The 72,089-nt window shown below is 45.3% G+C and overlaps 1 protein-coding gene across 2 annotated transcripts; it reads left to right on the forward strand.

Moving 5' to 3' along the window:
* Positions 1–18,233: 18,233 nt before the first annotated feature.
* On the forward strand, positions 18,234–55,635 carry LOC137311128 (apolipoprotein L3-like). 2 transcript variants are annotated; one of them, XM_067978498.1, is made up of 5 exons: positions 18,234–18,348; positions 28,811–28,877; positions 48,189–48,216; positions 54,252–55,000; positions 55,037–55,635. In XM_067978498.1, exons 2-5 carry the CDS (start codon positions 28,856–28,858, stop codon positions 55,225–55,227), a joined length of 990 nt encoding a protein of 329 aa, XP_067834599.1. In that variant the 5' UTR covers positions 18,234–18,348; positions 28,811–28,855; the 3' UTR covers positions 55,228–55,635. The 2 variants fall into 2 exon arrangements, with proteins under 2 accessions (XP_067834599.1, XP_067834598.1); XM_067978497.1 differs by having other exon boundaries at positions 54,252–55,635.
* The last annotated feature ends 16,454 nt before the right edge of the window (positions 55,636–72,089 follow it).

A 72,089-nucleotide genomic window follows, 5' to 3' on the forward strand; every position in this document is an offset into this window, starting at 1 on the left:
TCCTAGTGCAAGAAAATCAAAAGGTTAGTATGCAGGTGCAGCAGGTGATCAAGAAGGCCAACGGAATGTTGGCTTTTATTGCTAGGGGGATAGAATATAAAAACAGGGAGGTATTGCTGCAGTTATATAAGGTATAGGTGAGACCGCACCTGGAATACTGCATACAGTTTTGGTCTCCATACTTAAGAAAAGACATACTTGCTCTCGAGGCAGTACAAAGAAGGTTCACTCGGTTAATCCCGGGGATGAGGGGGCGGACATATGAGGAGAGGTTGAGTAGATTGGGACTCTACTCATTGGAGTTCAGAAGATTGAGAGGCGATCTTATTGAAACATATAAGATTGTGAAGGGGCTTGATCGGGTGGATGCGGTAAGGATGTTCCCAAGGATGGGTGAAACTAGAACGAGGGGGCATAATCTTAGAATAAGGGGCTGCTCTTTCAAAACTGAGATGAGGAGAAACTTCTTCACTCAGAGGGTGGTAGGTCTGTGGAATTTGCTGCCCCAGGAAGCTACATCATTAAATAAATTTAAAACAGAAATGGACAGTTTCCTAGAAGTAAAGGGAATTAGGGGTTATGGGGAGCGGGCAGGAAATTGGACATGATTTTAGATTTGAGGTTAGGACCAGATCAGCCATGATCTTATTGAATGGCGGAGCAGGCTCGAGGGGCCGATTGGCCTACTCCTGCTCCTATTTCTTATGTTCTTAAGATTGGGTTGCGTGGTAGTGTTCAAATGGGGACAGGGGCGGTGAGTAAGTGCAGGCAAGGTGAGGATGATAGTTGAGTGGATGTGAGGAGTGATGCGAGAGGGTTGTGGTGGCAGTGCAGAAAGAGTTGTGTGGTGGTGGAGGTGATGTGGAGGACGGAGTGTGGGAGAGTGCGTAAGTATACTCACTTTGGCTGACCTGGTTAGGTCATTAAATCTCTTCCTGCACTGGACCCAGGTTCGGCCGACATTGCTGCTGCTGCTGACCTCCTCGGCCACCTTGAGCCAGGCCTTCTTGGTGACAGAGACAGGCCACTTCCTCCCATCTGATGGGAAAAACATTTCCCTCCTCCTCCTCACCCCATTGAGCAGCACCTGGAGTGAGGAGTCAGAAAACCTTGGAGCAGCCTTGCCTCTGGCCTGCTCCATTCTATAATTTTGGTTCTTTGCTGCAGGAGGAGCACCGGAGGACTGCCCCTTTAAATAGGGCTCCTCCTGCTGACAGCCTGTGATGCGGTTGCGCAGTGCGCCCGCTGCGCAGGTCTGCAACGGGAAACCTGGAAGCACGCGTAAGTACCCTCAATTAGGCTGCGATCGCGTGCGGAGAACCCCGATTTCACTGGACGCGTTACCCACGTGCCCAGTCGACCCCCCGCTGCCAACCCGCCTCCCTCCTAATATCGGGCCCTAAGAGTCTAAATGGGGTAGAGGAGCAAAGGGATCTTGGGGTACAGATACACAAATCACCAGAAGTAGTGACTCAGGTTAATAAAGCCATAAAAAAGGCAAACCAAGCACTTGGGTTCATTTCTAGATGGGTAGAAATGAAAAGCAGAGAAGTTATGTTAAACTTGTATAGAACCTTGGTTAGACCACACTTGGAACACTGTGAACAGATATGGTCTCTGTATTATAAAAAGGACATAGAAGCATTGGAGAAGGTGCAAAAAAGATTCACAAGGATGATTCCAGAACTGAGAGGATATACTTATCAGGAAAAACTAAACAGGCTGGTTCTTTTCTCTACAAATGCGAAGGCTGAGGGGTGACCTGTTAGAGGTCTTTGAGATAATGAAAGGATAGGGTAGACGAGAGAAAATGTTTCCACTTGTGGGGGAGTCCAAATCCAGAGGTCATCAATATAAGATAGTCACTAATAAATCCAATAGGGAATTCGGGAGAATCCTCTTTATCCAAAGGGTGGTAAGAAGGTGAACCACGCTACCACAAGGAGTAGTTGAGGCAAATTGCATCGATGCATTTAAGGGGAAGCTGGATAAGCACATGAGGGAGAAAGGAATAGAAGGATATGCTGATAAGGGTAGATGAAGTAGGGAAGGAGGAGGCTCATGTGGAGCACAATTGCTGTCACAGACCAGTTGGGCCGAATGGCCTGTTTTTGTGGTAGACTCAGTGTAACTCAATGTATTAGTTTTGTATCGTATTTTTTTGAATACTTCCCACTGTTTGTATGTTTACCCATTAACAGTCCAGCCAAGTTTACTGTGGTCAATTCACTTCTCATATCTTCAATGTTTGCCTTACATAAATGTAAAATCTTGGTTTGAGACTTGCCCTTCTCTCTCTCAAACCTAATATCAAATTAATAGGAACATAGGAATTGCTAGATGAGAAAAGGCCAAGGTCCATCTAGTTCGCCTTCTACCATCCTGGTAGTCGCATGGTACAATGATAATGGAGTTATTGACTAATCATGGCAATCAATCTCAATCAATTAGTCTACAATAGACCCAGAAATGACACGAGAAAAACCCAAGTGTGGGGAGCTTTGGGAAATTCAATCATATCAATGACATAGGTATGAAAAGTGTTGAGGTCCTACAGACAGAGTTTTAGGAGCTAGGGAGGAAGTTAAAGAGCAAGACCTCAAAGGTGGCAATCTCTGGATTACTCCCAGTGCCACGTGCTGGTGATTATAGAAACAGTAAGATAAAGCAGGTTAATACGTGGCTGGAGAAATAGGAACATAAGAACATAAGAAATAGGAGCAGGAGTAGGCCATAGGCCCCTCAAGCCTGCTCCACCATTCAATAAGATCATGGCTGATCTTCTACCTTAACTCCACTTTCCCACCCTTTCCCATATCCCGTGATTCCCTTGGTGTCCAAATATCCGTTGATCTCAGTCTTGAATATACTCAACGACTGAGCATTCACAGCCCTCTGGTGTAGGGAATTCCAAAGATTCACAACCTTCTGAGTGAAGAAATTTTTCCTCATCTCGGTCGTAAATGGCCAACCCCTTATCTTAAATGGTGCAGGAGGGAGGGCTTCAAATTCCTGGAGCATTGGGACCAGTTCTGGAGCAGGAGGGACCTGTACAAGGTGGACAGGTTGCACCTCAAAAGGGCTGGGGCCAATGTCCTCGTGGGGAGGTTAACTAGTGCTGTGGGGGAGGGTTTAAACTACTTTAGTAGGGGGAGGGGAACCAGGATGAAACATCAGAGAGGAGAAACAAGGTGCACAGAGACACAAACAGCATTAGAATAAAGAGTAGTTCAGAAAGAGGAGTGATCAGACAGGGGTGACTAAGGTAGGATTGGCGTGCATGTGCATCAGTGCAAGGAGCACGGAAAATAAGGGTGATGAGCTGCAGGCACAAGTTGCCACATGGGGTTATGATATAGTGGCAATAATGGAGACCTGGCTCAAACAAGGGGAGAAATGGGCACAAAATATTCCTGGCTACAATATAATCAGGAAAAATAGGGATGGAAAAAAATGAGGGGGGTGGCAATATTGATCAAATATAATGTTACAGCTCTGGAAAGGGATGATGTGCTTGAGGGTTAAAAGACAGAATCTATTTGGGTAGAGCTAAGGAACAGAAGAGGAGCTGTTATGCTGCTGGGTGTATACTATAGGCCACCAAATAGTGGGCTGGGGATAGAGGAGTAAATTTCACAAATTCTGCTGCTGCTGATGGCCCACAGCGCCTCATGGATGCCCAGTTTTGAGCTGCTGGATCTGTTCTGAATTTATCCCATTTAGCACGGTGGTAGTGCCACACAACATGCTGGATGGTGTCCTCAGTGTGAAGACGGGACTTCATCTCCAAAAGGATTGTGGGTACTGTAGCACAGTGGTCATGTCACTGGACTAGTAATTCGGAATCATGAGTTCAAATCCCCCTATGGTAGCTAGAGAATTTAAATTCAATTAAATTAAACCTGGAATTTAAAAAAAATTAGTATCAGTAATGGTGACCATGAAACTACCGGATTGTCGTAAAAACCCATCTGGTTCACTAATGCCCTTCAGGGGAGGAAACCTGCCGTCCTTACCCGGTCTGGCCTATATGTGATTCCAGACCCACAGCAATGTGGTTGATTCTTAAGCCACTCAGTTGTAAAACCTCGCTAAAAAAAAGTCATAATAAGAATAAAACCGGACGGACCACCTGGCATCGGACCACTAGGCACCGGACACGACAAAGACAAACCAAGCCCAGTCGACCCTGCAAAGTCCTTCTCACTAACATCTGGGGACTTGTGTCAACATTGGGAGAGCTGTCCCACAGACCAGTCAAGCAACAGCCTGACATAGCCATACTCACAGAATCACACCTTTCAGCCAACTTCCCAGACTCTTCCATCACCATCCCTGGGTATGTCCTGTCCCACCGGCAGGACAGACCCACCAGAGGTGGCGGTACAGTGATATACAGTCAGGAGGGAGTGGCCCTGGGAATCCTCAACATTGACTCCGAATCTCATGGCATCAGGCCAAACATGGGCAAGGAAACCTCCTGCTGATTACCAACTACCGTCCTCCCTCAGCTGATGACATCAGTCCTCCTCCATGTTGAGCACCACTTGGAGGAAGCACTGAGGGTAGCAAGGGCACAGAATGTACTCTGGGAGGGGGACTTCAATGTCCATCACCAAGAGTGGCTCGGTAGCACCACTACTGACCGAGCTGGCCGAAACCTGAAGGACATAGCTGCCAGGCTGGGCCTGCCTCAGGTGGTGAGCGAACCAACACGAGGGAAAAACTTACTTGACCTCATTCTCACCAATCTACCTGTCACAGATGCATCTGTTCATGACAGTATTGGTAGGAGTGATCACCGCACAGTCCTTGTGGAGACCATCCAACGTGTTGTGTGGCACTATCACCGTGCTAAATGGGATAGATTCAGAACAGATCGAGCAGCTCAAAACTGGGCATCCATGAGGTGCTGTGGGCCAACAGCAGCAGCAGAATTGTATTCCAGCACAATCTGTAACCTCATGGCCCGGCATATTCCTCACTGTACCATTACCAACAAGCCAGGGGATCAACCCTGGTTCAATGAGTGTAGAAGAGCATGCCAGGAGCAGCACCTGGCATACCTAAAAATGAGGTGTGAAGCTACAACACAGGACTACAAGCATGCTAAACAGCGGAAGCAACATGCTATAGACAGAGCGAAGCGATTCCACAACCAACGGATCAGATCAAAGCTCTGCCATCCTGCCACATCCAGTCATGAATGGTGGTGGACAATTAAACAACTAACGGGAGGAGGAGGCTCTGTGAACATCCCCATCCTCAATGATGGCAGAGTTCAGCAGATGAGTGCAAAAGACAAGGCTGAATCGTTTTCAGCCAGAAGTGCCGAGTGGATGATCCATCTCGGCCTCCTCCCGATATCCTCACCATCACAGAAGCCAGTCTTCAGCCAATTCGACTCATTCCACATGATATCAAGAAACAGCTGAGTGCACTGGATACAGCAAAGGCTATGGGCCCCGACAACATCCCAGCTGTAGAGCTGAAGACTTGTGCTCCAGAACCAGCTGCGCCTCTAGCCAAGCTGTTCCAGTACAGCTACAACACTGGCATCTACCCGACAATGTGAAAAATTGCCCAGGTATGTCCTGTCCATAAAAAGCAGGACAAATCCAATCCGGCCAATTACTGCCCCATCAGTCTACTCTCAATCATCAGCAAAGTGACGGAAGGTCTATGGAGAAGGATAGGTCTGGCCCAAAAGTTAAAATTCTAAATTGGGGAAAGGCCAATTTTGATGGTATTAGACAGGAACTTTCAGAAGTTGATTGGGAGAGTCTGTTGGCAGGCAAAGGGACGTCTGGTAAGTGGGAGGCTTTCAAAAGTGTGTTAACCAGGGTTCAGTGTAAGCACATTCCTTATAAAGTGAAGGGCAAGGCTGGTAGAAGTAGGGAACCTTGGATGACTCGGGAGATTGAGGCACTAGTCAAAAATAAGAAGGAGGCATATGACAAGCATAGGCAGCTGGGATCAAGTGGATCCCTTGAAGAGTATAGAGATTGCCGGAGTAGAGTTAAGAGAGAAATCAGGAGGGCAAAAAGGGGATATGAGATTGCTTTGGCAGATCAGGCAAAGGTGAATCCAAAGAGCTTCTACAAATACATAAAGGGCAAAAGGGAGAGAGTAGGGCCTCTTAAGGATCAACAAGGTCATCTATGTGCGGAACCACAAGAGATGGGTGAGATCCTGAATGAATATTTCACATCGGTATTTACGGTTGAGAAAGGCATGGATGTTAGGGAACTTGGGGAAATAAATAGTGATGTCTTGAGGAGTGTACATATTACAGAGAGGGAGGTGCTGGAAGTCTTAACGCGCATCAAGGTAGATAAATCTCCGGGACCTGATGAAATGTATCCCAGGACGTTATGGGAGGTTAGGGAGGAAATTGCGGGTCCCCTAGCAGAGATATTTGAATCATCCACCGCTACAGGTGAGGTGCCTGAAGATTGGAGGGTAGCAAATGTTGTGCCTTTGTTTAAGAAGGGCGGCAGGGAAAAGCCTGGGAACTACAGACCAGTGAGCCTGGCATCTGTAGTGGGTAAGTTGTTAGAGGGTATTCTGAGGGACAGAATCTACAGGCATTTGGAGAGGCAGGGACTAATTAGGAACAGTCAGCATGGTTTTGTGAGAGGAAAATCATGTCTCACGAATTTGATTGAGTTTTTTGAAGGGGTAACCAAGAAGATAGATGAGGGCTGTGCAGTAGACGTGGTCTACATGGACTTCAGCAAAGCATTTGACAAGGTACCGCATGGTAGGTTGTTACATAAGGTTAAATCTCATGGGATCCAAGGTGAGGTAGCCAATTGGATACAAAATTGGCTTGACGACAGAAGACAGAGGGTGGTTGTCGAGGGTTGTTTTTCAAACTGGATGCCTGTTTCCAGCGGTGTGCCTCAGGGATCGGTGCTGGGTCCGCTGTTATTTGTTATTTATATTAATGATTTGGATGAGAATTTAGGAGGCATGGTTAGTAAGTTTGCGGATGACACCAAGATTGGTGGCATTGTGGACAGTGAGGAGGGTTATCTGGGATTGCAGCGGGATCTTGATAAATTGGGCCAGTGGGCCGATGAATGGCAGATGGAGTTTAATTTAGATAAATGTGAGGTGATGCATTTTGGTAGATCGAATCGGGCCAGGACCTACTCCGTTAATGGTAGGGCGTTGGGGAGAGTTATAGAACAAAGAGATCTAGGAGTACAGATTCATAGCTCCTTGAAAGTGGAGTCACAGGTGGATAGGGTGGTGAAGAAGGCATTCAGCATGCTTGGTTTCATTGGTCAGAACATTGAATGCAGGAGTTGGGATGTCTTGTTGAAGTTGTACAGGGCATTGGTGAGGCCACACTTGGAGTACTGTGTACAGTTCTGGTCACCCTATTATAGAAAGGATATTATTAAACTAGAAAGAGTGCAGAAAAGATTTACTAGGATGCTACCGGGACTTGATGGTTTGACTTACAGGGAGAGGTTAGACAGACTGGGACTTTATTCCCTGGAGAGTAGGAGGTTAAGGGGTGATCTTATAGAAGTCTATAAAATAATGAGGGGCATAGATAAGGTCGATAGTCAAAATCTTTTCCCAAAGGTAGGGGAGTCTATAACGAGGGGGCACAGATTTAAGGTGAGAGGGGAGAGATACAAAAGGATCCAGAGGGGCAATTTTTTCACTCAAAGGGTGGTGAGTGTCTGGAACGAGCTGCCAGAGGCAGTAGTAGAGGCGGGTACAATTTTGTCTTTTAAAAAGCATTTGGACAGTTACATGGGGAAGATGGGTATCGAGGGATATGGGCCAAGTGCAGGCAATTGGGACTAGCTTAGTGGTATAAACTGGGCGACATGGACATGTTGGGCCGAAGGGCCTGTTTCCATGTTGTAACTTCTATGATTCTATGATTCTATGAAGGTGTCGTCGACAGTGCTATCAGGCGGCACTGACAATAACCTGCTCACCAATGCTCAGTTTGGGTTCTGCCAGGACCACTCGGCTCCAGACCTCATTACAGCCTTGGTCCAAACATGGACAAAAGAGCTGAATTCCAGAGGTGAGGTGAGAGTGACTGCCTTTGACATCAAGACAGCATTTGACCGAGTGTGGCACAAATGATCCCTAGAAAAATTGAAGTCAATGGGAATCAGGGGGAAAACTCTCCAGTGGCTGGAGTCATACCTAGCACAAAGTAAGATGAGGTTGTTGGAGGCCAATCATCTCAGCCCCAGGGCATTGCTGCAGGAGTTCCTCAGGGCGGTGTCCTAGGCCCAAACATCTTCAGCTGCTTCATCAATGACCTACCCTCCATCATTAGGTCAGAAATGTTTGCTGATGATTACACAGTGTTCAGTTCCATTCGCAACCCCTCAGATAAAGAAGGAGTCCGTGTCTGCATGCAGCAAGACCTGGACAAAATACAAGCTTGGGCTGATAAGTGGCAAGTAACATTCGCGCCAGACAAGTGCCAGGCAATGACCATCTCCAACAAGAGAGTCTAACCACCTCCTCTTGACATTCAGTGGCATTACCATCACCGAATCCCCCACCATCAACATCCTGGGAGTTACCATTGACCAGAAACTTAACTGGACCAGCCATATAAATACTGTGGCTACAAGAGCAGGTCAGAGGCTGGGTATTCTGCGGCGAGTGACTCACCTCCTGACTCCCCAAAGCCTTTCCACCATCTACAAGGCACAAGTCAGGAGTGTGATGGAATACTCTCCACGTGCCTGGATGAGTGCAGCTCCAACAACACTCAAGAAGATCGACACCATCCAGGACAAAGCAGCCCGCTTGATTGGCACCCCATCCACCACCCTAAACATTTACTCCCTTCACCACCGGTACACCGTAGCTACCATCCACAGAATGCACTGCAGCAACTCGCCAAGGCTTCTTTGACAGCACCTCCCAAACCTGCGACCTCTACCACCTAGAAGGACAAGGGCAGCAGGAACATGGGAACAACACCACCTGCACGTTCCCCTCCAAGTCACACACCATCCCGACTTGGAAATATATCGCCGTTCCTTCATCGTCGCTGGGTCAAAATCCTGGAACTCCCTCCCTAACAGCACTGTGGGAGAACCTTCACCACACGGACTGCAGCGGTTCAAGAAGGCGGCTCACCACCACCTTCTCAAGGGCAATTAGGGATGGGCAATAAATGCCGGCCTCGCCAGCGACACCCACATCCCATGAACGAATAAAAAAAAATTCAGAAAGATAGAAGAACAATGGAGTAGTGATAATGGGGGACTACAATTATCCTGATATAAACTGGGAAAATAACAGTGTAAAGGGCAAAGAAAGGGTGGAATTTCTGAAATATGTTCAAGAGAACTTTCTTAATCAGTATGTATCCAGCCCAACAAGGAAGGAAACACTAATCACAATATCATTAGGTTTAGAGAACTTATGAAAAAGGACAAGTGTAAAAATACTCAACTGGAGGAGGTCTAATTTCAGAGAGTTGAAAAGGGATATGGCCCTGGTGCACTGGAATCAAAGATTGGCAGGTAAAATAGTAAATGGGCAATTGGAGGGCTTCAAAGAGGAGATAGTTCGGATATAGACTAGACACATTCCTACAAGCGGGAAAGGTAGGGCATCCAAAGCTAGAGCTCCCTGAGAGATTAAAATAAAACAGAAAAAGGGGGCTTATGATAAATGTCAGGTTCAAAATGCAGTCGGGCCTATTAGAGACCAAAAGGGTAACCTGTCGGTTGAGGTGGAAGACATGGGTGTGATTCTTAATGAATACTTTGCGTCTGTCCTCACAAAAGAGGGGGACGATGCAGTCATTGTAGTTAAGGAAGAGGAGTGTGAAATATTGGATGGGATAAACATAGTGAGGGAGGAAGTATTAAAGGGTTTAGCATCTTTGAAAGTAGATAAATCGCCAGGACCGGATGAAATGTATCTCAGGTTGTTAAGAGAAGCAAGGGAAGAAATAACAGAGGCTCTGACCAGCATTTTCCAACCCTCACTGGATACAGGTGTGGTGCCGAAGGATTGGAGGACTGCTAACATTGTACCGTTGTTTAAAAAGATAGAAAGGGATAGACCGAGTAATTCCAGGCCAGTCAGCCTAACCTCGGTGGTGGGCAAATTATTGGAAACAATTCTGAGGGACAGTATTAATCGTCATTTAGAAAGGCACGGACTAATCAAGGACAGTCAGCATGGATTTGTTACGAGAAGGTCATGTCTGATTAACTTGATTGAATTTTTTGAGGAGGTAACAAGGAGGGTCGATGAGGGTAGCGCGTTTGATGTAGTCAATATGGATTTTAGCAAGGCTTTTGACGAGGTCCCATGTGGCAGACTGGTCAGAAAAGTACAAGCCCATGGGATCCAAGAGAAAGTGACAAGTTGGATCCAAAATTGGCTCATTTGACTGGAAGGCTATTTCCAGTGGGGTTCCGCAGGGCTCAGTACTGGGTCCCTTGCTTTTTGTGGTATATATTAATGATTTAGACTTAAATGTAGGGGGCATGATTAAGAAGTTTACATGATACAAAAATTGGCAATGTGGTTGATAGTGAGGAGGAAAGCTGTAGACCGCAGGGAGATATCAACAGGCTGGTCAGGTGAGCAGAAAAGTGGCAAATGGAATTCAATCTGGAGAAGTGTGAGGTAATACATTTGGGGAGGGCAAACAAGGCAAGGGAATACACAATAAATGGGAGGATACTGAGAGGTGTTGAAGAAAAGAAAATTGTAAACAATTTTACAACACCAAGTTATAGTCCAGCAATTTTATTTTAAATTCACAAGCTTTCGGAGATTTTCTCCTTCCTCAGGCAAATGTTTCAAGAGCTCTTGAAACATTTGCCTGAGGAAGGAGAAAATCTCCGAAAGCTTGTGAATTTAAAATAAAATTGCTGGACTATAACTTGGTGTTGTAAAATTGTTTACAATTGTCAACCCCAGTCCATCACCGGCATCTCCACATGAAGAAAAGAAAGACCTTGGAGTGCATGTCAGGTAGCAGGACAGGTAGATAAGGTGGTTAAGAAGGCATACGGGATACTTTCCTTTATTAGCCAAAGCATAGAATATAAGAGCAGGAAGGTTATGCTAGAACTGTATAAAACACTAGTTAGGCCACAACTAGAGTACTGCGCACAGTTCTGGTCACCACATTACAGGAAAGATGTGACTGTACTAGAGAGGTACAGAGGAGATTTACGAGGGTGTCGCTGGCAAGGCCAGTATTTATTGCACATTCCAAATTGTACACAGTACATTTCCTGAATAACATGTTAAATGCGAGGAAGACTTTATACATCAACCAGCCAATTGAGGTGTTAAAGCAAATAGCCGCTGCTTCCATCAAGGATGGAGAGGCAGTCTGGTTTGGTTGCGACGTAGGGAAACAATTTTGCAGCAAGCTGCGGATCAATGATCCCGAAATACTTAACAAAGAACTGCTATTTGAAGTTTCTCTGAGCAACTTAGGCAAGGCAGAAAGGCTGATGTATGGCGAATCACTGATGACGCATGCAATGGTTCTGACTGGCTTCTCTGAAAAGGATGAATATGAAGGTGACTTTGAAAAGTGGAGAGTGGAAAATTCATGGTGTTATCGGATGATTGCCCTTGAGAAGGTGGTGGTGAGCCGCCTTCTTGAACCGCTGCAGTCCGTGTGGTGACGGTTCTCCCACAGTGCTGTTAGGAAGGGAGTTCCAGGATTTTGACCCAGCGACAATGAAGGAACGGCGATATATTTCCAAGTCGGGATGGTGTGTGACTTGGAGGGGAACGTGCAGGTGGTGTTGTTCCCATTTACCTGCTGCCCTTGTCCTTCTAGGTGGTAGAGGTCGCGGGTTTGGGAGGTGCTGTTGAAGAAGCCTTGGCGAGTTGCTGCAGTGCATCCTGTGGATGGTGCACACTGCAGCCACAGTGCGCCGGTGGTGAAGGGAGTGAATGTTTAGGGTGGTGGATGGGGTGCCAATCAAGCGGGCTGCTTTATCTTGGATGGTGTCGAGCTTCTTGAGTGTTGTTGGAGCTGCACTCATCCAGGCAAGTGGAGAGTATTCCATCACACTCCTGACTTGTGCCTTGTAGATGGTGGAAAGGCTTTGGGGAGTCAGGAGGTGAGTCACTCGCCGCACAATACCCAGCCTCTGACCTGCTCTCGTAGCCACAGTATTTATATGGCTGGTCCAGTTAAGTTTCTGGTCAATGGTGACCCCCAGGATGTTGATGGTGGGGGATTTGGCGATGGTAATGCCGTTGAATGTCAAGGGGAGGTGGTTAGACTCTCTCTTGTTGGAGATGGTCATTGCCTGGCACTTATCTGGCGCGAATGTTACTTGCCACTTATGAGCCCAAGCCTGGATGTTGTCCAGGTCTTGCTGCATGCAGGCTCGGACTGCTTCATTATCTGAGGGGTTGCGAATGGAACTGAACACTGTGCAGTCATCAGCGAACATCCCCATTTCTGACCTTATGATGGAGGGAAGGTCATTGATGAAGCAGCTGAAGATGGTTGGGCCTAGGACACTGCCCTGAGGAACTCCTGCAGCAATGCCCTGGGGCTGAGATGATTGGCCTCCAACAACCACTAACATCTTCCTTTGTGCTAGGTATGACTCCAGCCACTGGAGAGTTTTCCCCCTGATTCCCATTGACTTCAATTTTACTAGGGCTCCTTGGTGCCACACTCGGTCAAATGCTGCCTTGATGTCAAGGGCAGTCACTCTCACCTCACCTCTGGAATTCAGCTCTTTTGTCCATGTTTGGACCAAGGCTGTAATGAGGTCTGGAGCCGAGTGGTACTGGCGGAACCCAAACTGAGCATCGGTGAGCAGGTTATTGGTGAGTAAGTGCCGCTTGATAGCACTGTCGACGACACCTTCCATCACTTTGCTGATGATTGAGAGTACACTGATGGGGCGGTAATTGGCCGGATTGGATTTGTCCTGCTTTTTGTGGACAGGACATACCTGGGCAATTTTCCACATTGTCGGGTGGATGCCAGTGTTGTAGCTGTACTGGAACAGCTTGGCTAGAGGCGCAGCTAGTTCTGGAGCACAAGTCTTCAGCACTACAGCTGGGATGTTGTCAGGGCCCATAGCCTTTGCTGTATCCAGTGCACTCAGCCGTTTCTTGATATCACGTGGAGTGAATCGAATTGGCCGAAGACTGGCTTCCATGATGGTGGGGATATCGGGAGGAGGCTGAGATGGATCATCCACTCGGCACTTCTGGCTGAAGATGGTTGCAAACGCTTCAGCCTTGTCTTTTGCACTCATGTGCTGGACTCCGCCATCATTGAGAATGGGGATGTTTGCAGAGCCTCCTCCTCCCGTTAGTTGTTTAATTGTCCACCACCATTCACGACTGGATGTGGCAGGACTGCAGAGCTTTGATCTGATCCGTTGGTTGTGGAATCGCTTAGCTTTGTCTATAGCATGTTGCTTCCGCTGTTTAGCATGCATGTAGTCCTGAGTTGTAGCTTTACCAGGTTGGCACCTCATTTTTAGGTACGCCTGGTGCTGCTGCTGGCATGCTCTTCTACACTCCTCATTGAACCAGGGTTGATCCCCTGGCTTGTTGGTAATGGTGGAGTGAGGAATATGCCGGGCCATGAGGTTACAGATTGTGCTGGAATACAATTCTGCTGCTGCTGATGGGCCACAGCGCCTCATGGATGCCCAGTTTTGAGCTGCTAGATCCATTCTGAATCTATCCCATTTAGCACGGTGGTAGTGCCACACAACACGTTGGATGGTGTCCTCAGTGCGAAGACGGGATTTCATCTCCACGAGGACTGTGCGGTGGTCACTCCTACCAATACTGTCATGGACAGATGCATTTGCGACAGGTAGATTGGTGAGGACGAGGTCAAGTAAGTTTTTCCCTCGTGTTGGTTCGCTCACCACCTGCCGCAGGCCCAGTCTAGCAGCTATGTCCTTCAGGACTCGGCCAGCTCGGTCAGTAGTGGTGCTACCGAGCCACTTTTGGTGATGGACATTGAAGTCCCCCACCCAGAGTACATTTTGTGCCCTTGCTACCCTCAGTGCTTCCTCCAAGTGGTGTTCAACATGGAGGAGGACTGATTCATCAGCTGAGGGAGGACGGTAGGTGGTAATCAGCAGGAGGTTTCCTTGCCCATGTTTGACTGTGCGCCGGTGGTGAAGGGAGTGAATGTTTAGGGTGGTGGATGGGGTGCCAATCAAACAGGCTGCTTTGTCCTGGATGGTGTTGAGCTTCTTGAGTGTTGTTGGAGCCACACTCATCCAGGCAAGTGGAGAGTATTCCATCACACTCCTGACTTGTGCCTTGTAGATGGTGGAAAGGCTTTGGGGAGTCAGGAGGTGAATCACTCACCGCAGAATACCCAGCCTCTGACCTGCTCTTGCAGCCACAGTATTTATGTGGCTGGTCCAGTTAAGCTTCTGGTCAATGATGACCCCCAGGATGTTGATGGTGGGGGATTCGGCGATGGTAATGCCATTGAATATCAAGGGGAGGTGGTTAGACTCTCTCTTGTTGGAGATGGTCATTGCCTGGCACTTATCTGGCGTGAATGTTACTTGCCACTTATCAGCCCAAGCCTGTATGTTGTCCAGGTCTTGCTGCACCTGGCACGGACTGCTTCATTATCTGAGGGGTTGCAAATGGAACTGAACACTGTGCAATCGTCAGCGAACATCCCCATTTCTGACCTTATGATGGAGGGAAAGTCATTGATGAAGCATCTGAAAATGGTTGGGCGTGGGACACTGCCCTGAGGACTCCTGCAGCAATGTCCTGGGGCTGAGATGATTGGCCTCCAACAACCACAACCATCTTCCTTTGTGCTAGGTATGACTCTAGCCACTTGAGAGTTTTCCTCCTGATTCCCATTGATTTCAATTTTACTCGGGTTCCTTGGTGCCACACTCGGTCAAATGCTGCCTTGATGTCAAGGGCAGTCACTCTCACCTCACCTCTGGAATTCAGCTCTTTTGTCCATGTTTGGACAAAGGCTTTAATGAGGTCTGGAGCCGAGTGGTCCTGGCGGAATCCAAACTGAGCATTGGTGAGCAGGTTATTGGTGAGTAAGTGCTGCTCGATAGCACTGTTAGCGACACCTTCCATCACTTTGCTGATGATTGAGTGTAGACTGATGGGGCAGTAATTGGCCAGATTGGATTTGTCGTGCTTTTTGTGGACAAGACGTACCTGGGCAATTTTCCACATTGTCGGGTAGATGCCAGTGTTTAGCTGTACTGGAGCAGCTTGGCTAGAGGCGCGGCTAGTTCTGGAGCACATAGCCTATGCTGTTTCCTCATATTTAGCTATGAGCAAAGATTGGACAGGCTGGCAGTGTTTTCTTTGGAACAGAGGAGGCTGAAGGGAGATTTAATTGAGTTGTATAAAATTATGAGGGGGCGTTGATAGAGTGGATAGGAGGGATCTATTTCCCTTAGCAGACAGGACAATAACCAGGGGGCATAAATTTAAAGTAACTGGTAGAAGGATTAGAGGGGAGTTGAGGAGAATTTTTTTCATCAAGGCAGCATTTGGCCGAGTGTGGCACCAAGGAGGGTGGTGGGGGTCTGGAACTCACTGGCTGAAAGGGTGGTAGAGGCAGAAACCCTCATCACATTTAAAAAGTACTTGGATACGCACCTGAAGTGCCGTAAGCTACAAGATTACGGACCAAGAGCTGGAAAGTGGGATTAGGCTGGATCGCTCTCTTTCAGCCGGCACAGACACAATGGGTAGAATGGCCTCCTTCTGGGCCCTAAATTTCTACGATTTTATGAGAACCAAGCTGAATACAGAAGGTGCAGAGGAGAACTGAAAAAGGAAATAAGAGGGGAAAAGAGAGTGTATGAGAATACATTAGCGGGTAACATAAAAGGGAACACTGAAGACCTTTATAAACATATAAATAGTAAAGGCATATTCAAAGGACGGAAGGGGCCGATTGGGGACCAAAAAGGCGATCTTCTAGTGGAGGCAGAGGGCATGGCTGAGGTACTAAATGAGTATTCTGCATCTGTCTTCACAAACAAGTGCCTGGCAATGACTATCTCCAACAAGAGAAAGTCTAACCACCTCCCATAGAACCATAGAAAAGATACAGCACAGAAGGGGGCCATTCGGCCCATCGTGTCCACGTTGGCTCGAAGAACAACCAGGTACATAGGAACATTGGAACAGGAGTAGGCCATTCAGCTCCTCGATCCGCTCCGCCATTTGATAAGATTATGGCTGATCTGTAATCGAACTCCATATAAGGCTGTTAAAAAAGCATACGGGATCCTGGGCTTTATAAATAGAGGCATAGAGTACAAAAACAAACAAGTTATGCTAAACCTTTATAAATCACTATACGGGCCTCAGTGGTCGTGTTATGTCCAATTCTGAGCACCACACTTTAGCAAGGATGTCAAGGCCTTGCAGAAGGTGCAGAGGAGATTTACTAGAATGATACAAAGGATGAGGGACTTCATTTACATGGAGAGACTAGAGAAGTTGGGGTTGTTCTCCATAGAGCAGAGAAGGTTAAGGGGAGATTTAATTGAGATGTTCAAAATCATGAAGGGTTTTGATCGAGTAAATAAGTAGAAACTGTTTCAACTGGCAGAAGGGTTGATAACTAGAGGACACAAATTTAAGGTAATTGGCAAAAGAGCCAGAGGTGAGATGAGGATAATTTTTTTGACGCAGCAAGGTTATCATGATCTGGAATGCACTGCCTTGAAGGGGAGAAAATTTCAGGGCTATGGGGAAAGAGCAGGGGAGTGGGACTAATTGGATAACAAAGAGCTGGGCATGGCCTCCTTCTGTGCTTTAAGATTCTATGATTATGGTCATTATTTGTAAGATGTTTCCTTACCGTCAAATTGTTGACTAATATTGACTAATAGTTGAGGTACTTACGAACATACGAATTAAGAGCAGGAGTCGGCCATTTGGCCCCTCGAGCCTGCTCTGCCATTTGATAAGATCATGGCTGATCTGATTGTGACCTCAACCCTACTTTCCCATCTACCTACTATAACCTTTGACTCTCTTGTTAATCAGGAATCTCTCTAACTCAGCCTTAAAAATATTCAATGACCCTGCCTCCACCGCTCTCTGGGGAAAGGAGTTCCACAGACTCACCACCCTCTGAAAGAAAACATTTCTCCTCATCTCCGTCTTGAATGGGAGACCCCTTATTTTTAAACTGTGGACCCTAGTCCTAGTCTCTCCCACAAGGGGAAACATCCTCTCAGCATCTACCCCTTCAAGTCCCCTCAGGATCTTCTATGTTTCAATGAGATCACCCCTCATTCTTCTAAACTCCAGTGTATACAGGCCCAACTTGTCCAACCTTTCCTCATAAGATAACCCCCTCATCCCAGGAATCAGTCGAGTGAACCTTATCTGAACCGCCTCCAAAGCAATTATGTCCTTTCTTAAATAAAGAGACCAAAACTGCACATAGTATTCTAGATGTGGTCTCACCAATGCCCTGTACAACTGTAGCAAAACATTTCAACTTCTATATTCCATTCCCCTTGCAATAAATGACAACATTCCATTTGCCTTCCTAATCACTAGGAAGGCAAATGGAATGTTGTCATTTATTGCAAGGGGAATGGAATATAAAAGTAGAGATGTTTTGCTACAGTTGTACAGGGCATTGGTGAGACCACATCGAGAGTACCTGCTACTAACTTTTTGTGATTCATGTACTAGGACACCCAGATCCCTCTGTATCTGAGTTCTGCAATCTCTCTCCATTTAAATAATATACTGCTTTTCTATTCCTCCTGCCAAAGTGGACAAGTTCACATTTTCCCACATTATACTCCATCTGCCAAATTTTTGCCCACTCACTTAACCTGTTTTGTTATTCATCACTAAATCCAGTATGGCCTGTTCTCTTGTCGGTTCTAAAATCATTGCCTCTGGCTTTTTACTGGAAACGTATTGCCTTTAATGCTTGAGCTATTCTGCTTCTCCCGGTCTATGTGAAAATTCAAATCTTCCATTATAACCATTGTTTTTGCTACGTGTTTCCCTGATCACTGTAATTTTACATCCCCCACTACAGCACTATTATCAGAGTTTTGCATCTTTTACTTTGTCACACCCAAGTCCAGTTCAACAACATTTCTAAAGTTTGCAGCCTTTATGTAATTACACTTCCTCTATCAAAGAATGTGAAATACGTTGAAGTCATGTGTTTATCACAAATGCTCATTGGTTACTGTGAAATTGGACGTAGAGGGAACTTGTTCTGTGATGTATACGCATCGAAGAAACTGATCATCAGTTAATACAGGCTGCTTAGAATTCCTCGTGTATCACTAGCTAGCTTGGACATCCAGCCACCCAACCAGCCAGGTAAATAGAACTTTGTGTTATTTTCACTAAACTGAACTGTTTACATTCCAGATGAGGTCTCACCAAAGCCCTGTACAATTGTAGTAAGACTTCCTTACTCTTGTACTCCAACCCCCTTGCAATAAAGGTCAACATTCCATTTGTTTTCCTAACTGCCTGCTGTACCTGCAAGCTAACTTTTTGTGTTTCTTGTAAGAGGACACGCGAGTCTCTCTGAACACCAATATTTAAAAAATGGTGAGATGCTTCCTAGATTGCTAAGTGAAGTTATCCTCCTTGGATACGGGAGTGGTGCCAGAGGACTGGAGGGTCGCAAATGTTACACTCCTGTTCAATGAAGGGGACAGGGATAAACACGGTAACTACAGGCCAATCAGCCTAATGTCGGTGGGGGGGAAACTTTTAGAGACAATAATCTGGGACAAAATTAATTGGCACTTGGAAAAACATAGGTTAATCAATGACGGCCAGCACTGATTTGATAAAGGCAAATCGTATTTGACAAACTTGATTGACTTCTTTGATGAAGTAATGGACAGGGTTGATGAGGGTAGTATGGTTGATGTCGTGTATATTGACTTTCAAAAGACATTTGATAAAGTGCCACATAACAGACTTGTTAGCAAAATTGAAGCCCACGGGATTAAAGGGACAGTGGCAGCGTGAATACCAAACTGGCTAAGAGACAGAAAGCAGAGTAGCAGAGAACGATTGTTTTCCAGACTGGAGGGAAGTATACAGTGGTGTCCCCCAGGGGTCAGTATTAGGACCACTGCTCTTTTTTCTATATATTAATGACCTGGACTTAGGTATGATGTTAGAAGACAAACACGGGACGCAACCAACAGAGTACCCTTCGTCGTCCAGTACTTCCCCGGAGCGGAGAAACTACACCATGTTCTCCGCAGCCTTCAACATGTCATCGATGACGACGAACACCTCGCTAAGGCTATCCCCACGCCTCCACTGCTCGCCTTTAAACAGCCACCCAACCTCAAACAGACCATCGTTCGCAGCAAGTTACCCAGTTTTCAGGAGAACAGCGTCCACGACACCACACAACCCTGCCACGGCAACCTCTGCAAGACATGCCAGATCATCGACACGGATACCACCATCACACGAGAGGACACCACCCACCAGGTACATGGTTCATACTCCTGTGACTCGGCCAACGTTGTTTACCTCATACGTTGCAGGAAAGGATGCCCCGGAGCATGGTACATTGGCGAGACCATGCAGACACTGCGACAACGGATGAACGGACACCGCGCAACAATCGCCAGACAGGAGGGTTCCCTCCCAGTCGGGGAACACTTTAGCAGTCAAGGACATTCAGCCACCGATCTTCGGGTAAGCGTTCTCCAAGGCGGCCTTCGAGACACACGACAACGCAAAATCGTCGAGCAGAAGTTGATAGCCAAGTTCCGCACCCATGAGGACGGCCTCAACCGGGATCTTGGGTTCATGTCACGCTACACGTAACCCCACCAGCAAAAAGGGGGAAAAAATTATATGTTTTTTAATATTCTCTCTCTCTCTCTCTCTGCCATTTTGAGTTTCTTTCTGCCTGCCTGTATAATCGACACAATGTATATCCAGTGTACTGGGACGTGCTGTTCTCCGTGACTGGCCTGTTTGAATAACAACGACACCTTTTGATTGGTGTGATGCTGTCCCAACATAGTATAAGATATGCGATTTGAGAACCTTTTCACTCATTCATCTGACGAAGGGGATAATCTCCGAAAGCTTGTGATTTTAAAATAAATTTGTTGGACTATAACCTGGTGTTGTAAGATTCCTTACACTGGACTTAGGTATACAGGGCATAATTTTAAAATTTTCAGTTGATATAAATCTCGCAAATATAGTAAACAGTGAGGAGGATTGTAACAGACTTCAGGAGGACATAGACAGACTGGTGAAATGGGCAGCCACGTGGCAGATGAAATCTAATGCAGAGAAGTGTGAAGTGATACATTTTGGAAGGAAGAATGAGAAGAGCCAATACAAACTAAATTGTACAATTTTAAAAGGGGTGCCGGAACAGAGAGACCTGGGGTTTACCACTCAAATCTTTGAAGGTGGCAGGACTAGTTGATAAGGCTGTTCAAAAAGCATGTGGGATCCTGGGTTTTGTAAATAGAAACACACAAAAGCAAGGAAGTTAGGCTAAACCTTTGAAAGAGCTATCTAATTAGTCCCATTCTCCTGCTCTTTCTCCATAGCCCTGCAAATTTTCCCCCTTCAAATATTTATCCAATTCCCTTTTGAAAGTTATTATTGAAACTGCTTGCACCACCCTTTCAGTCAGTGCATCCCAGGTCATAACAATTCGCCGCATAAAATTTTTATTCCTTATTTCGCCTTTGGTTCTTTTGCCAATTACCTTAAATCTGTGTCTTCTGGTGACTGACCCTCCTGCCACAGTTTCTCCTTATTTACTCTATCAAAACCCTTGATGATTTTGAACACCTCTATCAAATCTCCCCTTAACCTTCTCTGCTCGAAGGAGAACAATCCCAGCTTCTCCAGTCTTTCCATGTAACTGAAGTCTTTCATCCCTGGTACCATTCTAGTAAATCTCCTCTGTGCCCTCTCTAAGGCCTTGACATCCTTCCCAATGTGTGATGCCTTGAATTGGCCACAGTACTCCAGCTGGGGCCTAACCATTGTTTTATACAGGTTCTTTTTTTATTTGTTCATGGGATGTGGGCGTCACTGGCGAGGCCGGTATTTATTGCCCATCCCTAATTGCCCTTGAGAAGGTGGTGGTGAGCCGCCTTCTTGAACCGCTGCAGTCCGTGTGGTGAAGGTTCTCCCACAGTGCTCTTAGGAAGGGAGTTCCAGGATTTTGACCCAGCGACGATGAACGAACGGCGATATATTTCCAAGTCGGGATGGTGTGTGACTTGGAGGGGAACGTGCAGGTGGTGTTATTCCCATGTGCCTGCTGCTCTTGTCTTTCTAGGTGGTAGAGTTCGCGGGTTTGGGAGGTGCTGTCGAAGAAGCCTTGGCGAGTTGCTGCAGTGCATCCTGTGGATGGTACACACTGCAGCCACGGTGCACCGGTGGTGAAGGGAGTGAATGTTTTGGGTGGTGGATGTGGTGCCAATCAAGCGGGCTGCTTTGTCCTGGATGGTGTTGAGCTTCTTGAGTGTTGTTGGAGCTGCACTCATCCAAGCAAGTGGAGAGTATTCCATCACACTCCTGACTTGTGCCTTGTAGATGGTGGAAAGGCTTTGGGGAGTCAGGAGGTGAGTCACTCGCCACAGAATACCCAGCCTCTGACCTGCTCTTGTAGCCACAGTATTTATATAGAATCATAGAAGTTTACAACATGGAAACAGGCCCTTCGGCCCAACATGTCGATGTCGCCCAGTTTATACCACTAAGCTAGTCCCAATTGCCTGCACTTGGCCCATATCCCTCTATACCCATCTTACCCATGTAACTGTCCAAATGCTTTTTAGAGTCATAGAGTCATAGAGTTATGGAGTCATAGAGTTATACAGCACGGATAGAGGCCCTTCGGCCCATCGTGTCCGCGCCGGCCATCAGCCCTGTCTACTCTAATCCCATATTCCAGCATTTTAAAAGACAAAATTGTACCCGCCTCTACTACTGCCTCTGGCAGCTCGTTCCAGACACTCACCACCCTTTGAGTGAAAAAATTGCCCCTCTGGACCCTTTTGTATCTCTCCCCTCTCACCTTAAATCTATGCCCCCTCGTTATAGACTCCCCTACCTTTGGGAAAAGATTTTGACTATCTACCTTATCTATGCCCCTCATTATTTTATAGACTTCTATAAGATCACCCCTAAACCTCCTACTCTCCAGGGAAAAAAAGTCTCAGTCTATCCAATCTCTCCCTATAAGTCAAACCATCAAATCCCGGTAGCATCCTAGTAAATCTTTTCTGCACTCTTTCTAGTTTAATAATATCCTTTCTATAATAGGGTGACCAGAACTGTACACAGTATTCCAAGTGTGGCCTTACTAATGTCTTGTACAACTTCAACAAGACATCCCAACTCCTGTATTCAATGTTCTGACCAATGAAACCAAGCATGCTGAATGTCTTCTTCACCACCCTATCCACCTGTGACTCCACTTTCAAGGTGCTATGAGCCTGTACTCCCAGATCTCTTTGTTCTATAACTCTCCCCAACGCCCTACCATTAACGGAGTAGGTCCTGGCCCGATTCGATCTACCAAAATGCATCACCTCACATTTATCTAAATTAAACTCCATCTGCCATTCATCGGCCCACTGGCCCAATTTATCAAGATCCCGTTGCAATCCTCGATAACCTTCTTCACTGTCCACAATGCCACCAATCTTGGTGTCATCTGCAAACTTACTAACCATGCCTCCTAAATTCTCATCCAAATCATTAATATAAATAACAAATAACAGCGGACCCAGCACCGATCCCTGAGGCACACCGCTGGTCACAGGCCTCCAATTTGAAAAACAACCCTCTACAACCAGCCTCTGTCTTCTGTCGTCAATCCAATTTTGTATCCAATTGGCTACCTCACCTTGGATCCCGTGAGATCTAACCTTATGTAACAACCTACCATGCGGTACCTTGTCAAAGGCTTTGCTAAAGTCCATGTAGACCACGTCTACTGCACAGCCCTCATCTATCTTCTTGGTTACCCCTTCAAAAAACTCAATCAAATTCGTGAGACATGATTTTCCTCTCACAAAACCATGCTGACTGTTCCTAATCAGTCCCTGCCTCTCCAAATGCCTGTAGATCCTGTCTCTCAGAATACCCTCTAACAACTTACCCACTACAGATGTCAGGCTCACCGGTCTGTAGTTCCCAGGCTTTTCCCTGCCGCCCTTCTTAAACAAAGGCACAACATTTGCTACCCTCCAATCTTCAGGCACCTCACCTGTAGCTGTTGATGATTCAAATATCTCTGTTAGGGGACCTGCAATTTCCTCCCTAACCTCCCATAACGTCCTGGGATATATTTCATCAGGTCCCGGAGATTTATCTACCTTGATGCGCGTTAAGACTTCCAGCACCTCCCTCTCTGTAATATGTACACTCCTCAAGACATCACTATTTATTTCCCCAAGTTCCCTAACATCCATGCCTTTCTCAACCGTAAATACCGATGCAAAATATTCATTTAGGATCTCACCCATCTCCTGTGGTTCTGCACATAGATGACCTTGTTGATCCTTAAGAGGCCCTACTCTCTCCCTAGTTACTCTTTTGCCCTTTATGTATTTGTAGAAGCTCTTTGGATTCTCCTTTGCCTTATCTGCCAAAGCAATCTCATGTCCCCTTTTTGCCCTCCTGATTTCTCTCTTAACTCTACTCCGGCAATCTCTATACTCTTCAAGGGATCCACTTGATCCCAGCTGCCTATGCATGTCATATGCCTCCTTCTTCTTTTTGACTAGGGCCTCAATCTCCCGAGTCATCCAAGGTTCCCTACTTCTACCAGCCTTGCCCTTCACTTTATAAGGAATGTGCTTACCCTGAACCCTGGTTAACACACTTTTGAAAGCCTCCCACTTACCAGACGTCCCTTTGCCTGCCAACAGACTCTCCCAATCAACTTCTGAAAGTTCCTGTCTAATACCATCAAAATTGGCCTTTCCCCAATTTAGAATTTTAACTTTTGGGCCAGACCTATCATTCTCCATAGCTATCTTAAAACTAATGGAATTATGATCACTGGTCCCAAAGTGATCCCTCACTTACACTTCTGTCACCTGCCCTTCCTTATTTCCCAAGAGGAGGTCAAGTTTTGCCCCCTCTCTAGTCAGGCCATCCACATACTGAATGAGAAATTCCTCCTGAATACACTCAACAAATTTCTCTCCATCCAAGCCCCTAATGCTATGGCTGTCCCAGTCAATGTTGGGAAAGTTAAAGTCCCCTACTATTACCACCCTATTTTTCTTGCAGCTGTCTGTAATCTCCTTACATATTTGCTCCTCAATTTCCCGTTGACTATTTGGGGGTCTGTAGTACAATCCTATCAAAGTGATCTCTCCCTTCTTATTTTTCAGTTCTACCCATATAGACTCAGTGGGCGAACCCTCGGATATATCCCCTCTCACTACTGCCGTGATGTTCTCCCTGATCAAGAACGCAACTCCCCCTCCTCTCTTACCTCCTGCTCTATCTTTCCTATAGCATCTGTACCCTGGAACATTGAGCTGCCAGTCCTGCCCCTCCCTTAGCCATGTTTCAGTAATAGCTATAACATCCCAGTCCCATGTACCCATCCATGCCCTGAGTTCATCTGCCTTGCCCATCAGACTTCTTGCATTGAAATAAATGCAGTTTAATCTAGACTTCCCTTGGTCTTTGCCCTGCTTTCTCAGATCATCTGTCCGGTCATGTTTTGTACACTCTCCCTTACTGCCTTTTGTTTCTGTCACCACTTTACTTCCCACTGACTTCCTGCATCGGTTCCCATCCCCCTGCCACATTAGTTTAAACCCTCCCCAACAGCACTAGCAAACACTCCCCCTAGGACATTGGTTCCAGTCCTGCCCAGATGCAGACCATCCAATTTGTACTGGTCCCACCTCCCCCAGAACCGGTTCCAATGTCCCAGGAATTTGAATCCCTCCCTCTTGCACCATCTCTCAAGCCACGTATTCATCCTAGCTATCCTGTCATTCCTACTCTGACTAGCCCATGGCACTGGTAGCAATCCTGAGATTACTACCTTTGAGGTCCTACTTTTTAGTTTAACTCCTAACTCCCTAAATTCAGCTTGTAGGACCTCATCCCGTTTTTTACCTATATCGTTGGTACCTATATGCACCACGACAACTGGCTGTTCACCCTCCCCCTCCAGAATGTCCTGCAACCGCTCCGAGACATCCCTGACCCTTGCACCAGGGAGGCAACATACCATCCTGGAGTCTCGGTTGCGTCCGCAGAAACGCCTGTCTATTCCCCTTACAATCGAGTCCCCTATCACTATAGCTCTGCCACTCTTTTTCCTGCCTTCCTGTGCAGCAGAGCCAGCCACGGTGCCATGAACCTGGCCGCTGTCACCTTCCCCTGGTGAGCCATCTCCCCCAACAGTATCCAAAGCGGTATACCTGTTTGAGAGGGGGATGGCCACAGGGGACCCCTGCACTACCTGCCTACACCTCTTACTCTGGTCCAGTTAAGTTTCTGGTTAATGGTGACCCCTAGGATGTTGATGGTGGGGGATTTGGCGATGGTAATGCCGTTGAATGTCAAGGGGAGGTGGTTGGACTCTCTCTTGTTGGAGATGGTCATTGCCTGGCACTTGTCTGGCGCGAATGTTACTTGCCACATATCAGCCCAAGCCTGGATGTTGTCCAGGTCGTGCTTCATGTGGGCTCGGACTGCTTCATTATCTGAGGGGTTGCGAATGGAACTGAATACTGTGCAATCATCAGCGAACATCCCCATTTCTGACCTTATGATGGAGGGAAGGTCATTGATGAAGCAGCTGAAGATGGTTGGGCTTAGGACACTGCCCTGAGGAACTCCTGCAGAAATGTCCTGGGGCTGAGATGATTGGCCTCCAACAACCACTACCATCTTCGTTTGTGCTAGGTATGACTCCAGCCACTGGAGAGTTTTCCCCCTGATTCCCACTGACTTCAATTTTACTAGGGCTTCTTGGTGCCACACTCGGTCAAATGCTGCCTTGATGTCAAGGGCAGTCACTCTCACCTCACCTCTGGAATTCAGCTCTTTTGTCCATATTTGGACCAAGGCTGTAATGAAGTCTGGAGCCGAGTGGTCCTGGCGGAACCCAAACTGAGCATCGGTGAGGTTATTGGTGAGTAAGTGCCGCTTGATAGCACTGTCGACGACACCTTCCATCACTTTGCTGATGATTGAGAGTAGATTGATGGGGCGGTAATTGGCTGGATTGGATTTGTCCTGTTTTTTGTGGACAGGACATACCTGGGCAATTTTCCACATTGTCGGGTAGATGCCACTGTTGTTGCTGTACTGGAACAGTTTGGCTAGAGGCGCGGCTAGTTCTGGAGCACAAGTCTTCAACATTACAGCCGGGATGTTGTCGGGGCCCATAGCCTTTGTTGTATCCAGTGCACTCAGCTGTTTCTTGATATCACGTGGAGTGAATCGAATTGGCTGATGACTGGCTTCTGTGATGGTGTGGATATCGGGAGGAGGCCGAGATGGATCATCCACTCGGCACTTCTGGCTGAAGATGGTTGCAAACGCTTCAGCCTTGTCTTTTGCACTCCGATATATCATCAGAGCCAAAGTGACTGAGTACTTAGACAAGTTTGTCCTGATCATAGGTAGTCAGAGTGGATTTGTGAAGGGTAGGTCATGTCTAACTAATCTAATTGAACTTTTTGCGGATGTCACCAGCATGGTGGATAGGGATGCGTTTATGGATGTTGTCTATATGGAATTTCAGAAAGCATTTAATAAGGTTCCACACAAGAGATTATTAGCAAAAATGAAAATGCACAGAATTGGAGGTAACCTTATATGGGTTGGTAATTGGTAGAAGGTAACAGTGAGTAGGGATAAAGAGAACATCTTCTGATTGGAGGGATGTGACAAGTGGTGTTCCCCAGGGATCTGAATTGGGGCCTCAGCTTTTCACCATATATATTAATGACTCAGATGAAGAAATAAAGTTTTATATCCAAGAGTTCAGGTAACACTTTTAGGGAAGCACAGAAAGTTCTGTAGATGGGAGCAGGAAGTTACAAAGGGTCACAGACAGAGTAAGTAAATGGGCAAAACTATGGCAGATGCAGATCAATGTGGGGCACTGTGAGGTCATCCATTTTAGATCCGAGTAAGACAAACTGAATATTTTCTTAAGGTGAGAGAGTAGGAGGTGTGGAGGAGCAAAGAAATTTAGGTTTATATTTACACAAATCACTAATGGAATGTTGGCCTTTATCTCAAGGGGATTGTAATACACCACCTGCACGTTCCCCTCCAAGTCACACACCATCCTGACTTGGAAATATATCGCCGTTCCTTCATCGTCGCTGGGTCAAAATCCTGGAACTCCCTTCCTAACAGCACTGTGGGAGAACAGTCACCACACGGACTGCAGCGGTTCAAGAAGGCGGCTCACCACCACCTTCTCAAGGGCAATTAGGGATGGGCAATAAATGCCGGCCTCACCAGCGACGCCCACATCCCATGAACGAATATATTAAAAAAAAGTGAGGAAGAGATGCTTCAGTTATACAGAGCCTTGGACACACCCCCTCTGGAGTACTGCATTCAGTTTTGGGCAGCAAATCTCAGGAAAGATATAATGGCCTAAATGATACTCGGGCTTAAAGGGTAAAATTATGAGGACAGGATGTGAAACTTGACTTGTATTCCCTTGAATTAAGAAGGTTGAGGGGTGATCTAATCGAGGTATTTGAAAAGATTAAAGGATTCAATTGGGTAGATTCAGAGAAACTAGTTAGGAATGAAATCATGAACCATTTTTTTACACAAAGGGTGGTGAAAATCTGGAACTCTCTCCCCCAAAAGGCTATGGGTGCTGGGGGTCAATTGAAATTTTCAAGGCTGAGATTGATAGGTTTTTGTTAGGTAAGGGTATCAAGGGATATGGAGCAAAGACGGGTAAATGGAGTTGATGTATAGGTCTGCTATGATCTAATTAAATGGCGGAACAGGCTCAACGGACTAAATGACCTACTCCTGATCCTATATTCCTGAATTCCTATAGAAGTCCTTATTGTTTTCTTTCACTGCCCTTTTATTCCCATAGGCTTCAATTTTGCTAATATGTGGCAATTTATCAAACGCCTTTTGAAAGTCCATATACACAACATCAACTGCACTAACTTCATCATCCCTCTCCATTATTTCTTTGAAGAACTCAATCAAGTTTGTCAGACATGATTTGCCTTTAACAAATCCATGTTGGCTGCCATTTATTAACCCTTATTCTTCCAAGTGACAATTAATTTTGTCCTGGATTACAGTCTCTAGAAGTTTACCCACCACCAACATTAGGCTGACTGGCCTATTGTTATGTGGTTTATCTCGCTCCCCTTTTTTCAACAGGGCTGTATCATTTGCAATCCTTCAGTCCTCTGGCACTTCTCCCATATCCAAACAGGATTGAAAGATTGTGGCCAATTTAATGCAGATGAGTGTGAAGTGCTGCATTTTGGAAGAAAAAATGAAGAGAGGCAATAAAAATTAAATAGTACAATTTTAAAGGGGGTGTAGGAACAGAGTGACCTGGGGGTTCACATACAGAAATTATTGAAGGTTCGCTGTCATTGGAGAGTTCTTTCAAAGAGCTGGCACAGACATGGTAGATCGAATGACCTCCTTCTGTGCTGTATGACTCTATGATTCTATGATTGTAGTTTCTGGAACTTGAGCTATATCTGCTTCATATCAAACAGAAGAGAAATATGAACAAGTACTTTTCATATTTGATAACATTTCTACATTTCAGATCAACTATTTCAGAATTATCGACCAACAGAGACGGGTTTATACAATGGAAGAGCTCCAAAACCCAGGTAACATCAAAGATTTGCAACTTGTTCAGAAAAAAGTGAAAATGTTAACTCTGTTATAATCCCAGTTCTATTCTTTTTGGGCTGAATTACCTTATTTTCTATTGCTGTCAGTGCAACCAATAAAGGGCTAGTCGATGTCAGTGCATTCAATAAAGGAATAGTCACTGTCAGTGTATTCAATAAAGGAATAGTCACTGTCAGTGCATTCAATAAAGGAATAGTCACTGTCAGTGCATTCAATAAAGGAATAATCACTGTCAGTGGATTCAATAAAGAGATAGTCACTGTCAGTGGATTCAATAAAAGAATAGTCACTGTCATTGGATTAAATAAAAGGATAGTCACTGTTAGTCATCCACTTTGGATCAAAAAAGGATAGAACAGGGTACTTTCTAAATGGTAAAAAGTTAATAACAGTGGATGTCCAAAGGGACTTAGGGGTACAGGGACATAGATCATTGAAGTGTCATGAACAGGTGTAGAAAATAATCAAGAAGGCTAATGGAATGCTGGCCTTTATATCTAGGGGACTAGAGTACAAGGGGGCAGAAGTTATGCTGCAGCTATACAAAACCTTGGTTAGACCGCAGCCGGAGTACTCTGAGCAGTTCTGAGCACCGCACCTTCAGAAGGACATATTGGCCTTGGAGGGAGTGCAGCGTAGGTTTACTAGAATGATACCTGGACTTCAAGGGTTAAGTTACAAGGAGAGATTACACAAATTGGGGTTGTATTCTCTGGAGTTTAGAAGGTTAAAGGGTGATCTGATCGAAGTTTATAAGATATTAAGGGGAACGGATAGGGTGGATAGAGAGAAACTATTTCTGCTGGTTGGGGATTCTAGGAGTAGGGGACACAGTCTAAAAATTAGAGCCAGACCTTTCAGGAGTGAGATTAGAAAACATTTCTACACACAAAGGGTGGTAGAAGTTTGGAACTCTCTTCCGCAAACGGCAATTGATACTAGCTCAATTGCTAAATTTAAATCTGAGATAGATAGCTTTTTGGCAACCAAAGGTATTAAGGGATATGGGCCAAAGGCGGGTATATGGAGTTAGATCACAGATCAGCCATGATCTTATCAAATGGCGGAGCAGGCACGAGAGGCTGAATGGCCTACTCCTGTTCCTATGTTCCTGGTGAATTCAATTAAGGGATAGTCACTTTCAGTGAATTCAAAAAGGGATACTCAGTATCATTGTATTCAATAAAGGGATAATCAGTGTATTCAATAAAGGGATAATCATTTTCAGTGAATTCAATAAAGGGATAGTCACTTTTAGTGAATTTACCAAAGGGATAGTCACTGTCAGTGAATTAAATAAAGAGATAGTCAGCATCAGTGAATTCAATAAAGAGATAGTCAGTTTCGGCATGTTCAATAAAGAGATAGTCACTGTCAGTGAATTCAATAAAGGGATAGTCACTTTTAATGTATTCAATAAAGGAATAGTCACAGTAAGAGAATTCAATAAAGGGACAGTCAGTGTCAGTGTATTCAGTGGATTCAGTAAAGGCATAGTCACTGTCAGTGAATTAAATAAAGGGATAGTCAGTGTCAGTGAATTTAATAAAGGGATAGTTACTGTCAGTGAATTCAATAAAGGGATAGTTACTGTCAGTGAATTCAATAAAGGGATAGTTACTGTCAGTGAATTCAATAAAGGGATAGTCAGTGTCCGTGAATTCAATAAAGGGATAGTTAGTCAGTGAATTCAATAAAGGGATAGTTACTGTCAGTGAATTCAATAAAGGGATAGTTACTGTCAGTGAATTCAATAAAGGGATAGTCAGTGTCCGTGAATTCAATAAAGGGATAGTTAGTCAGTGAATTCAATAAAGGGATAGTTACTGTCAGTGAATTCAATAAAGGGATAGTTACTGTCAGTGAATTCAATAAAGGGATAGTTACTGTCAGTGAATTCAATAAAGGGATAGTTACTGTCAGTGAATTCAATAAAGGGATAGTTACTGTCAGTGAATTCAATAAAGGGATAGTTACTGTCAGTGAATTCAATAAAGGGATAGTCAGTGTCCGTGTATTCTGAAGACACAAAAAGCGTATCAGAAATAGTGGGGAACCAAGGGACTAATGAGAGTGAGGAACTTAAAGTAATTAATATCAGCAGAAAAAAAATACTTGAGAAACTAATGGGACTAAAAGCCGATAAATCCCCTGCACCTGATGGCCTACATCCGAGGGTTCTAAAAGAGGTGGCTGCAGAGATAGTGGATGCATTGGTTGTGATCTTCCAAAATTCCCTAGATTCTAGAATGAACCCAACGGATTGGAAGGTAGCAAATGTGATCCCACTATTCAAGAAAGGAGGGAGGGAGAGAGAAAACAGGAAACTACAGGCCAGTTAGCCTGACATCAGTCATCGGGAAAATGCTAAAATCCATTATTAAGGAAGTGGGAAGATAGCACTTGGAAAATCATAATATGATTAGGCAGAGTCAACGTGATTTTATGAAAGGGAAATCGTGTTTGACAAATTTATTAGAGTTTTTTGAGGCTGTAACTAGCAGGGTAGATAAAAGGGAACCAGCAGATGTCGTATATTTGGATTTTCAGAAAGGCATTCGATAAGGTGCCACATAAAAAGTTGTTACACAAGATAAGGGCTTAAGGGGTTGGGGTAACATATTAGCATGGATAGAGGACTGGTTAATGGACTGAAAACAGAGAGTAGGGATAAACGGGTCATTCTCAGATTGGCAGGCTGTAACTAGTGGGGTGCCGCAAGGATCAGTGCTTGGGCCTCAGCTATTTACAATCTATATTAATGACTTAGATGAAGGGACAAAGTGTAATATATCCAAGTTTGCTGACGATACAAAGCTAGGTGGGAAAGTAAGTTGTGAGGAGGACGCAAAGGGGGTGATTTTAAACCCCAAGTGAATGGGAGTTGAAAATAGTTGTTTTTTGGGTCTCGAACGCAACCCGGCTTTATTTCGTAAAGTACAGGCTTCCCACTGGGAATAAAAAGTCTTAAAATTTTGTGGTTGCCTCCCAAAAAAAAAACTATTTTTAACTCCCACCCGTCCCCAATCTACCTGTTCTTGGGGTTTAAAATCACTCCCAAAGAGTCTGCAAAGGGATATAGACAGGTTAAGTGAGTGGACAAGATGGTGGCAGATGGAGTTTAATGTGGGGAAATGTGAAGTTATTCACTTTGGTAGGAAGAACAGAAAAACAGAATATTTTTTAAATGGTGATAAACTAATAAATGTTGGTGTCCTGAGAGACTTGGGTGTCCTCGTACAAGAAACACAAAAAGTTAGCACGGAGCAATTAGGAAAGCAAATGACATAATGGCCTTTATTGCAAGGGGGTTGGAGTACAAGAATAAGGAAGTCTTACTACAATTGTACTGGGCTTTGGTGAGATCTCACCTGGAGTACTACATACAGTTTTGGTCTCCTTATCTAAGAAAGGATATACTTGCCTTAGAGGTGGTGCAATGAAGATTCACTAGATTAATTCCTGAGATGAGAGGGTTGTCCTTTGAGGAGAGATTGAGCAGAATGGGCCTATACTCTCTGGAGTTTAGAAGAATGAGAGGTGATCTCATTGAAATATATAAGATTATGAGGGGGCTTGACAGGGTAAATGCTGAGAGGTTGTTTCCCCTGGCTAGAGAGTCTAGAACTAGGGGTCATAGTCTCAGGATAATGGGTCGGCCATTTAATACTGAGATAAGGAGGAATTTCTTCACTCAGAGGGTTGTGAATCTTTGGAATTCTCTACTGTGGATGCTGAGTCATTGAATATATTCAAGGCTGAGATAGATAAATTTTTGGACTATAGGTCAATCAAGGGATGTGGGGATCAGGCGGGAAAGTGGAGTTGAGGTTGAAGATCTAGCCATGATCTGATTGAATGGCGGAGCAGGCTCGAGGGGTCGTACGGCCTACTCCTGCTCCATGTTCTTATTCAATAAAGGAATAATCACTGTCAGTGGATTCAATAAAGGAATAATCACTGTCAGTGGATTCAATAAATTGATAGTCACTGTCAGTGTATTCAATAAATTGATAGTCACTGTCAGTGTATTCAATAAAGGAATAATCACTGTCAGTGGATTCAATAAAGGAATAATCACTGTCAGTGGATTCAATAAAGGAATAATCACTGTCAGTGAATTCAATAAATTGATAGTCACTGTCAGTGTATTCAATAAAGGAATAGTCACTGTCAGTGAATTCAATAAAGGAATAATCACTGTCAGTGGATTCAATAAAGGAATAGTCACTGTCAGTGTATTCAATAAAGGAATAATCACTGTCAGTGGATTCAATAAAGGAATAATCACTGTCAGTGAATTCAATAAAGGAATAGTCACTGTCAGTGTATTCAATAAAGGAATAGTCACTGTCAGTGTATTCAATAAAGGAATAGTCACTGTCAGTGGATTCAATAAAGGAATAATCACTGTCAGTGAATTCAATAAAGGAATAGTCACTGTCAGTGTATTCAATAAAGGAATAGTCACTGTCAGTGAATTCAATAAAGGAATAATCACTGTCAGTGAATTCAATAAATTGATAGTCACTGTCAGTGTATTCAATAAAGGGATAGTCACTGTCAGTGAATTCAATAAAGGAATAATCACTGTCAGTGCATTCAATAAAGGAATAATCACTGTCAGTGAATTCAATAAAGGAATAATCACTGTCAGTGTATTCAATAAATTGATAGTCACTGTCAGTGTATTCAATAAATTGATAGTCACCGTCAGTGTATTCAATAAAGGGATAGTCACTGTCAGTGTATTCAATAAATTGATAGTCACTGTCAGTGTATTCAATAAAGGAATAATCACTGTCAGTGTATTCAATAAAGGAATAATCACTGTCAGTGCATTCAATAAAGGAATAATCACTGTCAGTGAATTCAATAAATTGATAGTCACTGTCAGTGTATTCAATAAAGGAATAATCACTGTCAGTGCATTCAATAAAGGAATAATCACTGTCAGTGTATTCAATAAATTGATAGTCACTGTCAGTGTATTCAATAAAGGAATAATCACTGTCAGTGAATTCAATAAAGGAATAATCACTGTCAGTGAATTCAATAAAGGAATAATCACTGTCAGTGAATTCAATAAATTGATAGTCACCGTCAGTGTATTCAATAAAGGGATAGTCACTGTCAGTGAATTCAATAAAGGAATAATCACTGTCAGTGAATTCAATAAATTGATAGTCACTGTCAGTGTATTCAATAAAGGAATAATCACTGTCAGTGTATTCAATAAATTGATAGTCACTGTCAGTGTATTCAATAAATTGATAGTCACTGTCAGTGTATTCAATAAAGGGATAGTCACTGTCAGTGTATTCAATAAAGGAATAATCACTGTCAGTGAATTCAATAAATTGATAGTCACTGTCAGTGTATTCAATAAATTGATAGTCACCGTCAGTGTATTCAATAAAGGGATAGTCACTGTCAGTGTATTCAATAAAGGAATAATCACTGTCAGTGAATTCAATAAATTGATAGTCACTGTCAGTGTATTCAATAAAGGAATAATCACTGTCAGTGTATTCAATAAATTGATAGTCACTGTCAGTGTATTCAAAAAAGGAATAATCACTGTCAGTGTATTCAATAAAGGAATAATCACTGTCAGTGAATTCAATAAATTGATAGTCACTGTCAGTGTATTCAATAAAGGAATAATCACTGTCAGTGAATTCAATAAATTGATAGTCACTGTCAGTGTATTCAATAAATTGATAGTCACTGTCAGTGTATTCAATAAATTGATAGTCACTGTCAGTGTATTCAATAAATTGATAGTCACTGTCAGTGTATTCAATAAATTGATAGTCACTGTCAGTGTATTCAATAAAGGAATAGTCACTGTCAGTGAATTCAATAAATTGATAGTCACTGTCAGTGGATTCAATAAAGGAATAGTCACTGTCAGTGTATTCAATAAATTGATAGTCACTGTCAGTGTATTCAATAAAGGAATAGTCACTGTCCACGCAATAAATAAAGGGATAGTAACTTTCAGTGCATTCAATAAAGGAATATTCACTTTCCGTGTATTCAATAAAGGAATAGTCACTGACAGTGTACTCAATAAAGAATATTCAGCGTCAGTGTATTAAATAAAGGGATAGTCACTTTCAATTCATTAAACAAAGGGATAATCACTTTCAGTGTATTCAATAAAGGGACAATCACTTTCAATAAAGGGATAATCAATGTATTAACAGGTACGGTAGCATACTGGTTATGTTACTGGACTAGTAATCCAGAGGCCTGGATTAATAATCGGGAGTCATGAGTTCAAATCCTGCCACGGCAGCTGGGGAATTTAAATTCAGTTAATCAAAAAAAAACCTGGAATGATAAAGCTAGCATCAGTAATGGTGACCATAAAATACCAGATTGTCGTAAAAACCCACCTGGTTCACTATTGTCCCTTACAGAAGGACTACTAGCACTACCATCGTGCTAAATGGGATAGATTCAGAACAGATCTAGCAGCTCAAAACTGGGCATCCATGAGGCGCTGTGGGACATCAGCAGCAGAATTGTATTCCAGCACAATCTGTAACCTCATGGCCCGGCATATTCCTCACTCTACCATTACCATCAAGCCAGGGGTTCAATGAGGAGTGTAGAAGGGCATGCCAGGTGCATCACCAGGCATACCTAAAAATGAGGTGCCAACCTGGTGAGGCGACAACACAGGACTACATGCATGCTAAACAGCAGAAGCAACATGCTACAGACAGAGCTAAGCGATTCCACAACCAACGGATCAGATCAAAGCTCTGCAGTCCTGCCACATCCAGTCGTGAATGGTGGTGGACAATTAAACAACTAACGGGAGGAGGAGGCTCCGTGAACATCCCCATCCTCAACGATGGCAGAGCCCAGCATGTGAGTGCAAAAGACAAGGCTGAAGCGTTTGCAACCATCTTCAGCCAGAAGTGCCGAGTGGATGATCCATCTCAGCCTCCTCCCGATATCCCCACCATCACAGAAGCCAGTCTTCAGCCAATTTGATTCACTCCACGTGATATCAAGAAACGGCTGAGTGCACTGGATATAGCAAAGGCTATGGGCCCCGACAACATCCCAGCTGTTCCAGTACAGCTACAACACTGGCACTTACCCGACAAGAGTGGAAAATTGCCCAGGTATGTCCTGTCCACAAAAAGCAGGACAAATCCAATCCGGCCAATTACCGCCCCATCAGTCTACTCTCAATCATCAACAAAGTGATGGAAGGTGTCGTCGACAGTGCTACCAAGCAGCACTTACTCACCAATAACCTGCTCACCGATGCTCAGTTTGGGTTCCACCAGGACCACTCGGCTCCAGACCTCATTACAGCCTTGGTCCAAACATGGACAAAGAGCTGAATTCCAGAGGTGAGGTGAGAGTAATTACCCCTTACATCAAGGCAGCATTTGACCGAGTGTGGCATCAAGGAGCCCTAGTAAAATTGAAGTCAATGGGAATCAGGGGGAAAACTCTCCAGTGGCTGAAGTCATAACCAGCACAAAGGAAGATGGTAGTGGTTGTTAGAGGCCAATCGTCTCAGCTCGAGGACATCACTGCAGGTGTTCCTCAGGGCAGTGTCCTAGGCACAACCATCTTCAGCTGCTTCATCAATGACCTTCCCCCCATCATAAGGTCAGAAATGGGGATGTTCGCTGATGATTGCACAGTGTTCAGTTCCATTCGCAACCCCTCAGATAATGAAGCAATCCGTGCCCACATGCAGTAAGACCTGCACAACATCCAGGCTTGGGCTGATAAGTGGCAAGTAACATTCACGCCAGACGAGTGCCAGGCAATGACCATCTCCAACAAGAGAGAGTCTAACCATCTCCCCTTGACATTACCATCACCAAATCCCCCACCATCAACATCCTGGGGTCACCATTGACCAGAAACTTAACTGGACCAGCCACATAAATACTATGGCTACAAGAGCAGGTCAGAGGCTGGGTAATCTGTGGCGAGTGACTCACCTCCTGACTCCCCAAAGCCTTTCCACCATCTACAAGGCACAAGTCAGGAGTGTGATGGAATCAAGAAGCTCGACACCATCCAGGACAAAGCAGCCCAATTGATCGGCACCCATCCAACACCTTAAACATTCATTCCCTCCACCATCGGCAAACCGTGGCTGCAGTGTGTACCATCTACAAGGTGCACTGCAGCAACTTGCCAAGGCTTCTTTGACAGCACCTCCCAAACCTGCGACCTCTACCACCTAGAAGGACAAGAGCAGCAGGCACATGGGAACACCACCACCTGCACGTTCCTCTCCAAGTCACACATCATCCCGACTTGGAAATATATTGCCGTTCCTTCATCGTCGCTGGGTCAAAATCCTGGAACTCCCTTCCTAACAGCACTGTGGGAGAATCTTCACCACATGGACTGCAGTGGTTCAAGAAGGCGGCTCACCACCACCTTCTCAAGGGCAAATAGGGATGGGCAATAAATGCCGGCCTTGCCAGTGATGCCCACATCCCATGAATGAATGAAAAAAAATTCAATAAAGGAATAGTAAGTGTCAGTGCATTCAATAAAGGATCAGTCACTGTCAGTGAATTCAAGAAAGGAATATTCAGTGTCAGTGTATTCATAAAGGAATAGTCAGTTTTCATGAATTCAATAAAGTGATAGTCACTTTCAGTGTATTCAATAAAGGGATAATCAATTTCAGTGGATTCAATAAAGGAAGAATCAGTGGGTGGATAAAGGGGAACCAGTGGACGTAGTGTATTTAGACTTCCAGAAGGCATTCGACAAGGTGCCACATAAAAGATTATTACTTAAGATAAAAAATCACGGGATTGGGGGTAATATTCTGGCATGGGTGGAGGATTGGTTATCAAACAGGAAGCAGAGAGTTGGGATAAATGGTTCATTTTCGGACTGGCAACCAGTAACCAGTGGTGTTCCACAGGGGTCGGTGCTGGGTCCCCAACTCTTTACAATCTATATTAACGATTTGGAGGAGGGGACCGAGTGCAACATATCAAAATTTGCAGATGATACAAAGATGGGATGGAAAGTAGAGAGTGAGGAGGACATAAAAAACCTGCAAGGGGATACAGACAGGCTGGGTGAGTGGGCGGAGATTTGGCAGATGCAATATAATATTGGAAAATGTGAGGTTATGCACTTTGGCAGGAAAAATCAGAGAGCAAGTTATTTTCTTAATGGCGAGAGACTGGAAAGTACTGCAGTACAAAGGGATCTGGGGGTCCTAGTGCAAGAAAATCAAAAAGTTGGTATGCAGGTGCAGCAGGTGATCAAGAAAGCCAACGGAATGTTGGCTTTTATTGCTAGGGGGATAGAATATAAAAACAAGGAGGTATTGCTGCAGTTATATAAGGTATTGGTGAGACCGCACCTGGAATACTGCATACAGTTTTGGTCTCCATACTTAAGAAAAGACATACTTGCTCTCGAGGCAGTACAAAGAAGGTTCACTCGGTTAATCCCGGGGATGAGGGGGCGGACATATGAGGAGAGGTTGAGTAGATTGGGACTCTACTCATTGGAGTTCAGAAGAATGAGAGGCGATCTTATTGAAACATATAAGATTGTGAAGGGTCTTGATCGGGTGGATGCAGTAAGGATGTTCCCAAAGATGGGTGAAACTAGAACTAGGGGGCATAATCTTAGAATAAGGGGCTGCTCTTTCAAAACTGAGATGAGGAGAAACTTCTTCACTCAGAGGGTGGTAGGTCTGTGGAATTTGCTGCCCCAGGAAGCTGTGGAAGCTACATCATTAGATAAATTTAAAACAGAAATAGACAGTTTCCTAGAAGTAAAGGGAATTAGGGGTTATGGGGAGCGGGCGGGAAATTGGACATGAAGCTGAGTTCGGATCGGTCAATGCCCTGTGGGTGGCGGAGAGGGCCCAGGGGCTATGTGGCCGGGTCCTGCTCCGACTTCTTGTGTTCTTTAGATTTGTGGTTGGGATCAGATCAGCCATGATCTTATTGAATGGCGGAGCAGGCTCGAGGGGCCGATTGGCCTACTCCTGCTCCAATTTCTTATGTTCTTATGTTCTTATGTATCCAATAAAGGGATTGTCACTTTCTGTTCATTCAATAAAGGGAGAATCAGTATTTTCAATAAAGGGATAACCTCTTTTAGTGAATTTAATAAAGGGATAGTCAGCGTCAGTGAATTTAATAAAGGGATAGTCAGCGTCAGTGAATTTAATAAAGGGATAGTCAGCGTCAGTGAATTTAATAAAGGGATAGTCAGCGTCAGTGAATTTAATAAAGGGATAGTCAGCGTCAGTGAATTTAATAAAGGGATAGTCAGCGGCAGTGAATTTAATAAAGGGATAGTCAGCGTCAGTGAATTTAATAAAGGAATCGTCAGTGGCAGTGAATTTAATAAAGGGATAGTCAGCGTCAGTGAATTTAATAAAGGGATCGTCAGTGGCAGTGAATTTCATAAAGGGATAGTCAGCGTCAGTGAATTTAATAAAGGGATAGTCAGCGTCAGTGAATTTAATAAAGGGATAGTCAGCGTCAGTGAATTTAATAAAGGGATAGTCAGTGGCAGTGAATTTAATAAAGGGATAGTCAGCGTCAGTGAATTTAATAAAGGAATCGTCAGTGGCAGTGAATTTAATAAAGGGATAGTCAGCGTCAGTGAATTTAATAAAGGGATAGTCAGTGGCAGTGAATTTAATAAAGGGATAGTCAGCATCAGTGAATTTAATAAAGGGATCGTCAGCGTCAGTGAATTTAATAAAGGGATAGTCAGCGTCAGTGAATTTAATAAAGGGATAGTCAGCGTCAGTGAATTTAATAAAGGGATAGTCAGTATCAGTGAATTTAATAAAGGGATAGTCAGTATCAGTGAATTTAATAAAGGGATAGTCAGTGTCAGTGAATTTAATAAAGGGATAGTCAGTGTCAGTGAATTTAATAAAGGGATAGTCAGCGTCAGTGAATTTAATAAAGGGATAGTCAGTGTCAGTGAATTTAATAAAGGGATCGTCAGGGTCAGTGAATTTAATAAAGGGATAGTCAGCGTCAGTGAATTTAATAAAGGGATAGTCAGTGTCAGTGAATTTAATAAAGGGATAGTCAGTGTCAGTGAATTTAATAAAGGGATAGTCAGCGTCAGTGAATTTAATAAAGGGATAGTCAGCGTCAGTGAATTTAATAAAGGGATAGTCAGTGTCAGTGAATTTAATAAAGGGATAGTCAGTGTCAGTGAATTTAATAAGGTAGTCACTTTCACTGATTTAAATAAGGCCATCAGCTCTGCGGTTTTGTATTCCACGAAGTTAACACATCTCTTTTGTTTGGTTTGTGATGATGTGGTATGGGGACTCCTATAGCAACTTACGGAGGTTTTAGATGTTGCTCCCCCTCCCCGACCCCCAAACTCCCCCCAACGATCACGTACCCCCGCGATGACCCCCTTCCTTTTTTATTGGTTTGTACTAACTCATTTCAGCCTTGGAGAGTTTCAAAATATCTGTTGCCTTATTACCTGTGAAAGCTGTAGATTCACATATGCCAACCTTCAAAATTCAAAAAAGCTGAGAAGTTTGAAGTAGATTCACACAACACACTCTGGTTAAAGTAGGGTACTAACTCATGATCTTACAATATGTGTCACCATTTGCACTAAAGGGCAATTACATGCATGTTGAACCGTAAAGGGTAGGGAGCCTGCCACCCCTACCCCATCTGGACTTCAGTCCCACACTACTAGCAAGTCACTCAATTATTCACAATATTTATTAGCGACTTAGATGAAGGCATAGAAAGTCTCATATCTAAGTTTGCCGATGGCACAAAGATTGGTGTCATTGTAAGCAGTGTAGATGAAAACATAAAATTACAAAGCGATATTGATAGATTAGGTGAATGGGCAAAACTGGCAAATGGAATTCAATGTAGACAAATGTGAGGTCATCCACTTTGGATCAAAAAAGGATAGAACAGGGTACTTTCTAAATGGTAAAAAGTTAAAAACAGTGGATGTCCAAAGGGACTTAGGGGTTCAGGTACACAGATCATTGAAGTGTCATGAACAGGTGCAGAAAATAATCAATAAGGCAAATGGAATGCTGGCCTTTATATCTAGAGGACGAGAGTACAAGGGGGCAGACGTTATGCTGCAGCTATACAAAACCCTGGTTAGACCGCACCTGGAGTACTGTGAGCAGTTCTGGGCACCGCACCTTCGGAAGGACATATTGGCCTTGGAGGGAGTGCAGTGTTGGTTTACTAGAGTGATACCCAGACTTCATGGGTTAAGTTACGAGGAGAGATTACACAAATTGGGGTTGTATTCTCCCCTTGCGGGGAGGTATGCTAGCACTGTTGGGGGGGGTTTAAACTAACTTGGCAGGGGGATGGGATACAGAGTGGAGCTACAATAGGGGGTGATGTGCAGCCAAATATAGAGAAAAAAACAAGTCAGTTTGGAAGACAGGGCAAATATGTAAGAGCAAGGCTGGATGGCATCAATTTTAATGCAAGGAGTCTTGCGAATAAGGTGGATGAACTGAAGGTGTTGATAAACACATGGGAGTATGATATTGTTGCTGTCACAGAGACATGGTTGAGGGAGGGGCAAGAATGGCAGCTCAATATTCCGGGGTACAGAATCTTCAGGCGAGACAGAGGGGGAGGTATAAGAGGAGGGGGGGTTGCAATATTAATTAAAGAATCAATTACTGCCATAAGGAGGGATGATATATTAGCAGGTTCCTCAAATGAGGGCATATGGGTGGAGCTTAAAAACAAAAAGGGGGCAAGCACTTTGATGGGAGTGTACTATAGACCCCCAAACAGTCAGGGGGAGATAGAGGAACAGATATGTAGGCAAATCTCAGAAAATTGTGCAAATAATAGGGTAATAATAGTGGGGGATTTCAACTTCCCCAATATTAACTGGGATACTCAGAGTGTAAAAGGCTTAGAGGGTACAAAATTCTTAACGTGCATCCAGGAGAGCTTTTTGAGCCAGCATGTAGAAAGTCCTACAAGAGAGGGGGCGGTACTGGACCTAATTCTAGGGAATGTGGCCGGCCAAGTGGAAGAAGTGCTAGTAGGTGAGCACTTTGGTGACAGTGACCATAATTCGGTGAGATTTAAGGTGGTCATGGAAAAGGACAGGGAGGGGCCGGAAATAAAGGTTCTAAATTGGGGGAAGGCCGATTTTAATAGGATAAGGCAGGATCTGGCCAAAATGGACTGGGATCAGCTGCTTGTAGGAAAATCCGCATCGGAGCAATGGGAGTCTTTCCGAAGGGAGATTGAGACCATACAATGGCAACATGTTCCCGTAAAGGTCAAGGGTGGTTCCAAGAACTCCAGGGAACCTTGGATGTCAGGGGATATACGAGAATGGATTAGGAAAAAAAGGAGGGCTTTTGGCAGATACAAAAGGCTAAAGATGGAGGAAGCCCTAGAGGAGTACAAAAAGTGCAGGGGGATACTTAAAAAGGAAATTAGGAGATCAAGGAGGGGCCATGAAATAACACTGGCGAGCAAAATAAAGGAAAATCCTAAGATGTTTTATAAGTATATTAAGGGTAAGAGGATAACTAGGGAAAAAATAGGGCCCATTAGGGACAAAAATGGCAATGTGTGTGTGGAGCCGGAAGATGTAGGAGGGGTTCTAAATGAATTTTTTGCATCTGTTTTCACTATGGAGAAGGACGACGTAGACATAGAAATACGACAGGGGGACTGTGATATACTCGAACATATTAACATCGAGCGGGAGGAGGTATTGGCGGTTTTAGCAGGCCTAAAAATGGAAAAATCCCCAGGCCCGGACGAAATGTATCCCAGGCTACTGTGTGAGGCAAAGGAGGAGATTGCGGGGGCTCTGACACATATATTCAGAACCTCTCTGGCCACAGGGGATGTGCCAGAGGACTGGAGAACCGCTAATGTAATACCATTATTCAAGAAGGGGAGTAGGGAAAAACCAGGGAACTACAGGCCAGTGAGCCTAACATCAGTGGTAGGAAAATTATTGGAAAAAATTCTGAAGGACAAAATTAGTCTCCACTTGGAGAAGCAAGGATTAATCAGGGATAGTCAACATGGCTTTGTCAAGGGAAGATCATGTCTGACTAATTTGATTGAATTTTTTGAGGGGGTGACTAGGCGTGTGGATGAGGGTAACGCAGTGGATGTGGTATACATGGATTTCAGTAAGGCCTTCGATAAAGTCCCGCACAGGAGACTGGTCAAGAAGGTACGAGCCCATGGAGTCCAGGGTGCCTTGGCACTTTGGATACAAAACTGGCTTAGTGGCAGAAGGCAGAGGGTGATGGTCGAAGGTTGTTTTTGTGACTGGAAGCCTGTGGCCAGTGGGGTACCACAGGGATCGGTGCTGGGTCCCTTGCTGTTTGTGGTCTACATTAATGACTTGGATATGAATGTAAAAGGTATGATCAGTAAGTTCGCTGATGATACAAAAATTGGTAGGGTGGTAAATAGCGAGGAGGATAGCCTCAGTCTGCAGGACGATATAGATGGGTTGGTCAGATGGGCGGAACAGTGGCAAATGGAATTTAACCCGGAAAAGTGCGAGGTGATGCACTTTGGAGGGACTAACAAGGCAAGGGAATACACAATGAATGGGAGGACCCTAGGCAAGACAGAGGGTCAGAGGGATCTTGGTGTGCAAGTTCACAGATCCCTGAAGGCGGCGGAACAGGTAGATAAGGTGGTAAAGAAGGCATATGGGATACTTGCCTTTATTAGCCGAGGCATAGAATATAAGAGCAAGGAGGTTATGATGGAGCTGTATAAAACACTGGTTAGGCCACAGCTGGAGTTCTGGTCGCCGCACTACAGGAAGGATGTGATCGCTTTGGAGAGGGTGCAGAGGAGATTCACCAGGATGTTACCAGGGCTGGAGCGCTTCAGCTATGAAGAGAGACTGGGAAGATTGGGTTTGTTTTCCTTGGAGCAGAGGAGGCTGAGGGGGGACATGATTGAGGTGTACAAAATTATGAGGGGCATAGATAGGATGGATACTAAGGAGCTTTTTCCCTTCGTTGAGGGTTCTATAACAAGGGGGCATAGATTCAAGGTAAAAGGCGGGAGGTTTAGAGGGGATTTGAGGGGGAGCTTTTTCACCCAGAGGGTGGTTGGAGTCTGGAACTCACTGCCTGAGAGGGTTGTGGAGGCAGGAACCCTCACAACATTCAAGAAGCATTTGGATGAGCACTTGAAATGCCATAGCATACAAGGCTACGGACCAAATGCTGGAATATGGGATTAGAGGAGACAGGGCTGATGGCCGGCGCGGACACGATGGGCCGAAGGGCCTCTATCCGTGCTGTATAACTCTATGACTCTATGAGTTTCGAAGGTTAAGGGCTGATCTGATCGAAGTTTATAAGATTTTAAGGGGAACGGATAGGGTGGATAGAGAGAAACTATTTCCGCTGGTTGGGGATTCTAGGAGTAGGGGGCACAGTCTAAAAATTAGAGCCAGACCTTTCAGGAGTGAGATTAGAAAACATTTCTACACACAAAGGGTGGTAGAAGTTTGGAACTCTCTTCCGCAAACGGCAATTGATCTAGCTCAATTGCTAAATTTAAATCTGAGATAGATATCTTTTTGGCAACCAAAGGTATTAAGGGATATGAGCCAAAGACAGGTATATGGAGTTAGATCACAGATCAGCCATGATCTTATCAAATGGCGGCGCAGGCTTGTGAGGCTGAATGGCCTACTCCTGTTCCTATGTTCCTAAACAATCGGTACAAAATTCAATAATAATAAGAAAATCGGACTGACTAATCAGCAATGACCCAGGCATTGTATCAGGATAAGACTAAGGTAATCTCACCTGTCGGCCGTGCAATATCCTCCTTACTAACATCTGGGGGCTGATGTCCAAGATGCAAGAGCTATCCCACAGACTAGTCAACAAACAGCCTGACATAATTATATGAGCCAACATCCCAGACTCCTCCATCACCATCCTCGGGTATGTCCTGGAACACAGTGGTATATAATCAGTGCAGGGTGACCCCGTGACTCTTCAACATTAACTCCAGACCCTACGAAATCTCATGGCTTCAGGGTAAACAAGGTCAAGGATCACCACCTACCACCCCCCTCATTCAATAGAAGCTTAAGTGGGAACATCATGTAGATATTTAAAATACAGACACATAATTTAGATTTAAAGAAACCTTTCCCTCTCAAAGGTATAGTGGATATGTGGAATAAACTACTGGCAAAACCAATTACAAGGATATAGACTGAGATACTGTCACATTCCTCAGGACTTGATTATTCATGTGATGCCAGACTTGTGGGAAGGAAATGTTGTCTGTGAAGGGCAGAAAGTCGAGATTGAATAGAGGATAGGTGATAGTGAAGATATTAGGTTTTGCTCAATTCCTTTGAGGATCAGAGAGTATTTAAATAGACCTTTCCCTCAGAAAATTAAATGAGTGAAATAGAGTCCATGATAATGTCGAGCATACGTAGTCTCTGGAAAGAGGTTAAATGGGTATAGAGTCCATGGGGGTAATTTTAACCCCAAAGAACGGGTGAGTTGAAGGAGGGTTGGAGGTAAAAATTAAAGTTTTTTGAAGTGGGACCGCAACCTGACAATGCGCCCATTTCCGGGTTTAACCCAGGCATGTTTGATGCACGCGCATCCGAAACCTGGAAATCCCATCCCCACTTAATGCCAGTGGGTCGATTGTTAAAGAGGCGATATACCTCACTGCCATAGTTGAGGCACTTAATTTTTTGTGTATTATAAAGGTGAAACAAATTTAACCTTACCTTAATGGGTCTCCTATTGCTTCTGATTCTCGTCAGGTAAAAGCAGGCAAGAAGAGCTGGATCCATGAGGTGAGTGCTTGTGGGCCAGGAGGAGCAGGAGTGCTTCATCCAGGTCCAACAAGCTCACCTGACACGATCAGCACCCTGCAATCGGCCGCCCCAATCCCTAGCGCCCGATGTCCGATCCCCCCGATGGTCAACCCCTACCAAGATCCAACCCCCCTGATGTCTGAACCCCCTGATGTCCCATCCCCCCCCTTGTCCAACCCACCATGATGGCCAAGACCCCTCTGACTCCTCCTGATCTCCGATCTTCTCCACAGAGTCATCCAATCTTCTGGTGACATCCTCTGATCTTCTGGCGACCTGAATACCTCCCAGCCCACGATGTCCTCCAAGGCCCACCCCCATCCCCATGTCTTCCACAGCCTAAGATCTCTCCCTCCCTCCTCTCCAATTCCTGCCCAACAGCCAGCCAAACTGCCAATCTGGCTGGCTGCAGGGCACGAAACCTGGAAGTAAAATTTATTGCCTTCATTTACCCGCCAACTTTGCTTCCGAGTTTCACTTCTGATTACCTTCCCCCCTCTCCCCATCCTGCTCCCTTCCCGGCTCCATGTAAAAATCATGCCCCATAATTGTGTAGAATATACACGGCCTGTGAAAGGAGTTTAAATGGGTAGGATTCATTGATATCATAGTGTGTATATACGCTGTGGAACGGGATTAAATGGATGGGCTAGGGCTATGATAGTGTACATGGACTATGGAAGCCAAATTACATTTCCAGGCTTTATTTTCACCATCACAAGATTCAAGGAGTACAATTTTTGCTTCATTTTTGATCGAGGCAGAGATTATCCCACTCATTTTTATCATCAGTAAGATTTTTTAAAAGTGAAGATTTAAAAAGTTACATAAATTCATGCAGCTTATGTGTTATGAGTAGATTTTATCCACTCCATACAACAACAACAAAACAACAACGTGCATTTATCTAGCACCTTTAACGTAGTAAAACGTTCCATGGTGGTTCACAGGAGCAATTATCAAACAAAATTTGACACCAAACTGCATAAGAGATATTAGGATAGGTGACCAAAAGCTTGGTCAAAGAGGTAGGTTTTAAGAAGTTTCTTGAAGGAGGAGAGAGGGGTGGAGAGGTTTAGGGAGGGAATTCCAGAGCTTAGGGCCTAGGCAGCTGAAGGTACGGCTGCCAATGGTGGAGCGATCAAATTCGAGGATGTGCAAGAGGGAGGAATTGGAGGAGCACAGAGATCTGAGAGGGTTATTGGGCAGGAGGATGTTACAGAGATAGGGAGGGGTGAGGCCATGGAAGGATGTGAACAAGGCTGAGAATTTTAAAATCAAGGTGTTCCCGGACTGGGAGCCAATGTAGGTCAGCGAGCACAGGGGTGATGGGTGAACGGGACTTGGTGCGAGTTAGGATACGGGCAGCAGAGTTTTGGATGAGCTCACATTTATGGAGGGCGGAAGGTGAGAGGCCGGCCAGGAGAGCATTGGAATAGTCAAGCCTAGAGGTAACAAAGGCACGGATGAGGGTTTCAGCAGCAGATGGGCTGAGGCAGGGGCAGAGACGGGCGATATTACGGAGGTGAAAATAGACGGTCTTGATGATGGAGCGGATATGGGGTCGGAAGCTCATCTCAGGGTCAAATAGGATGCCGAGGTTGCGAATGGTCTGGTTCAGCCTCAGACAGTGGCCAGGGAGAGGGATGGAGTCGTTGGCTAGGGAATGGAGTTTGTGGCGGGGACCAAAGAAAATGGCTTTCCCAATATTTGGTTGGAGGAAGTTTTTGCTGATCCAGTACTGGATGTCGGACAAGCAGTGTGACAACTCAGTGTGATAAGCAGTGTGACAAGAAGATCATAAGCTCCAAACTGATGCTCTATGCTGAAAATTTGTCTTTAAATTCTGTGCAACATAGGAACATAGGAACAGGAGTAGGCCATTCAGCCCCTCGTACCTGCTCCGCCATTTGATAAGATCATGGCTGATCTGTGATCTAACTCCATATACCTGCCTTTGGCCCATATCCCTTAATACCTTTGATTGCCAAAAAGCTATCTATCTCACATTTGAATTTAGCAATTGAGCTAGTATCAATTGCCGTTTGCAAGGAATCTTACAACACCAGGTTATAGTCCAACAGTCCAACTGTTGGACTATAACCTGATGTTGTAAGATTCCTTACATTTGTCCACCCCAGTCCATCACCGGCATCTCCACATCATTGCCGTTTGCGGAAGAGAGTTCCAAACTTCTACCACCCTTTGTGTGTAGAAATGTTTTCTAATCTCGCTCCTGAAAGGTCTGGCTCTAATTTTTAGACTGTGCCCCCTACTCCTAGAATCCCCAACCAGCGGAAATAGTTTCTCTCTATCCACCCTATCTGTTCCCCTTAATATCTTACAAACTTCGATCAGAAAAGATTATTACCAAAAATTGCTAATTTCTTTTGTCATTTTATTAATAGGCAAAGAACTCAATACAGAAGATTTTTGGTATGCACAGATGAGTATAAAACAGTTACAATATTGAATCTATTTATGTGTTTTCTCTTTTTCTATTTTCTCCATTCTCCTTGTTGACCCCCCCCCCCCACCTTCCCAGGGCTCTCCACAATCTCTGGCCCAGAACTTCGACCACACAGCGCCCGTTTTCTGGCCGCTAAATGACCTCCTAAGCCTATATTATGGTGGGCAGGAAGCGAGCGCTAATTATGAGCCTGCCATATTGATAACGGCTAAAGAATCGGCGTGCAGTGCCCACACCTGAAACATGCATTGGCATCTTTTGCATATGCAAATAAGAGGCCTATCGTCTGTTTGAGGTCCCCACTGCAAGATTGGCACTGACTGTGCTCAGAAAAACCAGGTCGACATGTGGCCTATCAGGTGGTCCTTAAAGGGACTGCCTGTTAAGCTACAAACAACAAGGTAAGATTTTAAAATATACTTAACTGAATGTGGAGCCGGGTCAGCCAGTTTATTTTATAATGTCTGTATACTTGTAGTTAGCAATATTTCCAGAACTAGTACAACTTTGTTCTTACGAGTTGGTGTACTGGAGCTGGTTGACTCTCCTTCCTCTGGGGTGGTGGTGTTAACCTTCTGAGATATCAGAGTTATGAACCTCTGCCAGTAAAGGTGATAGCTGTTCTTCTTGGATCCTGTGCTCCTGCCGAAGTTGTAGACTATATATCCTAACAATATCTCCTAATATGCTATCTATCAGCCTGTGGCCTTGATGACTTATGCCTCCAAGTTCTTGTAAGAAATGCTTTGTTTCACATAAGCCTTCATGGTTTTAATTAGCATTAGCCTTTTCAGTTTCCCAGAGTTCTGTCTAACTGCTGAAACTCCACTTTGAGGGCACATTTAAGGCAATTTTTAGGGCATTTTCCCTACATTACTCTGTGGTCTGCTGCAGCTCTTGTGGAAATGGAAGTGAGGGCTGGGAGTCAACCATGTAGGAAGAATAACCCATCAGGTATGACCGAATAAATTTGTTGAGTAATTTTGCCTAGATTAGAATAAACTTGCCTACAATTAGAATCACACAAACATGTTACAAGAAGTGTATGGCAATGCATTCTGTATGTAAGACTTGTAATATATTAAAAATGGTAGCTTTAATATATACGAGTAGATTGCCATGGTGCTTCTTATCATAAGTTGGAGGGTATGCTGTTTTAAAAGGACAGGAGCATTACTCCATGTTATGCACATTGTATTACTCTTCATCTAAGGGCATGTGTGTAACATGACTTGTCCTTTAAACTACAACTTCTCTAATATTCTGAGGTCAATTCGAAATTCATTACACCTGGGAATATCCTATATCACAGCATCACAGCTGCAAGCAGATCCTATACACCTACAGATCAGCACATTCATACCCGCTGGGCTGCGTGTACTTCAATCCATCATTATCAACAAAAGAACAGAGTTTCTTGAAATCTCACATTGTCAGAGGTTACGTGGGAGAAATTGGACTTTGTTGCGCCTGTTTTCCTGGCGGAAACACATCCGATGCCATATTTGTTCAAGCTGTAGAAGAGACTCTGGCGACTGCTGAAAATAGGTGTCAGGTCCCTTAGGTAGAATCATAGAAAGGTTACAACATGGAAGGAGGCCATTCAGCCCATCGAGTCCACACCGGCTCTATGCAAGAGCAATCCAGCTCGTCCCACTCCCCCACCCTATCCCCGTGGCCCTGCAAATTTTTTCCTTTCAAGTACTTATCCAGTTCCCTTTTGAAGGCCATGATTGAATCTGCCTCCACCACCCCCTCTGGCAGTGCATTCCAGATCACAACCACTCACTGGGTAAAAAAGTTTTTCCTCATGTCACCTTTGGTTCTTTTGCCAATCACCTTAAATCTATGTCCTCTGGTTCTTGACCCTTCTGCCAATGGGAACAGTGTCTCTCTATCTACTCTGTCTAGACCCTTCATGATTTTGAATACCTCGATCAAATCTCCTCACAACTGTCTCTGTTCCAAGGAAAACAACCCCAGCTTCTCCAGTCTATCCACGCAACTAAAGTCCCTCATCCCTGGAATCATTCTAATAAATCTCTTCTGCACCCCCTCTAGGCCTTCACATCTTTCCTGAAGTGTGGTGCCCAGAACTGGACACAATACTCCAGTCGTGGTCGAACCAGTGTTTTATAAAAGTTCATCATGACTTACATACTTTTGTACTCTATGCCTCTATTTATAAAGCCCAGGATCCCGTATGCTTTTTTAACCACTTTCTCAACCTGCCCTGTCTCCTTCAATGATTTGTGCACATATACCCCCAGATCTCTCTGCTCCAGTACGCCTTTTAGAGTTGTGCCCTCTAGTTTATATTTTCTCTCCTCGTTCTTCCTACCGAAATGTATCACTTCGCATTTTTCTGCGTTAAATTTCATCTGCCACTTGTCCGCCATGCCACCAGCCTGTCTATATACTCTTGAAATCTATCACTATCCTCCTCACTGTTTACTACCCTTCCAAATTTTGTGTCATCTGCAAATTTGGGAATTGTGCCCTGTACACCCAAGTCCAAGTCATTAATATAGATCAAGAAAAGCAGTGGTCCCAGCACTGACCCCTGGGGAACAACACTGTACACCCCCCTCCAGTCCGAAAAACAACCGTTCACTACTACTCTGTTTCCTGTCCCTTAGCCAATTCTGCATCCATGTTGCTACTTTTTTTAAAATTCGTTCATAGGATGTGGGCGTCGCTGGCGAGGCCGGCATTTATTGTCCATCCCTAATTGCCCTTGAGAAGGTGGTGGTGAGCCGCCTTCTTGAACCGCTGCAGTCCGTGTGGTGAAGGTTCTCCCACAGTGCTGTTAGGAAGGGAGTTCCAGGATTTTGACCCAGCGACGATGAAGGATCGGCGATATATTTCCAAGTCGGGATGGTGTGTGACTTGGAGGGGAACGTGCAGGTGGTGTTTTTCTCATGTGCCTGCTGCTCTTGTCCTTCTAGGTGGTAGAGGTCGTGGGTTTGGGAGGTGCTGTCGAAGAAGCCTTGGCGAGTTGCTGCAGTGCATCCTGTGGATGGTACACGCTGCAGCCACTGTGCGCCGATGGTGAAGGGAGTGAATGTTCAGGGTGGTGGATGGGGTGCCAATCAAGCGGGCTGCTTTATCTTGGATGGTGTTGAGCTTCTTGAGTGTTGTTGGAGCTGCACTCATCCAAGCAAATGGACAGTATTCCATCACACTCCTGACTTGTGCCTTGTAGATGGTGGAAAGGCTTTGGGGAGTCAGGAGGTGAGTCACTCGCCGCAGAATACCCAGCCTCTGACCTGCCCTCATAGCCACAGCATTTATATGGCTGGTCCAGTTAAGTTTCTGGTCAATGGTGACCCCCAGGATGTTGATGGTGGGGGATTCGGTGATGGTAATGTCGTTGAATGTCAAGGGGAGGTGGTTAGACTCTCTCTTGTTACTGCCCCCTTTATTCCATGGGCCGCAATCTTGATGATAAGCCTACCGTGCGGCACTTTATCAAACGCCTTTTGAAAGTCCATATACACCACATCAACTGCACTGCCCTCATCAACCCTTTCTGTTACCTCATCAAAAAACCCGATCAGGTTAGTTAAACACGATTTGCCTTTAACAAATCTGTGCTGGCTTTCCCACGTCCAAGTGATTGTTAATTCTGTCCTGGATTATCGTTTCTAAAAGTTTCCCCATCACTGAGATTGACTGGCCTGTAGTTGCTGGGTTTATCCTTACACCCTTTTTTGAACAAGGGTGTAACATTTGCAATTCTCCAGTCCTCTGGCACCACCCCCGTATCTACGGATGTTTGGAAGATTATGGCCAGTACCTCTGCAATTTCCACCCTTACATCCCTCAGCAACCTAGGATGCATCCCATCCGGACCGGGTGACTTATCTACTTTCAGTACAGCTAGCCTTTCAAGTACCTCTTCTTTATCAATTTTTAGCCCATCCAGTATCTCAACTATATCTTCCTTTACTGAGACTCTGGCAGCATCTTCTTCCTTGGTAGAGACAGATGCAAAGTAATCATTTAGTACCTCAGCCATCCCCTGTGCCTCCATGAGTAGATCTCCTTCATGGTCCCTAATCGGCCCCACCCCTCCTATTACTATCCGTTTACTGTTTACGTGCCTCTAGAAGACTTTTGGATTCCCTTTTTTGTTGGCCACCAGTCTATTCTCATGCTCTCTCTTTGCCCCTCTTATTTCCTTTTTCACTTCCCTTCTGAACTTTCTATATTTTGCCTGGTTCTCACCTGCATCATCAACCTGACTTCTGTCATATGTCCCTTTTTTCTGTTTCATCTTACTCACCATCTCTTTTGTCATCCAGGGAGCTCTGGCTTTAGCTGCCTTACCTTTTTGCCTCGTGGGAATGTACCTAGACTGTATCTGAACCATCTCCTCCTTAAAGGCCGCCCACAGTTCAATTATAGTTTTGCCTGCCAATCTCTGATTCCAATTTACCCGGGCCAGATCTGTTCTCATCCCATTGAAATTGGCCCTCCTCCGATTGAGTATTTTTACTTTAGAGTGGTCCGCGTCCTTTTCCAATGCTATTCTAAACCTTATGATACTATGATCGCTGCTCCCTGAATGCTCCCCCACTGATACTTGCTCCACTTGGCCCGCCTCATTCCCTAGAACCAAGTCCAGCAATGCCTCCTTCCTCATTGGGCCAGAAACGTATTGGTTAAGAAAGTTATCCTGAACAAATTTCAAAAATTCCTCCCTCTCTGTGCCCCTTATATTATTATTGTTATCCCAGTCTATTTTAGGATAGTTGAAGTCTCCAGTTATCACTACTCTATAGCTTTTGCACCTCTTTATGATTTCCCTGCAAATTTGCTCCTCGACATCCTTCCCACTAGTTGGTGACCTATAGAATACACCCAGTAGTGTAATGGCACCTCTTTTATTTCTTAACTCCAACCAAATAGATTCTGTCCTTGACCCCCTCCAGGACATCCTTTCTTTCCAGTACTGCAATATTCTCCTTAATCAATACTGCCACCCACACTCCTCCTTTCTTTCCTTCCCTATCTTTCCTGAGCACTTTGTAGCCAGGAATATTTAGTACCCAATCCTGCCCATTTTTGAGCCAAGTCTCCGTTATCGTCATGACATCATATTCCAATGTGGCTAATTGCACCTGTAGCTCACCAACCTTGTTTCCCACGCTTCGTGCGTTTACACACATGCACTGCAAACCAGTTTTGGACTTTCTTGTACTCTCTCTTAGTCTGATCCCACCTAATACTGTACAATTACTTGCTCTAGTGCTATCTTTCTTCCCCAATCCTTTGTGCCCCTTGTTTCTCCTTTCCCTTGCTACATCCTGGTGCTAATCCCCCTGCCAAATTAGATATGCTAATAAGCAGCCGAACATCTGTTTTAGGACCCATCCCGGAAATTTATTTGCCTTGAACAGAACAAGTGTCAGGCCTGCTGCGCTCAGGATTACCTGGGCTGCATACGGCTCAACCAGCTGTCCTTAAAGGGACTACTGGAGGCCGCCACCAAAAGGTAAATTTAAAAAAAATACTTACCTGAATGTGCCGGCTGCCAGAGGCCGCAGTTTTAACGTGGAGCCATTAGCAGGAGTGCTCCTTCTGGCTCCACATTAAAACTGCGGCCTCTGGCTGCCAGCGCTTGCCCCCTCCCGCTTGCCTCCCCCCTTCTCGGACTTATCATTGGCTTTCGCCTGGCACCCAGCCAGCCGATCTCTTTCCCCGTGACTGGCAAGCTGCCTCTGGGCCCGCGAGTGCTGTCTACAGCTCGCTGGTACTATACTAAGGTCAGCGGGCCAATTTGCCCTGTTCCTGAAGTCAGCCTCTTTAGGTGCGTGCGGCATGTACTGCACTAGGATCGTACCTCGGTTCAGGTGCAATTTAGTTTCTAGACCTTTGAGTTTTCTCATAACTTGCTCGCACCTATGTCCTGGTAAAGATCAGTTTGTGTTATTTTAATTTTAAGTGTGTGAGGCAGTGCAAAAATGAATGAAAATTATTTTTTCAATCTTAATAGGGACCAACTTGAGTCTGAATTAGAAGAGAGAACTAAGGACGTGGAGCACTTTGCAAATGAGTTTCCTCAGTGGGAAAATCGGATGACAGGACACATAAATGAACTACAAAAGATTGCAAACAGCATTGATCAGTATCATAAAGGTGCAAAAATTGCAAATGTCACAGGAAGTTCTGCGGGTGCTGTAGGGGGCATTCTAACCCTTGGAAGAATAATTGCTGCTCCTTTCACAGCAGGTACGTCCTTGGTGCTCACTGCTGTGGGTGCGTGCATCAGTGGAGCTGGTGCTGTCACTAATTTTACAGCTGACATCAGTGAATATGTTAACCGGTCAAAGAAACAGAAAAGAGTAGATGAGATCATGAAACAATATAAAAGTGACAGGAAAGAAATGTCAGAACGTTTGAAAGACACCTGCAATGCTCTTCAATTCTTGAGTCAATGCATGGACGCAGAAATGGTAGAATGCGATTATAGTGAAGAAGAGCAGGAGTATTCACAAGGGATCAGCAAGGCAAGGAAAGTCTTCAATAAATACAGGAAAAAATATTTGTCTGAAGTTAAAGCTGGATTGCAGGCTAATTCCATCAGCGTGACGACTTTTAATGTGACAGCATCATTGCTGGCCAAACAAGTGTTAAGGAAAACTCCCGGCCTAAAAGAACTAGCCAAGAAGTTGACGGCATTGAGTCATGATGTTCGAAATACAAAGTATGCAGTGGAAGCTGGAAGTGTGAAACGACTGCTTGGTGGATCTCCTCTCGCACTGTCCAAAACTGCTAGAGCTGTTTCAGGAGTTATGGCCGTGTTCTTTGTTGCATGGGATATCTACTCTATAACAAAGGACTCCATAGAGCTTAGCAAAGGAAGTAAAACTGAAGTTGCTGAAAAGATACGAAATGAAGCCCAGAGGATGGATGATGAATTAAAAGTGTATGAGGATATATATCAATTTCTAAAAAAGTCCTTAAGGTAGACTGAGTCAATGTGTTAATAATTGGTAGAGGGCTGGCAGATAAAGTATGAAAAAGTGCTTCCTGATTTCAAATGGCCTAGCTCTAATTTTAAGATTATGCCCCCTTGTTATGGATTCTCCCACCAGGGGAAATAGTTTCTCTGTATCTACCCTATCAAATCACTTTACCATTTAAAGACCTTAACTAGTTCATCCCTCAACCTTCTAAACTCAAAGGAATACAATCCAAGTTTATGCACTTTCAGGTTTTGTCATTTGCAAATTTTGAAATTGTCTTTTTTTTCCATTCGTTCATGGGATGTGGGCGTCGCTGGCAAGGCCAGCATTTATTGCCCATCCCTAACTGCCCTTGAGAAGGTGGTGGTGAGCCGCCTTCTTGAACCGCTGCAGTCCGTGTGGTGAAGGTTCTCCCACAGTGCTGTTAGGAAGGGAGTTCCAGGATTTTGACCCAGCGACGATGAAGGAACGGCGATATATTTCCAAGTCAGGATGGTGTGTGACTTGGAGGGGAACGTGCAGGTGGTGTTGTTCCCATGTGCTTGTTGCCCTTGTCCTTCTAGGTGGTAGAGGTTGTCGGTTTGGGAAGTGCTGTCGAAGCAGCCTTGGCGAGTTGCTGCAGTGCATCCTGTGGATGGTACACACTGCAGCCACGGTGCGCCGGTGGTGAAGGAAGTGAATGTTTAGGGTGGTGGATGGGGTACCAATCAAGCAGGCTGCTTTGTCCTATACACCCAAGTCCAAGTCATTAATATATATCAAAAAAAGCAGTGGCCCTAGTACCGACCCCTGGGGAACCCCACTGATAACCTTCCTCCGTTCCGGAAAACAACCGTTCACCACTACTGTCTGTTTCCTGACACTTAGCCACTTTCATATCCATGCTGCCACTGCCCCTTTTGCACCATGGGCTTCAATTTTTCTGTGATGTGGAGATGCCGGTGATGGACTGGGGTGGACAAATGTAAGGAATCTTACAACACCAGGTGCTGTCCCAACATCGTATAAGATATGCGATTTGAGAACCTTTTCATTCATTCAATTTTTCTGACAAGCCTATTATGTGGTACTTTACCAAATGCCTTTTGAAAATCCATATACACAACATCAGCCGCATTACCCTCATCAACCCTCTCTGTTACCTCATCAAAAACATCAATCCAGTTAGTTAAACACAATTTGCCTTTGACAGATCCTGCTGGCTTTATTAATCCACACTTGACTACTTGACTATTGATTTTGTCCCGGATTATCGTTTCTAAATGCTTCCCTACCACCGAGGTTAAACTGACCGGCCTGTAGTTGCCAGGTTTATCCTTACACCCTTTTGTGAACAAGGGTGTGACATTTGCAATTTTCCAGGCCTCTGGCACCACCCCCATATCTAAGGAGGATTGGAAGATTATGGCCAGTACCTCTGCAATTTCCACCCTGACTTCCCTCAGCAACCTAGGATGTATCTCAACCAGGTGACTTATCTACTTTAAGTACAGCCAGCCTTTCTAGTACCTCCCCTTAATCAATTTTATCAATTAGTATCTAAACTACCTCCACTTTGGCAGCATCTTCTTCCTTGGTAAAGACACGCAAAGTATTCATTTAGTACCTCAGCCATGCCCTCTGCCTCCATGTGTAGATCTCCTTTTTGGTCCCTGATCGACGTAGTAGTCGAAGATGTGGTTTCAACTTGCCCAGGCCCTGCCCCAAACTATCACTAAGAACCTTGCAACCACCCTACCCAAAGTCACACCACTTACAAATATAATTAAATGGATTTATTTCCCCAGTCAAGGTTTTGTTGGGGATAAGGGCATCAAAGGTGGAGGTGAAGGAGTGGTTGAGCAGATTGAAAGCCGTGGAAATATCGTGGCGAATGGAGGGTCAAATGCTCGGCAGTTGGGAGTTTGATAGTGTAGTAAGCAACTTGAGGGAACATGTTTTTCAGGGGTGGGTGCAGAAGAAAGTGCGGTTGGAAGAGGGTAGGGAGATGTGGGTTGTAAGAGATATAAGGAAGTAGTCGAAGATGTGGATTCAACTTGCCCAGGCCTTGCCCCAAACTATCACTAAGAACCTTTCAACCACCCTACCCAAAGTCATACCACTTACAAATATAATTAAATGGATTTATTTCGGTGCTCTTTACAAACCACACTGTGTTCTACGCCCAGCTTCCCCTTGCTGCTCTACTCCTTAACAGATTTGGGAGGCAACAATGCATTCAAGGACGTTGGGAGAAGAAAAGGGCTCTCATTTGTTGACATCTGCTTAAGTAGGGCTGGCCAACTTCCTGTCCTCTCTCAATGGTTGCAGGTAGCCTTGACCTGAATGCAGCGCACATTGATAAACAGGTTAGCTAATAGCTGAGCAAAGGAAACATGTGCCTGTGTCCTGAGGACATCCTTCCATGACCCATTAATTTGCTTTTAAATGGAAGGTTGTAGGAGTTGCTTGGTTAATGTGGTTCCAGTCGGTTGAAAACAATTTCCGCAAGCCCTAAAAATGGGTTATTGAAGGGATTAAAATTGTGACTACTATTCGAATAGAAGAAGGGTTGGATGATGTGCGTAATATTCTGATGGCTATTGATTTTGACACCAACTTCCAAATTGGCAGTGAAGGTGTTACAATTACTTCAGGCAGTATTGCTTTAATTGAAGTAACACAGAGGCACCAGTCTCCATGTGTACTGGATGGTTGGATGGTATTTGTCTGCCATTTTACTTCTGTTTATCATTTTATTTTTAAATAAATCTGTTACTGTAATTTAACCTGTGTACGGTGATCTGACGGTATGTTAGTTTCTGTCATCCAGATCGACAAGAGTCTTTCCATGTTTCAATAATCAGTTACATCAATCCAGTTTACACTAACTCAGATATGACAGAGAATAAAGGTAGGCATCACTTTGCAGAAGACCTCAATTTCTATCAAACCATTTACATGAATAAAAGTGTTGGGGTAAAGCTTGAGCTGAAACATGATATGATCATGGGAACACCATCACCTTCAGGTTCCCCACCACGTCAGGCAACATTCTGACGTGCACATATACAATATATATTATCCCTGGGTCAATGAAGCGAACAAAATATATGTCCAAATCACTTGGTGTGTGATTTGGTCGGGAATTACCTACCTAACACCATTGTAAAAGCACCATCACCACAACAACTGCAGCAGAGAAGGTGCATCACTTTGCCAGGGAAACTAGGGATAGGTAATAAATGCGGCATTGTCAGTGTTGCCCACATCCCAAGAACAAATGAAAGAAAGCATTACATAACCATACCACAGACAGCTGTGATACACTCAGTTCTGATCATTGTACCACAATCCCTATATTACATCCCTCAGCCAGAAGTGCCGAGTGGATGATCCATCTCGGCCTCCTCCCAATATCCCCACCATCACAGAAGCCAGTCTTCAGCCAATTCGATTCACTCCTCGTGATATCAAGAAACGGCTGAGTGCACTGGATGCAGCAAAGGCTATGGGCCCCGACAACATCCCAGCTGTAGTGCTGAAGACTTGTGCTCCAGAACTAGCTGCGCCTCTAGCCAAGCTGTTCCAGTACAGCTACAACACTGGCATCTACCCGACAATGTGGAAAATTGCCCAGGTATGTCCTGTCCACAAAAAGCAGGACAAATCCAATCCGGCCAATTACCGCCCCATCAGTCTACTCTCAATCATCAGCAAAGTGATGGAAGGTGTCGTCGACAGTGCTATCAAGCGGCACTTACTCACCAATAACCTGCTCACCGATGCTCAGTTTGGGTTCCGCCAGGACCACTCGGCTCCAGACCTCATTACAGCCTTGGTCCAAACATGGACAAAAGAGCTGAATTCCAGAGGTGAGGTGAGAGTGACTGCCCTTGACATCAAGGCAGCATTTGACCGAGTGTGGCACCAAGGAGCCCAAGTAAAATTGAAGTCAATGGGAATCAGGGGGAAAACTCTCCAGTGGCTGGAGTCATACCGAGCACAAAGGAAGATGGTAGTGGTTGTTGGAGGCCAATCATCTCAGCCCCAGGGCATTGCTGCAGGAGTTCCTCAGGGCAGTGTCCTAGGCCCAACCATCTTCAACTGCTTCATCAATGACCTTCCCTCCATCATAAGGTCAGAAATGGGGATGTTCGCTGATGACTGCACAGTGTTCAGTTCCATTCGCAACCCCTCAGATAATGAAGCAGTCCGAGCCTGCATGCAGCAAGACCTGGACAACATCCAGGCTTGGGCTCATAAGTGGCAAGTAACATTCGCACCAGATAAGTGCCAGGCAATGACCATTTCCAACAAGAGAGAGTCTAACCACCTCCCCTTGACATTCAACGGCATTACCATCGCCGAATCCCCCACCATCAACATCCTGGGGGTCACCATTGACCAGAAACTTAACTGAACCAGCCATATAAATACTGTGGCTACGAGAGCAGGTCAGAGGCTGGGTATTCTGCGGCGAGTGACTCACCTCCTGACTCCCCAAAGCCTTTCCACCATCTACAAGGCACAAGTCAGGAGTGTGATGGAATACTCTCCACTTGCCTGGATGAGTGCAGCTCCAACAACACTCAAGAAGCTCGACACCATCCAAGATAAAGCAGCCCGCTTGATTGGCACCCCATACACCACCCTAAACATTCACTCCCTTCACCACCGGCGCACTGTGGCTGCAGTGTGTACCATCCACAGGATGCACTGCAGCAACTCGCCAAGGCTTCTTCGACAGCACCTCCCAAACCCGCGACCTCTACCACCTAGAAGGACAAGGGCAGCAGGCGCATGGGAACAACACCACCTGCACGTTCCCCTCCAAGTCACACACCATCCCGACTTGGAAATATATCGCCGTTCCTTCATTGTCGCTGGGTCAAAATCCTGGAACTCCCTTCCTAACAGCACTGTGGGAGAACCGTCACCACACGGACTGCAGCGGTTCAAGAAGGCGGCTCACCACCACCTTCTCAAGGGCAATTAGGGATGGGCAATAAAATGCCGGCCTCGCCAGCGACGCCCACATCCCGTGAACGAATAAAAAAAAAGCCACAATGCGCCGGTGGTGAAGGGAATGAATGTTTAGGGTGATGGATGGGGTGCCAATCAAGCAGGCTGCTTTGTCCTGGATGGTGTCGAGCTTCTTGAGTGCTGTTGGAGCTGCACTCATCCAAGCAAGTGGAGAGTATTCCATCACACTCCTGACTTGTGCCTTGTAGATGGTGGAAAGGCTTTGGGGAGTCAGGAGGTGAGTCACTCGCCGCAGAATACCCAGCCTCTGACCTGCTCTCGTAGCCACAGCATTGATGTGGCTGGTCCAGTTAAGTTTCTGGTCAATGATGACCCCCAGGATGTTGATGGTGGGGGATTCGGCAATGGTAATGCCTTTGAATGTCAAGGGGAGGTGGTTAGATTCTCTCTTGTTGGAGATGGTCATTGCCTGGCACTTGTCTGGCGCGAATGTTACTTGCCACTTATGAGCCCAAGCCTGGATGTTGTCCAGGTCTGGCTGCATGCGGGCACGGACTGCTTCATTACCTGAGGGGTTGCAAATGGAATTGAACACTGTGCAATCATCAGCGAACATCCTCATTTCTGACCTTATGATGGAGGGAAGGTCATTGATGAAGCAACTGAAGATGGTTGGGCCTAGGAACTGCCCTGAGGAACTCCTGCAGCAACATCCTGGGCCTGAGATTATTGGCCTCCAACAACCACTACCATCTTCCTTTGAGCTAGGTATGACTCCAGCCAAAATCACAAAAAGTTAGTATGTCGGTACAGCAAGTGATTCGGAAAGCAAATGGAATGTTGTCATTTATTGCAAGGGGAATGGAATATAAAATTAGAGATGTTTTGCTGCAGTTATACAGGGCATTGGTGAGACCACATCTGTGTGCAGTTTTGGTCTCCTTATTTAAGAACGACATAATTGCTTTAGAGGCGTTTCAGGGAAGGTTCACTTGACTGATTCTGGGATGAGGGGATTATCTTATGAGGAAAGGTTGAACAAGTTGGGCCTGTATACATTGGAGTTTAGAAGAATGAGAGGTGATCTTATTGAAACATATAAGATCCTGAGGGGACTTAAAGGGGTAGATGTTGAGAGGATGTTTCCCCTTGTGGGAAAGACTAGGACTAGGGGACACAGTTTAAAAATAAGGGGTCTCCCATTTAAGACAGAGATGAGGAGAATTTTTTTCTCTCAGAGGGTGGTGAGTCTGTGGAACTCCCTTCCCCAGAGAGCGGTGGAGGGAGGGTCACTGAATATTTTTAAGGCTGAGTTAGATAGATTCTTGATTAACAAGGATTTGGACTCGGGAATCGGAAGTTCAATTTCACAATTTGCAGACGACATCAAATTGGGGGGTATAGTTAATACCATGGAGGACTGCGACAAAATACAGGAAGACATTAATAAACTTGCAGAATGGGTGTGTAATTGGCAAATGAATTTTAATATATATAAGTGTGAGGTATTACATTTTGGTAGGAAGAATAAGAGGGGCACATACTGCTTGGATAATAAGAGTCTAAATGGGGTGGAGTAGCAGAGGGATCTGGAGTACAGATACACAAATCACTTAAAGTAGTGACGCAGGTTAAAAAGGCCATAAAAAAGCAAACCAAACACTGGGGTTCATTTCTAGAATTGAAAAGCAGAGAAGATATGTTAAACTTGTATAGAACTTTGGTTAGACAACAGTTGAAATACTGTGAACAGTTCTGGTCTCCATATTATAGAAAGGATATAGAGGCACTGGAGAAGGTGCAAAAAAGATTTACTAGGATGATACCAGAACTGAGGTTATACTTATCAGGAAAGATTGAACAGGCTGGGGCTCTTTTCTTTAGAAAAAAGACTGAGGGGTGACCTGATAGAGGTCTTTAAGATTATGAAAGGGTTTGATAGGGTAGATGTGGAGAAGATGTTTGCACTTGTGGGGGAGACCAGGACTAGGGGCCATAAATATAAGATAGTCACTAATAAATCCAATAGGGAATTCAGGAGAAACTTCTTTACCCAGAGAGTGGTTAGAATGTGGAACTCGCTCCCACAAGGAGTAGTTGAGGTGAATAACATAGATACATTTAAGGGGAAGCTAAATAAACACATAAGGGAGAAAGCAATAGAAGGATATGCTGAAGGGTTCGATGAAGTAGGGAGGGAGGAGACTCGTGTGGAGCACACAAACCAGCATAGACCTGTTTCTGTGCTGTACATTCAATGCAATTCTATATGCAACTCTTATGCTACAACCCAATAGCACTGTTAATGGCTTATACCATGCTCATACCACTGATTCCAACGTTACTCCCCTCTCAGCCCAGGTATTAAGTCTGTATATCAGGAGGAAGAGGACACAATACACATTCACGGGTCTACCTTTACTGCCCAATAGCATGACCTACAGATCAGGACAACAGACCCCCGTGTTGAGTATTCTTGATATTATGATCTTGCACCGCCATGTGCTTTCTCCTATCTTTGTGGAAAGCAGACTGAAAAGTACCAAGTGAAACAAAGATGATTGTGAATTTGTTTACTTTACAAGAAATATGCGAATGAACACAATAAAGTTTTCAAAAGTGAGATTCAATCAATTCCCAATTGTTCCTCGTATCATAAAACAATAAATATGCAATCCTACCCTTATTATCTCTCAACTTACAGTTTAATAGGTAAGACACATAAGGCTATCTCATACTAAATGATGTGTGGTGTAGACCTGCTTCCCAATTGTGTGTAGCTAAGAATATGTTACCTGGATAAAGTACTTTCTTAAATTCAGATTGTGAAGTGTCGTACGAGTTTTCTCTCGGCCTTTCCACAAACCCTCAGGTGCGGTTGACCAGTTGCACCTCTCCAGTGCCCCTCAGCTTGTAGTATCCAGGCCTCCCTGCATAGTCAAATTCCTGAAATCATTTTGCAAATCTCTTGACTCTGCTCCTCATGCCCCTGCTATGTCTGGAGCCGACCCAACAAGTCCATTGCCTGAAACTACATTGCCCACTCCAACTTGGTTCAGGTGGGAGAACCCCTGAACTTTGTGCCATACTTCTGCAGCTGACAGCATTAGACTAACCGAGCCCAATCTTCTTTGCATCGCCATGGTCTCCATTTCCCTAGGATGCTTGGTCATAGCTCCTTCAGTATCTTGTCAACCCCAATCAAATGGCATGGATGAATAGAACCCCATTTCTCCCAACAGTGTGTAATGAGATATTCCAACTAAACTCCGGACAGAGTGTAGCTGTTCTTCTGCCAGTATTGAGACCTCAACATCACATCTCCATGCTATAACCCATATCCCTTCCCCTCCTCCTGGCAGTACGGTGGCCCTCAACACACCGTTTGCGCCAGGTCACATCCGCTGGCAATGCTGTTACTCTCACCCAACACTCCCTAGCAGTGCTATGGCCTTCACTGTCACACCTCCTCCCTCTGGAGTGCTGTGATCCTATATTGATGGCTGTGCTGTTACTCTCACCCCTACCAGCAATTCTTTGACCTTGAGCATTGTCAACCCACCCCACTCCCCTTACCATCACTGTCACTCACTTCCTCCCTGGCAGCACAGTGACACTCAATCCATTCCCTGACAATATTCTGATCCTCATCCTCTCCTCTGGTGCCACTTTAAGCCTCACCTCTTTCCCTGGCAGCAGTGAGACCCTCATCGCATTCTTGGTGACACTTTGACCCTCACCACTTTCCCCAGTGGCGCTGTGACTCTCACCCTTCCCACAATATGAAGGCCGCACACCAAGCATTACCCTGTTTTCCCCCTTTCAAATGCTGACTGACCTGCTCTGTATTCCTGGTATAGTCCGTTAAAAAAAATATGGCACTCTGGGCTTTATAAATAGAGGCTTAGAGTACAAAAGCAAGGAAGTTAGGCTAAACCTTTATAAATCACTGGTTAGGCCTCAGCTGGAGTATTGTGTGCAATTCTGGGCACCACACTCCAGGAAGGATGTCAAGGCAATGGAGAAAGTGCAGGGAAGGTTTATCAGAATGTTACTAGGGATGAGGGACTTCAGTCATATGGAGCGGCTACAGAAGCTGAGACTGTTCTCCTTAGAGCAGAGAAGCTTAAAGGGAGATTAAATCGATGTTTTCAAATTATCAGAGGTTTTGATAGTAAATAAGGAGAAATTGTTTCCAATGGCAGTAGGGTCGTTAACCAGAGAACACCAATTTAAGGTAACTGGCAAAAGAACCAGGGGGAGATAAGGAAAAATGTTTTCACGCTGCAATGTGCTCTGGAATCCACTGCCTGAAAGGGTGAAGGAAGCAGATTCAATAAGTAACTTTCAAAAGCAGTTTGGATATATACTTGAAAAGGAAAAATTTGGGAATGGAACTAATTGGATAGCTCTTTCAAAGAGCCAGTACAGGCATGATGGGCCGAATGGCCTCCTTCTGTACTGTATTGAATTTAATGTATCTAATTCGTCTTTCCTATGAAACATTAAACCGGAGCTCCGTCTGCCCTCTCAGGTAGATATAAAAGATCCCATGGCACTGTTTTGAAGAAAAGTAGGGGAGCTCTCCTCGGTGTCCTGGCCAACATTTATCCCTGAACCAACATCACTAATACAGATTATCTGCTCATTGTCACATTGTTGTTTGTGGGACCTTGCAGTGTGCAATTTGGCTGCCACGTTTCCTGCATTACAATATTGACTACGCTTGAAAAAAAGTACTTCATGGCTGTAAAGGGCTTTGGGATGTCCTGAGGTCGTGAAAGGAGCAATACAAATGCAAGTCGTTCTTTCTTTCTCTATATTGGCAAGACCGAAGCAATTGTCTTTGGTCCCGTCACAAACTCCGTTCCTTAACCATCGACTCCATCCCTCTCACTGGCCACTGTGTAGGGGGTGGTGGTGTGTGTCAGCTTCACCTCTGACTTCTGAGCGGTCTGAATCGCTCCCACTCCCTGGGTTCTAGACCTTGGACTTATTTGGGGGTTGTGACTAAGTGCAGCAGACAACTGGTTTTGGTGCAAGAAAAAAAAACTGGGTTTATTGAAGTCACAAATGAACTTATAACATTAGGATAACACTGAGATTATACAGACATACAAAGTACACTTAGTTAAGAATGGGGAACACACGGCATAACGAGGGAAAATCACCCTACTAATCCCCTGACCATTGTCCCATCCCCAAAACCTAACTAAATTGAACTAGGAGAGGTCGGGGATCATGCTCACCAACCAGGGTTCCTTGACAGTTCGAAATCCAGCCAGGTAAGCCGGTTGCAGTTTTGGGGTACGCTCTTTGTGTCCTCTGGGCCCTGCCGTCCCCACGTGATCCTGGTCTGTGGAATCTGCGAAGGTTCTTCCGTTGGATAGAGTCTGTTGGTGCGGTAAGGCACAGTTGTGGGTGGGCGATCTTCGTGGAGGGCTGCGGTTGCGCCCTGTTGCTGCTCCAAAACTGCTGTTTAAAACCTGTTCCAAAACAAACCCCCCCGCCCTGTTCATAACTGGTGGCCCAGTTATACTGTTTTTCGAATTTCTTATCTGAATCCAAAACAAGGTTAGTTCTTTGTCTGATTATGGTGGGCTTCTTCAGGTGTTTGTTGGCTTCCTGTCCCCGTAACTAGTCTTGAACTGAAAGCCATTGTATATGTGAAGCATTGATGGGTTTGCATTTTTAAAAATTCGTTCACGGGATGTGGGCGTCGCTGGCAAGGCCGGCATTTATTGCCCATCCCTAATTGCCCTCGAGAAGGTGGTGGTGAGCCGCCTTCTTGAACCGCTGCAGTCCGTGTGGTGATGGTTCTCCCACAGTGCTGTTAGGAAGGGAGTTCCAGGATTTTGACCCAGCGACGACGAAGGAACGGCGATATATTTCCAAGTCGGGATGGTGTGTGACTTGGAGGGGAACGTGCAGGTGGTGTTCATAGAATCATAGAATCATAGAAGTTTACAACATGGAAACAGGCCCTTCGGCCCAACATGTCCATGTCGCCCAGTTTATACCACTAAGCTAGTCCCAATTGCCTGCACTTGGCCCATATCCCTCGATACCCATCTTACCCATGTAACTGTCCAAATGCTTTTTAAAAGACAAAATTGTACCCGCCTCTACTACTGCCTCTGGCAGCTCGTTCCAGACACTCACCACCCTTTGAGTGAAAAAATTGCCCCTCTGGATCCTTTTGTATCTCTCCCCTCTCACCTTAAATCTATGCCCCCTCGTTATAGACTCCCCTACCTTTGGGAAAAGATTTTGACTATCGACCTTATCTATGCCCCTCATTATTTTATAGACTTCTATAAGATCACCCCTTAACCTCCTACTCTCCAGGGAAAAAAGTCCCAGTCTGTCTAACCTCTCCCTGTAAGTCAAACCATCAAGTCCCGGTAGCATCCTAGTAAATCTTTTCTGCACTCTTTCTAGTTTAATAATATCCTTTCTATAATAGGGTGACCAGAACTGTACACAGTACTCCAAGTGTGGCCTCACCAATGCCCTGTACAACTTCAACAAGACATCCCAACTCCTGCATTCAATGTTCTGACCAATGAAACCAAGCATGCCGAATGCCTTCTTCACCACCCTATCCACCTGTGACTCCACTTTCAAGGAGCTATGAACCTGTACTCCCAGATCTCTTTGTTCTATAACTCTCCCCAACGCCCTACCATTAACGGAGTAGGTCCTGGCCCGATTCGATCGACCAAAATGCATCACCTCACATTTATCTAAATTAAACTCCATCTGCCATTCATCGGCCCACTGGCCCAATTTCTCAAGATCCCGTTGCAATCCTAGATAACCTTCTTCACTGTCCACAATGCCACCAATCTTGGTGTCATCTGCAAACTTACTAACCATGTCTCCTAAATTCTCATCCAAATCATTAATATAAATAACAAATAACAGCGGACCCAGCACCGATCCCTGAGGCACACCGCTGGACACAGGCATCCAGTTTGAAAAACAACCCTCGACAACCACCCTCTGTCTTCTGTCGTCAAGCCAATTTTGTATCCAATTGGCTACCTCACCTTGGATCCCATGAGATTTAACCTTATGTTGTTCCCATATGCCTGCTGCTCTTGTCCTTCTAGGTGGTAGAGGTCGCGGGTTTGGGAGGTGCTGTCGAAGAATTTGCATAATTGCATTGATTGCTACCTTCCTGCTTTAGTAGTTAGTAGCGATAATTTATGCAAGGTTTTGATGGGCTTTAGTTTCGTGTAAGATGAAGTCTTTCTCTGGGTTGATTGTTTTGTAAAGGGAAGAATGCGTATTCTGTCTTCTCTCATTGTCTGGTTTTCAGGCAACAATCCACACTGCACCCAACAAGCCCGGGCATGTCATAAAAGTCCAAAAGTTATATCCTTGTTGATGATATGAAAAATTTGGGAATTTTGAGTACCCTTCAGCCCCCCACTGTGATACTTAAACCTTGCTTCAAGTATCACTGAAGGGTTCTCAAAATTCCCACATTTTTCATATCATCAACAAGGATATAACTTTTGGACTTTTATGACATGCCCGGGCTTGTTGGATTGTTGCCTGAAAACCGGACAATGAGAGAAGACAGAATACGCATTCTTCCCTTTAAAACAACCAACCCAGAGAAAGACTTCATCTTACACGAAACTAAAGCCCATCAAAACCTTGCATAAATTATCGCTACTAACTACTAAAGCAGGAAGGTAGCAATCAATGCAATTATGCAAACCCATCAATGCTTCACATATACAATGGCTTTCAGTTCAAGACTAGTTACGGGGACAGGAAGCCAACAAACACCTGAAGAAGCCCACCATAATCAGACAAAGAACTAATCTTGTTTTGGATTCAGATAAGAAATTCGAAAAACAGTATAACTGGGCCACCAGTTATGAACAGGGCGGGGGGGTTTGTTTTGGAACAGGTTTTAAACAGCAGTTTTGGAGCAGCAACAGGGCGCAACCGCAGCCCTCCACGAAGATCGCCCACCCACAACTGCGCCTTACCGCACCAACAGACTCTATCCAACGGAAGAACCTTCGCAGATTCCACAGACCAGGATCACGTGGGGACGGCAGGGCCCAGAGGACACAAAGAGCGTACCCCAAAACTGCAACCGGCTTACCTGGCTGGATTTCGAACTGTCAAGGAACCCTGGTTGGTGAGCATGATCCCCGACCTCTCCTAGTTCAATTTAGTTAGGTTTTGGGGATGGGACAAGGGTAAGGGGATTAGTAGGGTGATTTTCCCTCGTTATGCCGTGTGTTCCCCATTCTTAACTAAGTGTACTTTGTATGTCTGTATAATCTCAGTGTTATCCTAATGTTATAAGTTCATTTGTGACTTCAATAAACCCAGTTTTTTTTTCTTGCACCAAAACCAGTTGTCTGCTGCACTTTGTCACAACCCCCAAGTAAGTCCAAGGTCCAGAACCCAGGGAGTGGGAGCGATTCAGACCGCTCAGAAGTCAGAGGTGAAGCTGACACACACGACCACCCCCTACAGAATGGCGACCGCTGCAGGACCTTGGCAAAAGGGTTGTAACGCAGTGGACACTGATTTGGAAGAGAGAACTGTAATGGAAGAGAGGATCTCAAATTATGTGTTCAGTAAGGTGAATATGGAAAAAAAATGGGTCACTAATCTGTTAAAGGCTGGGCGCCCGGTAGATGCTGCAGCTAAATGGACAGAAGGGAAGGATCATAAAAATTCCATAGAAAAGGCAGTCTGGCTGATGTGCTTCAAGAAACAGATCCAGCTTTTGGACAGGCTCGTTGAAGCACAGGCAGCTGAGATTCGGCAGTCAGCCCTTGAAGTCCAAACAAAGGCCCTAGCAGGGGAGAAGTTACTGTTAGCATTGCAGACTCTGAACCAGGAAAGGGTGCAGTTAGTGGGGGAGCATAAGACCCAGCAGGAATATTTACAGTGTCAGGTCACTGAGGCCAAGAACAACGAGCTGAGGTTGCGGGAAAAGAATGCCCGCCTAGCAAGTCAAGTAAGAGAGCAGGAGGAAAAAGTAAAAGGCTTACAGGCAGCCTATAAGATAGTGAGCGCACAGGGGTTTGAGGATGCAGACCATGGCCCCTGCCAGAAGCAGATAGAGAGTCTGAACCTTGCTCTAAGTACGGCAAAAGGCCTCATAAGCCCTAGTGCAGCCAAGGTCGACTTCACAGGGAACCTGGGGAGAAGGTTCAGACACCACAAGTAGTGCCAAGGGATGACCCGGTTGAGGAGCAGGAGGGCCCACGACCACCACCCGTAGCGCCAAGCTTTAGCGAAATCTGGCAGGAGAGGGGGGTGGAATTAGGGGCAGAAGCTGAGGAGGAAAGCCCCCAGCAAAAGAGGCTGGGACCGGGGCCGATGTGCCCGGCCCGGCAGCAAAGGTTCGGCCCGCCCGCTGATAACGGGGATGAGGGACCCCTCCAAAACCAGTTCGTAGTTCCCCACGGCACCCAACAGCTTAGGGCCATGGTAAGCCATTTAACTAAACTTGTGGCAAATGGGGACCCCTCGGTCCACTTCAGGGAAGTGGAACAAGCAGCAAGCATCAACGAGTGCAATGATGCTGAACAGGCCAAAATGCTGCTATTCTCCCTGGAGAGGAAGCTCTTCCAGTCCCTCTCTGACCAATGTAAGATGGGACAGTGTGATTATGGGGAGCTCAAGGAGGAAGTTCTTGAGGCCATGGGGATGAATGAGGGAAGTCCTTTCTCCTGGGTGGAAAAAACAGTGCAGCTCGTAGGAGAAACCCCGCAGGCTTTTGCAGACAGGTTGTGGCCGGTGTATAGGAGCGCATGCAGTGGGACGCCTAACCGAGCTAACCTGGACCAGGATCAGCGGGCCCACTGGCTCCGTTGCCTGGTGGCAAACAGCTTGCCACAGGTCAGGGCCGCGGCAGGAATGTGGTTTGACCCAAAGAATCCCCTGACTACCGAACTCACAGTGGTCAGACAATTGACCATAGCTTACCGTAATGGTAAAGGAACCAATGCACACCCACCTAAAGGGAAAGTGCATGAAATGAAACCCGGCCAGGGTAGGAAGGAGTGGCATCAGGAAGGGAATAACCCTTCCAGCACAAAGCTCAACTGTTATGGGTGTGGGAAGGATGGACACTGGAGGAAGGAGTGTAAGAATCCTTGGAAAGATAACAAGGGAAAGAATTCCTCAACCCCAGCCCAAAAGGCAGAGACAGGAATCCCTCCCGCCACGGTCGAGTCATTTTTGGACGCCATGAGAACCCTATTGACTGGCCCGGGGAAGGTAGCAGCCATCACCGGCGCTCTGACCCCATCAGCCCCATCTAACCCACAACCCTGACTCGAGCCAGCGCAGCCTGTTTACCTGTGTTCCCTTACCTACGACTTATGGAAGAGACCCCTCGTTGAGATGGAGGTAGAAGAGGTAAAGGGGACCTATCTGTTGGACACGGGAGCATCATGTACTGTGATCCATTCAGCTAACCCCACCACCTCACCTCTATCTAACGGGGTCCCATACAGTCTGTCAGGATTCACAGGTAAAGAACAGGCTGGCTCATTTTCCATCCCGCTGACCATTCGTTTAGGAACACTCCGCTCTAAGTGGACCTGTATCCTAATGAAGTGGGAAGTGAAGGGTGGAAAAGGGATCCTGGGAGCCGACTTTATTGTAGGCCACGGGATCCTAGTGGATTTGAGGAATCACTGCCTGTGGGGGGCAAATACAGGAAAGGAAGGCGGAGTAGTCGTCATCCCAGGGAAACAGGGGAAGGGGACCCTGTGCACCATGAAGCCTAAAGAGGGTTATAACCTCGAACTCATGGTCAGCAATACCCCAAGGGAGTTCCAGGCATTTGTGCGAGCCCACCTAGCCACATTTGCCACACACAAACACGACTGTGGGAGGGTCAACGGGTTCGAGGTCAGTGCAGATGGGGACCCTATGGCCCGACCACAAAAGCAATATAACTTCCCCAGGGAAGCGGAGCCAGACATGGAAGCAGCCATGTCCTCTTTAGTGCAACAGGGGGTCCTGAGACCGATAGCCACCCACGTGAACTCTCCACTGTGGCCGGTTAGAAAACCGGACAACTCCTGGAGGGCCACAGTGGACTATCGGGTGCTCAACAGTAACATCCCAGCCTGTGCACCCACGGTAGCAGCAGTTGCCGACCTGATAGGAAGTATCCCAGCATCCGCGACCACTTTCACGGTGCTGGATATCTCCAACGGGTTTTGGTCCATCCCTTTAAGGAGAGAGGATCAATACAAGTTTGCCTTTACCTTTAAAGGGCAACAGTACACCTGGAACTGTCTGCCTCAGGGCTTCCACAATAGCCCCAGCATTTTCCACCAATGCATGGCAAACAGTTTAAAGGGCTTCAGCCAGCCCAGGCAGCTGGTACAATACGTGGATGACCTGCTCCTATTCACCGATTCGAGAGAGGAGCATGGCCCACTTCTGGCCGAACTGCTGGAACTGCTCGGGCAGGAAGGTTTTAAAGTGAACCCAAAGAAAGCACAGGTTGGCCAGCAGGAGGTGAAATTTCTGGGCCTGACAATACGCACTGGGGAAAGGGCCATAGATAAAGCTAGAAGGGAAGCAGTACAGGAGTTACCAGTCCCCAACACAGTCATGGGAGTGAGATCATTTCTAGGGCTAACCGGGTACTGCAGAGACTTCATTGAGGACAATGCGGCCACAGCAGCCCCTCTGCTCCGACTCCTGCATAAGGGAGTGGAGTGGGTTTGGGATGAGGGTTGCCAGGCAGCATTTGTCAGGCTCAAGAAAGATCTGCAGACCGCACCAGCTCTAGGGGCCATAGATGGAGGGAAAGAGTTCTTCCTGGAGGTAGCAGCCAGCGGGGACAGCCTGAGTGCTGTGCTGCTCCAAGAGCGGCATGGCAAGCTGAGACC

Source organism: Heptranchias perlo, unplaced genomic scaffold (assembly GCF_035084215.1).
Source record: "Heptranchias perlo isolate sHepPer1 unplaced genomic scaffold, sHepPer1.hap1 HAP1_SCAFFOLD_303, whole genome shotgun sequence".
Taxonomy (NCBI): domain Eukaryota; kingdom Metazoa; phylum Chordata; class Chondrichthyes; order Hexanchiformes; family Hexanchidae; genus Heptranchias; species Heptranchias perlo.

Coding starts and splice junctions, on each gene's coding strand:
- LOC137311128 (XM_067978497.1), top strand. CDS start 28,856: ATGGAAGAGCTCCAAAACCCAG. Junction 28,878..48,188: donor GGAAGAGCTCCAAAACCCAG/GTAACATCAAAG, acceptor TTTTATTAATAG/GCAAAGAACTCAATACAGAA. Junction 48,217..54,251: donor CTCAATACAGAAGATTTTTG/GTATGCACAGAT, acceptor CAATCTTAATAG/GGACCAACTTGAGTCTGAAT.